The sequence below is a fragment of the Protomyctophum parallelum genome, assembly GCF_964188405.1.
Source record: "Protomyctophum parallelum genome assembly, chromosome: 1".
NCBI classification, from domain to species: Eukaryota; Metazoa; Chordata; class Actinopteri; order Myctophiformes; family Myctophidae; genus Protomyctophum; species Protomyctophum parallelum.
Window position 1 is genome coordinate 37,696,766 of NC_139697.1, and position 72,089 is coordinate 37,768,854.

General features: G+C 43.3%; 2 protein-coding genes across 5 annotated transcripts; one reads left to right on the forward strand and one right to left on the reverse strand.

The window, feature by feature from the left end:
* Positions 1–2,144: 2,144 nt before the first annotated feature.
* phactr4a (phosphatase and actin regulator 4a) lies at positions 2,145–50,098 on the forward strand. 4 transcript variants are annotated; one of them, XR_014570423.1, is made up of 16 exons: positions 10,459–10,776; positions 24,565–24,735; positions 25,206–25,286; positions 26,175–27,383; positions 29,490–29,879; positions 35,473–35,607; positions 37,072–37,391; positions 38,144–38,385; positions 39,309–39,598; positions 40,456–40,618; positions 40,965–41,020; positions 43,610–43,671; positions 45,494–45,631; positions 46,852–46,928; positions 47,639–49,068; positions 49,166–50,098. XR_014570423.1 is itself a non-coding variant. In XM_083784882.1 (15 exons), the coding sequence occupies exons 1-15, from the start codon at positions 2,163–2,165 to the stop codon at positions 47,652–47,654; spliced, it is 3,363 nt and encodes a 1,120-aa protein (XP_083641008.1). In that variant the 5' UTR covers positions 2,145–2,162; the 3' UTR covers positions 47,655–50,098. The 4 variants fall into 4 exon arrangements, 3 of the variants coding, with proteins under 3 accessions (XP_083641008.1, XP_083641007.1, XP_083641009.1); XM_083784882.1 differs by lacking the exon at positions 10,459–10,776 and adding an exon at positions 2,145–2,175 and having other exon boundaries at positions 47,639–50,098; XM_083784881.1 differs by having other exon boundaries at positions 47,639–50,098.
* Positions 50,099–60,676: 10,578 nt separating this feature from the next.
* On the reverse strand, positions 60,677–62,257 carry LOC310869381 (beta-1,4 N-acetylgalactosaminyltransferase 1-like; the record flags this gene model as incomplete). The annotated part of the gene is made up of 1 exon (XM_083780098.1): positions 60,677–62,257. The coding sequence occupies one exon, from the start codon at positions 62,255–62,257 to the stop codon at positions 60,677–60,679; it is 1,581 nt and encodes a 526-aa protein (XP_083636224.1).
* Positions 62,258–72,089: the final 9,832 nt, after the last annotated feature.

Consider the following 72,089-nt stretch of genomic DNA (forward strand, 5'->3'; position numbering starts at 1 on the left):
CCTTCTCCCAAAGTATCACTCCTCTCATGTCCAAATCATCTCAACCTCGCCTCCCGTTTTTAAAATCTCCGAACCTTCTGAACCCTGGCTGAGCACCCCTCACTTCACACGAGTGTGATTTATTTCACAGAATGTTCACTATATATGTTCAATATATTCGTGAGCATTAGAAATGACAGTTAATCCTGCCACTCATATTTGGAAGGTGTTTTATTTTGTATTTTTGATCATGTCATTTAGGCAAACCTGGTATATTGAGATATATATATATATATAATGCATGACAAGTTACCTAAGTAATTCCTAACCTAATTAATTAATAAAATTGACATCATTTAGAGATGGGCCTAATCTGCAGAGCAATTCCATTTAGCTCTTTCAGATCTTTGGGCACTATGCTGAGGTGAGGTTTGCAGAGTCTTCCTGTAGGGTGAATTAAAAATCGCATTTCAAGCTGCCACTGCAATGTAAACACTTGTAAAGGGCCAGAGGACCTTTGGTCAGACCAAACATTACAAAGTGTGAACCGATACTGGACTGGCATGATTCCCCACCCCTGTTTTGCATCATCCTGGGGTTTACCGCCCCTACAGTCTGCACAGCCAATAGCAAAGGGTGGTATCTTTTGAATTCCTAGTTAGATCAGGGAGCAACACGTGTAGCGTCCGTTTATGCTTATCGCCGACCGTGAGTCACTTACACTGATTGAGTTTTGGTACTATGAACTCTCTAAGATCCCACCACTAGACTTTACTCAACAAGGCTATCTTTACCTGTAAAGTAGTGTATTGATTATTTTCTTAGCGATTGTTCTATCGATAATTCTTTCGATTAATGGAATCTTTGAGAACCATGTTTCTTTTGCCTCCAGTATGTATATTTTGTTGTTGCTGTGCAGAAACCTCCCCAGATTTATTCCCTGTCAATTTATTGCCCTTCATTATAATGTAGTGTCACAAAACGCTATTTGTATTATTAGAATCCTGAAAAGTAACAGTTCTGCACACATGAGGTTTCCACCCGACAGCAGCGATATATCAACAAATACGTCTGCTAGCCTTGTCCTCATTGGAGACAACCTGAATGTGCCCAAAGACGTGCGCTCGTTCCCACAGCTGAAAGTGAACCCGGCTGATGTTAAAACCAGGAAAACGGTATTCACAGCTGAAACCGTGCTTGACCTCGTGACCCCCATCATGTCAAGACGGGGACACTGTGTTTCCTGGAGCCTTTCAACTTACTGCTTGCTCTCTCAGGTGTATCACCTGGTGTCTGACCTGCCAACTTGCCAAGGGGGTCTTTCCACATGGCACTGTAGCAACTTAACTCTTGTTGTGACTTGTGAGCTTGTAGATTTGCTATTTTTGCTAGTATTTTTTAAATATTATTTTAAATGATAATAATAAAAGGAATGGTTCTGGACATACAATGTCCACTGAGAACCACATTTACTAAACTATTATGTCTGGGACACCAATCTACACTGTACAATCCTCGGTGTTCATTTAATCTCTCAACTCCAGGGCTCCAGGGGTCAACTCCAGGGGTCCTAATTAGATGATCGATTTTGATTTTGATTATTAAAGTTGTTTCCAATTTCATCTCATGGCCCAGCAAAATAACTCTGAATTGATGAGATCTTTTGCACTATGATAAATAGGACAGACTTGATGTCTGCACATTGCTTTTAGATTAATCAATGTACAATTATAACATAGCTGAGTAAGCAGACACAATCAGTTAGTCTCTGTGTTGGCTATTAACTAGAGTCTAGACTGTGTCTGATTGGACTGGATAGCTCCTCATCCATTCACACTGTATCAGTGTATCAGAGTATTCTATGCTGCTATGATGAAGTGTGTGTGTGTGTGTGTGTGTGTGTGTGTGTGTGTGTGTGTGTGTGTGTGTGTGTGTGTGTGTGTTTGTGTGTTACAGATAATACATAAAGAGATTAATGAATGCATATGCCCACTTTATACATTTGATACTTTATACACATTCTAAAGCATTTTTTATGCCTTGTTAAAAGCTTTTGATTCATAAAATGTAACTACCGGTATACAATTGCATGTGCCTCGGCTTTGTCATGGTTTCATTGAGACTTTCATTGATAGTTCAATTTTGTTTGTATCATTCAGGAGCTGACTGGACGGGACCCTGGGATGGAAAACCGTGGTAAGAGAGCTCTTCTTTTAATTCAATATACTGTACCAGTGGTTCTCAAAGTGAGTTAATAATATAGAATCAAACTTTGAGTTCAAAGGTGCTGAGAACTGTCTATATAGTATATTGTGAATGATACATTACTATATACAGTAAGTTTGTTTGTGCAGTAACATGGATCTCCCTGTCTCTCCAGCATATAAGAAGACTATATAGCATGGGAACGTATAGAGCTATTTATCATTTAAACGTTGTGGCACTTATTGTACGGTACACAAAACGAAATACACTCCAAGCAGTTATTTTGGACAATTGTGCGCAACCCAGCGCTGCAGGGCAGGCTCCCAACTCGTTGAAAGGAATTAATTAAACGAAGCCTGCCTGATAAACTTCATCTGGCATGATTCCAACAGTCCTCATTAACGATAAGGCAATTTAGCTTGATGCATTATGGAGCAGATTAGGGCTCAGAGTGGATTCTAAAGTGGTTGACAAAATGCTATCTCTTTGCAGTGTAGGGCAGTGGCTCTCATTTGCATGTCAAGGACCCCCAGATTTATTGCGAACGCAGTGAGCCACTTACTATGACAGCAAGGGCTGAATGTCTGTGTGTGTGTGTGTGTGTGTGTGTGTGTGTCTGTGTGTCTGTGTGTCTGTCCCGCTGTTACACCACCCGCCCGCCACCAGAGGGCGCAGCTGTAGCACACACACACACACACACAGGGCGCAGCTGTAGCACACACACACACACACACACACACACACACACACAGGGCGCAGCTGTAGCACACACACACACACACACACACACACACACAACCACACACACACGAGCTGCGTTCGCTTCCCGCGTTTGCGCGTCTTACTTGTATGTAGGCTATGTATTTTGTATCCCACTTTGAATTTATTTAGTGTCAAGGACCCTCAATTTTGTTGTTAAAATGTTCATGTTTTTTCATTATATTTTTGAGGAGCGCTAGCCCCTCCTATATTCAGCTTTTAGTGTAGATTAGTCTGGTTGTGATTGGATCTCCGTGCCCCCGAAGTTGTTTATCACCAGAGGCATTTAAAAAGAATCCGTCCCAAATGCAGATTCCACACAGATGCCAGACTAACATCTACGGCTACTACCTGGCTCATTTGTTATTGCCTAGTGACTTTTTTTTAAATATATTTTAATTTCTTTAATCACAAGAAAATGTAATTTAGGAAAACAAATCAAACCGGATTAAGACACTCCAGAAGTCATTTGATCGTCTTATGTTACATAATTGACAGACAGCGTCATTTGTATGTCAATAGTCATATTGTTATAAACCTTCCGGTTGAAATGATTAAGCAATATCACTTATTTTTTCAGCTGTATTTTATTGTAGTGACGAGTTGTTAGTCTTTATGGGGCTATTTATAGTTCTAATGAGCTTCTTGTCATAGTATCATCAGGGGAACAGAAAACGGTGAGTCAGTCATTGGCCTTGGTGTTTACGTTGTAATCTTAAGGGATTGGCTGGGTGATAAAACCCAGTGTTTCTCCCAAGTGTGTGGCTTTGACGTTAGGTTTTTCTAGGCATAGTTATACTTAGATTAAGGGTAGAGTTAAGGTTTTTACTGAGGCTAAGGTTAGGGTTGGTTTAGGCATAGTTTTACAGTGTGTGTAACCACGCCCACCGAAGCGAAACGCCAAAGAAAGAGGTCCTCCTGTGACGTGTCGAGGTGTTGACACAGCAGGCTATCTGATTGGGCCTCTCCCAGAGGACACACCTGTAGGTTAGTGAGGCCTCCGGGTGTTCTGTTCCCCTCTGAGACACACACACACACACACACACACACACACACACACACACACACACACACACACACACACAGCCACACACTGCCACACAGCCTCCAGTCTCATTTCAACACAGTAGATCGGAACACCGGACCTCACTCAACTCACGTGGCTCACTCACTGGATGCTGTTACTTGTTCAGTTGGTCTTCTGGTGACATCTCTGGATAAAAAAGACCTGTAATGGCCGTACAGTCTGAACATATGAGTGAGTAAAGGAACCATTTTCTCATTACAATTCATTTTAATCTGTGGGTGAATTGACTATATAATGACTGACATTTGTTTGTATTCTAGTATCACTGTGAACTGAAGTGAGATGCAGAGCTACCAACCTGCACACATTTTGTGTACCAACCACGCAATTCTAGGCGTATAAACACCTAGAATTGCGTGGTTGGTACACAAAATGTGTGCAGGTTGGTAGCTCAGATGGTGATTGATTAGTGAAGTTGTACTTTGTCTTTAACCCAATCTTGGGGCTCAAAGAGTTGATTAAAGTACGTGGTATAGGGCTATCGATGATTTTTTTTTTAATTGTTCATTGTGATTAATTCAATTACAGAGAAGTGTTTTTTTGTTTTTTATGTCAACGAATAGAAGCGAAGAATAATAATCAGTTTAATCGATTCACATTTGCAGCCCTGGCCTAGGATGAACCAACCGACAGTGCTTTTCTAAACAAGGAGGCCATAGTTCAAACAGATTAGATTGCTTCTTCTCTTCTCATCCCTGTCTGGTGCAGTGTGACCGCACACTTTAAAAATAAACTGTCACTTCCTGTCTAGGATTTATGCCCTTAAACTGATACGTTTCTGGCACTAAAAATGGGACCTTTGACTTGAGTCACTCAAAGGCTTTCAGAACCTTGTATTTTGGTTCTGGCTGGGAGCTTAGTCATTCATGATGCTTTTCTATCTCTCGGGGGGCTGTCATTTCATTTTTGATGAGGCCACCGCTGTGGTATGTTTCTCTGAGTCATCAGGTTATTTATTTATATTGTGACAGCCTTGCATGTTTGCCCAATTAAGCGGAAGGACATGATAAGACGGAAGCGAAGGAAACTGTGACAAAGTTCTGAGGCACATTTTAAGTTTCTCTATCTGCTACACTATCTGCTACACGTTATACTGTCTTATCTAAAAGAAAATACTGATGTAAATAGTGCATTTTTATAGCACCTTTATCCAAAGCGCTTTAAAATGTGCGGTGTATTCTGGTATGTGTAACTTGATCTCATTATTGTGATCTGATGATGATTGACAGCCTGTGGTCACTATTATTATGACATACCTGTCATATTCAGTGGACCGTCCCTGTCTGATGAAGGCTTTATCAGCTGAAACGTGTTGGTACTGGTACTCGTTTCTTTTCTTTTTATCTTTGCCAGCCAATGGTATCATGAAGTTGTCAGTGTTTTCCACAAAGGAAAGGAACTTCCATTTGTTAGCTCTCTGTCAGGGTTTCTGTTTACTTATAATGAACATCCATCTATGTGACAGTGGTTCTAATTATTTTCCATACGCCACAGTCGACCTAAGTCTCGCATTCCACGCATACCCCACTCATATTGGGGTCTCGTGCCATAGCCCTGGTTGTACACTAGAGGGCACTGTTGTATTGTTAGCTTGCAGCTGTGTCTTTGTCAAGCAGCTTTGTTGACGCTTTGAATGTCTAGGGCTGTCATGATAACACATTCAAGTTGACCATTAATTGTCACACAAATAATTGCAATTAATGATTTAATTGTGTTTATTTATTTATTTGAATGTGGCTTTTGCCTTTAGCCTTTATTTTATATTTTGTATGGAGGGACAGACAGTAGGCTGACAGGAAATGGGGAGAGAGATGTGGGGGATGACATGCAGTAAAGGCCGTCAGGATCGGGAGTCGAACCCGCAGCACACTGCCAGACTGGATTACCAGCCAAGGTGCCTGGACTGCTGAGCCACGGTCCAGGCCATTGTGTTTATTTCTGTTTGCCTTTTAGGCTTCAAAATGCACAAGGCAGAATGTCAGATACATGATTAATAACTTAAATATACGCATGAGGGAGAGAAGCGAGGTTGCGTGCACTGGCCATATATCGATTGTGTCTTGAGTGTACAGGGTCTGATGAGGTCAGATCAACATAATTGGAATGTCAGAATAGGTCAGCTCCATATATGGAGATCTAAGGGTGGCAGAGGGGGCAGTGTCTTGAGTGTACAGGGTTTGATGAGGGCCTTCATTTTCGGGCCTGTTGAGAAGTCTAGTTTCCGCCGGCTGCCAGGCACGGCTGCACTAATCTTTGGGGTGGGCTCGTCTATAGAGTTTAAATGGACAGGTATCAGTCAAAAGAGAGACATCGAAGAGGAAGGATGGATGGGGAAGGATCAACATATGGAATGTCAGAACAGGTTCATATCCATATACTAATATTGGTGACATCAGGGATTTCCATATAGGGAATGTCCTCCATATATAGACATTCCCATATTCCCGTATATGGGCTTAATATCCCTGATGATGTCATAGTGATGTCACGAGACCTGGGCACGATATATGGGGGCTTTCCCCATGTATGGGAATTTTGAGTGGCGAAAAACGCCCCATGTATGGGGATTTTGAGTGACGAAAAACGCACAATTCCATTGATAATTCAATTATGAAAAATGTATTGATTATCTCAAATAATTGCGATTAGGCAATTATTTAATACTTGTGACAGGCCTGACGTGACAAGACACCAGATTTATGCAACAACATGCTGTGAGTGAGTGTTTAAATGTTTCTTATCTAAAGACAACTTCCCGTTAAATTAATCCATGCTGCTGATTGCTTCGTGCATGTCGAACTCACAGGGACCTGTGCCGTTTAAGCTTGTTTATTGCTATTAATTGCAAATTAGGAAGAGATCAAATCTGGGCAGTTCTGGCAATGTTGTGCAATTATTTTACTTCTTGGCCTTTGGTTAAAAAAACAGGAAGTAGAACAGGAAGAATATGATGCAGCGAAAAGATAGCCTCTATCTAAACAAAAATACTGCAAAAAAAAATCCAGGAGTTGCATTGGTGTGGTTGACCGTTAAACGGTTTTGTCCCAAGGAGGTGTGGTTTGGGCTTTTACTCAACCAGGCAAAAAAGCATTGTATACTCACTGTCCATTCTAAATAGATGCTATTTGCACAAGAAAAGTGTAATGATTCTGGGACTATAGTGTATATATAAGTCCAAAATAGATCAATGTTTCATTTTCCTACGACCTGTACTTTGTCTGAAGATCATCTGCTGACGAGGCATGAGTAATGTTATGGGTCCCGTTATTCTTTTCAAAAATACATTCCCAAAAAAAAGTAAATTTTCATGAATTGAAATTGAAAACAAATTCAATGATTTGTTTTTGTAATTTCAATGAAGAAAGAAAAATCAAAACTATGAGAAAACAAATGTTAAGAAAATAGCCGATCTCTACACGCAGTGCGAAGTGTTGTGATCTTGTAAACTAGGGGCAACTTTTCTAAGAGGAGATTGCGTGCACACCTTGTAGTTGTACCTGCATTGCAGGCAAGAATTAAAACTAAAATCTTTACAGTCACACTGGTGACAGTTGTATTAATGACATGAAAAAAATGGCCATTAATAAAACTGTTTGGGAGCTTTAGACCTGTGTTTTGCGAAATCATGGATTTTATATATATCACACCTCGTGACAAGTTATGGGCGAGACCGAGTTCTCAACAGGCCCGAAAATCAAGGCCCGGACCCAACTGGGCCCTCATCAAACCCTGTAAACTCTTAGACATGCTCCATATATGGCCAGACCTCATCAAACCCTGTACACTCAAGACACTACCCCCGCTGCCAACCCTTAGATCTCCATATATGGAGCTGACCTGTTCTGACATACCATATGTTGATCTGACCTCATCGAACCCTGTAGGCCTACACGGAAGACACGCTCCATGGCCAGTACATAATTCATTCCATATGTTGATCTGACCCTCCATGCCAAAGCGCCAGCGCTCGCCCAGCAGTCGGAAAACAAAACAAAGGGGACATTTCTCGTGGCCCTTTATAAAAGTATGTCTGCGACCCAAACATGGCTCGCGACCCACTGTTTAGGAAACAGTGCGCTAGCCGCTAGTCCCACCCTGAGTGGCATGGGAAACCACAGTGTGTGCATTCTTCCTTTCCTGTTTCCCTCCTTATCTGTCACACCATGCAGGAGAAGGCCACTTTACTCCCACACACTGATTACACCAACACACTGCTTCACAAACAATGGCTCCCGACCCATTCCTAGGTCAAGTAATTACAAGTAATTCTATTTTCCCCCGCTACAATTTGTGCTTTTGAAATGATTGTTTCAAAATATTACAAAAATAAATACATTCACGTAAAGAAATCTGAAAAGTGTCGATAAATAAACATCCAATAAATCCATAACATGAATACAAATCCATAAAATTAAATAAGGGAAATAAGCTCACAGCCTGCCACAGTGTGACGTGTTGTCTCTGACTCTCTGTACGTACGTGTGTACGTCTGTAATCCATGTAACTCAAATAACAAAAGCCTCTGCCCGGGATCTTGACCTGATCGCCTCTATATTTCCATATATGGAGCTGCCCTGTTCTGACAACAATTCAAATTTGGGCATGCTTGACACAGAACTCCATATATCGGGAATAATGGGACACAGAGAGACAGATACAGAAATCTCCATATATGGGCATAAAGGGGTCACAGACAGATGGGTGGAACGGGTACTCTGGTACGGGTATTGCATATAGCCGGGTGGGATCTCCAATATCCATGGATGCTCTACAGCCGGGCACCGGCCTAGTACATATAGGGCTAGTACATATTCATTCATGAAGTCTTTTTGTAAGTTTCGGTCCCAGACGGGAAACGGTTTTGGGAACCACTGGACTAAACTAGCTCACACCCAGGCTGTAGTGTTAAGTCTCTGATACACATGATACACAAATCACTGTATCTCATCATGTTGCTCACTGATTTCGTCTGTTGATGGTTGATGCAGCTGACGAAAAAATATATACAGTACGACGTGTATCATGGCCTTTTACGCCGCAGCCTTCCGTGCCCCTGTCTGTGCGGTGCGATCCACTGGGATTTTCTGCAAGATTAAACATTCAGCCTACGGTTCTGGTCTGTGTCAGTTCAGTGCACTCTCCACAGTACTGCTAATGCCCAGGATGAAAGCACATAAGCCTTCCGCGGACCGTTTGTTATGGAGAAGTCACTGACATATTGTGTCTGTGTGTTCTATCCTGGACTGTTAACTGAAACTTGTTCAAAGGAACTACTGAGATTTTCCTACTACCATATCCATATTCTGGGGGGGACTTTAGTCAAAAATAGCAGATCTTCAAGCTCACAACGTGTCACATGGCAATGCATTGTGAGCTTGTTGATCGTCTATTTTTAGCTATGAGATTTGGTGTAGAGGGGGTCCAAGTACAGAGCCAACTGTGGTCCAGTTTACGAAGTCTAGAGCAATGGGAAAGTGTTGTGAGTATGAGGCAGCTAAAATTGTTTAAACGGATCTACTGTATACATGAGAACAGAACAAAACAGAAGCAGATATACAGCAATAGAACAGTAACAAATCTAGAACATAGACCGGCTTGTGAATATAGATATATGGGGTGAATATTTGGTGAAAATATCTGAACTACAAGCTCACAAATCACATTGTGAGCTTTTAAGTAGAGGGCAAAAATTAGGGGGCCTGACATTGACCCCCGAGGAACCTGGTGAACTACAGTATTTATATACAAGGTTTAAGTTGTGAGTCATCTCTCAGTACTTAGTGGTTGAAAACAAATAAAAGCCTGTTTCGCAGAATGATAGCTACTCGCTGCGTCACTTTAAACCTGTATGGCCAAGTATGTAAACAAAGCTTACATGCTAACAGCGCTGTTAAGTTTACTCATGCATGCATGTACCAAGAAGCTATGGTTCCTGACAAGTGTCACCAGACACCTCTGTAACGTCACTTCCTCCCCCCCCCCCCCCCCCCTCCGGGTGCACTTGAGCACCGCCCAGCGCCGTCTCACCTTGCCCCCATGTCTCAGGTTTCCTCTCTCTGTTTAGACCCCTCCCCCTTGCCCTTCTTCTGGGAGTCGGTGTGTGCGTGCGTGCATAAGTGGGGCTGTGTGAAGCCAGGAACCACGGCATTGGCTAAACCCCTCCACACCGGATGACCAGGCCTACGGACACTTGTTGCAGCTCTCACCGGCTGTGCACTTTGCCCCTGAAAAAAATGTTTGCCCTTAAGGAATGACAGGCATCTGAGAGTGGCCCTTTTTGCCTTATTGCCATACCTTATTTATGAAGACAGACAGGCAGACATGCAGGAAGGGTGGGACTTAGAGAGAGAGAGAGAGAGAGAGAGAGAGAGAGAGAGAGCAAAACACACACAAGCTGAAGGGAGGAAGAGAGGGGGGGGGGGGGTGAGAGCGAGAGTACAGACAGCCGGGGAGAGACCAAACGAACGAAGCACACAGTGAGCAGGCAGTTCAGTGTTGGGTTACAGGAGTTCTAACGCTACTTGGGGAGAGAGAGAGAGGAGTTAAGGTGCCTACAGTTCTCCGTCCTCTCCCCGTAGCCTTGCTTCCCCGCTGCGGGGCCTCCCCTCAGGAGAGGTAGGGGCCTGGCAGGGCAGGCAGGCAGGCTGGCAGCGGGGACAGGGGCAGCGCTAGTAGCATGGGACAAAACGTCAGCGCGGAGACAGCCGTCCAGCAACCTGCACCACACAAACACCTAAACCACACGGGTGAGTCTGCTGCTCCACGGCCCTCCGCACGCAGGGCTGAACGCATTCATAATCATAACGATAGCCAGGGAAAGACGGGTTATTCAGTCGGTCATGTATACCCGTGTTGTTCGCGTAGGGAGGGACCAGTCAGCTGACTGTAGACGCAAACTACACAGGTATGACATATGCCTGTGTTGATGGCACATAAGTGAACGGTCATACTGTGTTGTCCGCGTACAGACGGCCTGTCAGCCATGCCTGTGTTGTTGCCTTTACGTTTGAAGCGAGTGAGTTGTGTGTGTGTGTGTGTGTGTGTGTGTGTGTGTGTGTGTGTGTGTGTGGGGGGGGGGACTGGCAGTTGGTGGTTTGTGTGGCGGATACCTGAGCAGGTGTTTTCATATAAAAGAAGAGAGTGAGGCGGGTGGGAAGAAGGTGGCAGGCACAGACAGGTGGAAGGAAGAAAGAATGCAGACCGGGCTGATGGAATGTGGTGATTGTGAAACATCTACCCCACGTAGCCCCACATATACTGGCTCTGTGTGTGTGTGTTGCACATAACTCTTACCTCCCACTGCTGTACGGAGAGATGTGGGTGCCTGGCACCATGCAGCTGCTCACAACATGTGTGGATGTATCTATTCTTTATCATACCATATGTTGGAAAAGGATGAGGTCATATTGGTTGTTTGTTGTTTACCCAAGCCCCCGTCTATCTCCTTATTCTAACAGAGAGAACAAACTATAAACCTGTTTTTAGGTGTGCGTGTGTAAACCTTGAGTTTGGAGAGACACATACACACACACTCACACACACACATACTGTACACACACCTACATGCTGCTTATTATGAGAAATGCTTAACGGACAAAAGACAGCATAGCAAGTGGATTTATGGATTATGAGTTTGCAATCCACCAAGATCTGCAACACTCAGCTTTGTCCCTGCTTGGTTTACCCTGTTAAAAAAAAGAAGAAAATGCTAAGCCACATGACACGGTTGCCATTTACAGCAGAATCTTTATGGACTTTGATTTGTTAGCGGCGTCTTGCAGTGGACTTCGCCTGTTATGCTTTAGCAGCAACAAAACCTTGTTAAGCTGAAATATTCTGGAAAACGTATTTTCTCAACTTCGGGTTCAGGGACCACCAGGGTTAGGGTCTTAGGTCACTAAATGAAACACTGACACAGTGTGTGTAGATTGGGGTCCCACTAGGCATGTAACAATTAACATTACAGCTGTAATAGTTTCCATATTGAAAAAAATATTCATATATTGTCCAAAATGCACTGCAGGGCCTTGGGTATTGGGTTAACGGGTTTAAAGCATTGTATTATGATAGTATAAATCAGTGTTTGTTCAGTAACAAGACTCCCCCTGTCTCTCCCGCTCTTGAATAAACCGAAAATAAATGTTCAGGGTAGGTGACACAATGTCAGCCAATGATGTAACCATTCATCAGCTTCATTTATTTGTGCCATCACTCCCCATTCCACAATCTGTATCCTGTCTGAGTTCTCTACACCAGTGGTTCCCAAACTCTTTCATGTCAAGGACCCCCCAAATTGACACTATTTAGCCCGCGGACCCCCATTTGAAAATATATGGCAGGGACCCCATGAGAGAAGATTTGTACGGCTCTAGCAGTGATTCTCAACCCGTTTAATTTCAAGGACCCCCCAGTTTGATATGAATTAGGCTTCAGACCCCCCATTTAATGTCATTTCCATCTGTGAGACCCCAATTTATATTGTAAAATCAATGTTTATTGGGTCTATTTGGTTCCAAACTATCATTCAGCTGGGGACCCCCTGGAACTCTCTCAAGGACCCCACTTTGGGAACCACTGCTCTACACTGCTGGGATGAAATTGGTATCCTGTCCTAAAAAAATGCATGTTCTGTTTAATAAAGAGCTGGACAAACACACTATAACCATGAGTACTATCAAGAATAAAATAAAGTGTGCCATACTGCCTTCTTTCAACATGTACTCTTCTAGCACAACAAGGGGGTTTCACTGGGCCACATGTTATGCTCTGCACGTCGCAGAATGTATTTTTGCCTCTCGCACCTTGCAGCTGGTGTCAGAGGGCTTGTGGCTGTGGACATGCTTACTGCATGCCATTGGCATGGGTCATCATGTTTGCCACAGGTCACGTGTGCTTTCAAGCAAAAAAAAAAGTACTCACTGAGTCTGACCTGTGGCCGCTTTTGGTTTCAATTTCTGAGGGGTTTAAGGTGTATCGGTTATGGTTTCAATTCCGGAGGGGTTTAAGGTGTATCTGTTATGGTTTCAATTTCTGAGGGGTTTAAGGTGTATGGGTTAGTCGATTATACAAAATGAATGTTTCGGTAATCAGTAATTTCATAAAAAAATAGATTAATAATTGATCTGTATTTTGGGCATGTCATTATATGCAAAACAAAGTTTCAAAAGATACAACAAAAAGACAAAAAAATAAGCTGCTCTACAATCTCTCATCACACCCCGTGAGCTTGTAGATCAGCTATTTTGATTCTGAACAGCACCATTGTGCATTGATGTATACTATAAGAGCCATGTGGTTAATCAATTCACAATCCCAATTTATTTATCTGCAAAGCAATCCTTAGAATAAAGAACAAAATCGATAGTTGCACACAACCCTACAATATTGATTTAGATTTCTGAGGACCTTGCAAGGGAAACACAAATCCGTCCCATTATTGTCTTTGTCCTTTTCATTTCCATTTCCCAGGACGTGTTGCAGCCTGTAATGGAAAATAAACTATCTTGTTGCATTGTTTGATTGCGATTGGTGTGAGGACCTGCTGGAGCCTGTAATGTTAACAGTGTTGTGCCGTTGTTTACCCCCATTTAAGTGCTGCTAGGTTTACATCGTCGCTGTTGGGTGGAAACCTTGTATGTCAAAAAACTGCTTTTGCTTGATTCTTGTATTACGAAAGGGGGCGTTAAAAATTACAAAAACAAAACGAAAACAAAACAAAAGTTTCAAATGAGATAGAAGGTTTCTGCCTGATAGTGGCGATATTCCAACAGGCCGTATCTAGGTTGCAGAATTGGTGTTTAGTATTGTAGCCTGGTGTGTCGCTAGTACTCGCTACCTCGCTACCCTTTGATGTCGGTCTCACTTTGTCTTTCACAGCTCAATGTGTTTTCTTTTTCTTTTAATCCACAGTAGCTTTGATATATTCACCACCTCAGATTGTTGTTATGAGCTCTTGCAGTGGATCGCAAAACATTATCACGTGAAGACAATGCATAATTGATGCAATTCGGTCGCGGACCCCCTTTTGGAAAGATTTGGTACCAGGGATGGACCCCCATAAGAGAGGATGTTAGTTAAGATTAGATTAGTACAGTACAGAATTCTACAACTGTCTACACTGTAGGTGGGGAGAGAGAAACCTATGATTTGATTTCATACATTCACTCATTGGATTTCCTTCTAGATGGCGAGATCATAGTGAAGTTGGCCACTTTCAACCAGGTGCCCATATTTTGGGGCGACAAAAGTAGACAAAATAGTGAAGATTTGCCGATCTACAAGCTCAAAACACCACTCACAAAGCTGATCGACAAGCTCACAATCTTGTAGATGCTCTATTTTTGGAATAGCCGTTATACAAGCTCATAATTCGTGCTGCACGATTTATTGATCGATTAGTGCTGCACAATTAATCGATCTAGATTCAGACACCTATGCAATCCCATTTCTAAATTTGAGCAAGAATCGTGCAGCACTAGTTGGCTGTACATTTCATTTAGTTCCTCTTATGTTTTTGCTACAAGATACAGTAGATAGTAAAGAGAGGTTTAAGTCAAGAACTTTGGTGTAGACAGTAGTTGTATCCAGGTGGCACATTTTGAATGTAGCAATGTTCAGCAACTACAACAGACTAAAACACAAACAATCAATATTTTCATAGAAATAATTAGAATCGTGTGAGAATCGTGATCTCAATTCTTGTGGAGGAAAATTGAGATTCACATTTGAGCAACAATCGTCTATTTTTGAAAACGGGGCTTAAGTTGTCAAACTGTTCCTCATCTTACTGGGAACGCCCATGAAACACCCTCAAGGACCTTGCTTCGAAACAAAGCACTGTTGTAGCACAAGGTGACTAATAACAGCACTACGACCAGTCGACCACCACAAGCTGGCCCCCCAAGTTCAGTGTCAGCCCACCACGCCTCCCACTTAACGCCCCCCGTGGTGTCTTAAGTGTCTGAACAGCTGCCTGCGAGGTTCCATGCTTCACACGGAGTTCACGGTCTGGACCGGGTGCCCCCCTCCTTCCTGCATGGATTCTTTTTCAGCAGTAGGTCGGCAGCGGTGTGGGGCGGAGAGGAGGATCAATGAGGATCTTATTTACCTCTGAGCAGGAAGGCGTGAAGAACAAGGGTTACCGAAGAACAGGAACGCAGGGCAGAGAGAGAGAGAGACGGGGAGACCCCCAGAAGTGAATATTTGTGTTTTATAAAGAGCTTTCAAGATCTTTCCAAAAATATCACCTAAATGGCTAAAGTGTGCTAAAGCGTGTAAAGTATTGTGATGCCGTATTAACACATTTTACTGGAACCTCCCCAAGGACCCCCTAAAACACAAACGCTGTCTGAATATGGAACGATTGTTGATGTTTGAACTTTGAAAGCCAAAGATCCAAGGTTAAAAAAAAAAGCCCACAGGCACTGACGTTTCTTCTGTATAATGCAAAAAAGAAACGTTTAATACCTTTCTGATACGCGTCCTTTCCAGCATGTGACTAGAGACGCAGAGTCTCAAACACACAAAAGGCTTAAAAGTTGCTCCTCGGGCAGCAAGGATTGCTGCTTTTGTGACTCGATTTGCACACACAGTCTGCATGTTTTAAGCTTTGTGTGTGTCCTTGGAAAACGTTGTAAAGGATACATACATAATTTTCTGAAGGTATTCAGAAGGTATCATGTATATTTCTGCAGTCAGAGATCTCCCGTACCTTCATCTTTTAACTTCTTTACACTTGGTGTCAGACATTGTTTGTACATTTTACCACATTCTATCACAAGACTTGTGACGCTTTTGTTACGTCAGAGACAGAACTGTTTTGTTCTCCCGTGAAGTTCGCTGTAAAATCCTTAGTGTTGAATTAACTCTTTGAATGGCACATGTAACCACATGGACCCGTGCATCTGTACACTCGAGAGTTAAATCTACAGGAGCTTACTGTCATTTTAGATTGACAGTTTTTCAGAAAAGTTTGGATTTAGGAATTAGGAATGACATTTATCTCAAATACTGTACTTCACTACACTTTGTTGTAAATGTTTTACTTTACTGAAGTATTTCTGATTTTCAATGCTTTTACTTTTACTCTCAGAGGCAAATATTGTTAAAAACTTTAGTTACTTTGTAGACATGTACAGTAACAACAGGAGTTTTACTGTGTATGCTGTCCTGAAATGCCACTTGTGTCCCGACACTGGCTACTTGTCTTTTACCCTCGTAACCTTGAGAGTGGGTGTTCTCTGACTCCTCTTTGCTCGGGACAGAGGGCTTCTTCTCAGTCAGGTTGTAACATTGCAGAATGGCAACAATATCGCCTCCAAGCGTAGGCTGTTTTGTCGCAACCGTTTGTGTTGAATGGATTGGCACACAACTCTCTGATCTCTGAAACTCATATTTCGTAATGCTTAAACCTGTCTTTATTTGATTTCTGTGTGTGTGGTGCTTTGCGCAGGCAGGGCAGGGCAGGCTGGTCTCTCTCTCTCTCTCTCTCTCTCTCTCTCTCTCTCTCTCTCTCTCTCTCTCTCTCTCTGTCTCTGTCTCTGTCTCTGTCTCTGTCTCTGTCTCTGTCTCTGTCTCTGTCTCTGTCTCTCTCTGTCTCTTACATATATTGAGGAGTGTTTGTAGTGGTGGTCTTGGCGCTTGCCAGGGGCAATATCAGCGCTCCCATCTTCCCTGGCTTCGTCTTGCACAGCTTTGCCCCGTCTTGTATCTCCTAACCAGAGCCATCTAATAGAAGAGTTGCGATATTGAGGGCCAATGAGGGGGCAGAAAACCGCACGGTCACGTGGTTCATGTACTCGCGCGAGCCCATAGACATTCTGTAAACTTCCGGTTGTCCCTATCTGAAGCCTTCAAATAGGGACAAACCAATAGAAGTCTTAGTCTATGTAGAAGAGCCGCCATTGGACTGGCCCCATGAAGTTGAACGGGGTTTGCGTAACTGTCTATACTCTATAGCTCTGCTCCTAACCAGCTCTGCCTCTCGTTTCATTTGCATTATACATTTTCCGTGAAATTTCGGCACGTCGCCAGGCTAGAACCTTCTGCCACCCAAACGCGTTATGCTGCTTTGGTCGTTTTTATTGCTCGCGTTTTAGATTATTGGGCGCACTGCCTGCTCATTAAACTGTGAGAAATGGCCAAAGGAATTGCCTTGCTTTAGGGCACAACAAGCATCCTTTATGCGTCTATCTTGTCGAGATGCCCGAGAAGTGATTTCTGGGCTCACAGACTAATATTTTACACAGCTAGCTGACAGACTGGCAGAGCTGCTGCCTTTTTAATTTGGAGGCAGAAGAAAGTAAATAAGTACATTTACTCAAGTAAACCAGTTGATTGCATCCGATTTTGTGTGCAACAGTGAGTACCCCTGGGCGTCCCGACTCTCCAGACCCCACTTTTGAGAACCACTGTACTATACCATGCAAGAGACGGAGAATTGACATGCAGCCAGTGGGTGTAGCTCACCTGTTTGACCCAAATAGGGTTTAAATAATTAGAATTAGATTAACTAGTCTATATACCCGGGGATATGCACACTCTATATTTGCAGACTTTGGGTTATGCAATATGCACTGTGTTGTACATGCACTGCATTTGTATTGCTTATTGTAAGTACACGCACACGTAAGCACGCTGCACGCACCCTGTGATTGCTGTGACTGTCAGAGGGAATGGGGAGGAAATGTAGATAGTGGAAAGTATTTTATAAAACATTAAAAAGCAGTGACGTGAATGAGTGCGTGTGATTACTGCTTGGTTGTAGGAAGTCTGTCATGTCCTGCGGTGACGGATACGTCGTCTCTCTCTTTTGTAAATTAATGACCTACTTCATCATACAAGAGTGTCACACAAATGTAGTGACAATAGCAGCTATTTTCACAATTTTGTAAATGTTTTTAAAATAAGGAAGGAACGTTTTCTTTTCTTTTCATTGTTTACTCTTTCTCTGTGTTCCTAAAAGGAAGTTAGATGAGGTTATATTTCTGTAGATCAGTGATGGGTTCCTTGAGGGGGGGTCCAGGCAGGGGGTGGGTGGGTGACGTGACATGGTGTCCCTGGCTGTCCTTAGTGTCACTCATGTATAAATAAGAAATATATTTGTCAAAAACCTTCTGAATATTGTGCAGGACATTATGGTCCATGTGAACATACTCAAGATTAAAACATTTCATTCCTCATTTCTTCAGAATTGTCAACCAAACACAGCAAAACTCATATGGTGCGACTGTCCTGGCCTTGTTTCTCAAAGTAGGAACTTAAATAAAACTAAGGAAAAAAATGCTAAAATTCTTTAAAAAAATCCATAAATATAATATAGATGTCTATTTGTGAGCCTAATCTTTTCAAAGTCCAAGCATAATGTTTTCAGTCATTTCTGATCAAAAATATTTTGTCCCCCAATCCAAAATCATATTGTGTGACACCATTTTGGGAAATTTCAACAGGCAATTGTTTACACACCCATTGGGATAGAGAGGTACTTCTTCAGTAAGGCTGTTCAGCACTTGCATTACAATAGCATGACAGGTGTCTGTAGTGAATTATCATTTTAACATTTTCATAAAATACGATCTTGTTGGAACGCTGACAAATGCGACTCTTCCAAGTGTCTGTGGGTGTGACACCTTTTTCATTAAAAAAGCTTAAGGTATTAGATTTTTTGGTCATAATTACATGTAAATCTATGTTGCTTTGTTATAGCTAGCATGTTGTTAGCATGCTAATGTGTAGCTAGTAGCCTCAAGGTTATGTTAAGTGCAGAAAACGTAATATAGTGTGACACTTTATCATAATGGTGTGACTGTTTTCCTGTCACGCCATATGACTTTTTTGTCACACCATATGATACAAACTGTAATTTCCTACAGATATAGCAATAAATAACAAAGTCCCATGTTTCTTTTGTCCATTTAAACATTTGTTTTAAACATTTTCACCTAAAATCTGCAACTATCCACAATAAATTGTGTTTAATTTCGTTTTATTCAGTCATTGCCATGTTATTCAGTGTTAAAGCAATTTTCCTGTTGCTGTTTTTCCTGAGTAATTGTTTAATCAATCTGTAAAGTTCAGTACTCACTAATAAGTAGGTTAAAACACAGTTTGCTTTGAAAAATGAAGATATGATCATACGGTGTGACACTAAATAATTTGGTGTGACGTTCCAAATAGTGAAAAAATCATACCTTTATTATTGATGAAACCATTAATGTTTATGGATTACATAGCAAATAGTCTAAGGAAGAGTCACAAATATTTGTGTAATTTTAGAGAAAGTTTTGTCACAATAAATGCAAAATATATTGAAAGACCGATAACATGGGCCTCACATTGAGTGTTGATTACGAAAATAATATACAGATTTAATACATTTTCACAAAACTATAGTGGATCACAGGTTAGTTATGATAAAGGACTTTGATAAAGTGAGCAACTTAAGGAAGTTGTACTCCATTTTCATTTTATAAACAATTATTGTCATGTCACACCATATGACGATTTTAGGCACAAGTACAACAAAATGCTGAATAAATTCTGATTCCAATAAAATATCTAAAAACAAAATATGTTTCCATAAAGATGAGAGTGAGTAGAACAAAAGTAAATCATTTTTATTCCTGTTATTTAAAGGTTTTAAAAAAACACTTTTTTTGGGGTGTCACGTCACTGACCCGGGTCCCAAGCTAAATTAGTTAATATAGCATAAAATCAGTTTAACCACTTTGTACCTGTAGAACATTTGAAAATAGAGCTGATCTACAAGCTCACAACACCTCTCTCTCTCTCTCTCTCTCTCTCTCTCTCTCTCTCTCTCCCCCCTCCCAGCCACTGATCACATTTTATGCACTCTACTCCTGGCTCCTCTGAGTTATTCCTGTCTCTTAAATTGGCCAGCAGCTGTTTTTCCAACTGAGCCATTATTTCCTAATTTAACTGTAATCATCAAACTTTTTCACCATGCCTGGAGCAGCTGTATGTCATTTCAACACTACCAGGCACTGTTCATCCCAAAATATTGCCAAATGGCAATTTAATTACCCTACTCGTGTGTGTGTGTGTGTGTGTGTGTGTGTGTGTGTGTGTGTGTGTGTGTGTGTGTGTGTGTGTGTGTGTGTGTGTGTGTGTGTGTGTGTGTGTGTGTGTGTGTGTGTGTGTGTGTGTGTGTGTGTGTGTGTGTGTGTGTGTGTGTGAAATTCAAAATGTACAACGTAAACGTACAAAAGTAGTGGCATCAGAATATACTTTTAAGTACCAAGAGTACTTATAGAGAGAAGACTTCCGCACACCCGGCAGGCAATTTGGAGCAGGTGCGATGATGACAAAGAGTATACAATGTGGAAGAAGGGACATCCGCACACTGCCACTTGCTAGTTCAGAGCAATTCTATTAATTGAGCAACGTTTCGGTCTTGCGACTGAAACGTTGCAGGAACCGAAACGTTGCTCAATTAATAAAATTGCTCTGAACTAGCAAGTGGCAGTGTGCGGAAGTACCAAGAGTAAACATGCTCATTATGCAGAATGTCTCATTTGTTTGAAAATGGAAGATCTACAAGCTCACAATTAGGGATGTACCGAATATTCGGCCACCAAAACTATTCGGCCGAATTGGCGGTATTCTGTTCGGTGAGCCGATGACGTAATAAAAAATGTAATCATGTCTTTTGTTATCATCATGTAGCTCTACAACAAAGGTGCGGCCATGACGGCAATGGTACGAAAACTGGTAAAACATAAATAATTGGTATATAATACCAATTGTATTATATAGGCCCTCGGGCGTATTCGTATATAATCATCTTATTCTGCTATTCGGTATTCGGTTGGTGCATTCCTACTCACAATTTAATGAATGCATGGCGATGCGTTGATGTAGTGGAGTAGAAGTAAAAGTATGTACTTTGTTACTTTTCACCACTGGATAAACAATGTTTCTGTACTGTATTTCTTTACTGTATTCTTCAGAAACTAAGCGTGCTCTTCTTGTGTTGTGCTGCTGTCTTTGCACTTTTCCACAGTGTGAACCTCGTCATACTGGTATTTTTGCTGCTTGTGCTTGTAAGAGTAGCAACAAACACGCTTGGTTCTTGTTTGTTTGCAAGATAACTTGTTGAGAATGGAATGTTTAATCTGGTGTGAGACTTAACTGCAGGTCACATCCTCTCACTATCTAACTCATCACTAAGGCATAGGGCATAGCAGTGGAGGCCATTGTGTGGTTCCACAAACCAAAAGCCCATTCATTTCAAGTCCTGGTGAATCATGACCATAAAACATTTGATTCTGATATGTTTTTTTATGCCCTTTCGATGGCACCACAGAATGGCTGCTATGACTATAATGTGTAACTTTGCTCTGTGTCTACAGTTATGTACACATTAACCAGTACCAGTGGTGTACATAACTAAGTACTAAGTGGTGTACGTAAGTATCATTTTGACTTTTGAGGTATTTGTACTTTACTTGAGTATTTTCAATTTCCAATAAAAAATAAATCGTACCTTTGATTATGCAATTTTCTTTTGGGTCAGCCCTAGCTGCAGCCAGCTACCACATGCATGCATGCAATCATTCACACTATTAATCTAATGGACCACAAGGGGTGTGCATACCACAGTTTGGGATCCGCTTATCTAATGCATACAGACTGTATTAAGGATACAGACTAATGCATACAGACTGTATGCATTAGGAAAATGTATGTAGAATGTATGATACAGTACAGTCAACTCTGGTGTCAACCAGTACATGTCTGTGTGCAGCGGACCGGTTATGTCAGCTTGTTTCTTTCCCTTAATAAACCCCAGCCTTGTGCATGCACACACACACACACACACACACACACGTGATGTAACCGCTCGCCCTGGCTGCGACTCATCAGCAAAGAATTGCAGTGTACTCTAGGTTTCACACCCACCACAGAACACACGCCAGTGTTTATTTTGTTGACTAATACTATGACGAAAAATGTTCGTCGACTAACTTTTTTTCACAGATAACTAAATGGAAAACTAAGCTATGATGACTAAGACTAAATATACTGACAATTTCGTCAATAAATAAAAACTAGACTAAAGGAACTAGTAGAGAAGAGATCCAGTAGAACTAAAAGACAAGTAATTTTACACTTGGTTGCATGCTGAAAATAGCAGATCTACAAGCTCACAGATCAGCAAGTGTAAAATGAGCCATTATGACGGCATCAAGGCACGCCAAAATACATTTCAGTCGACTAAATCAACTGTAGATTTAGTCGACTAAAATATTATGATATTTAGTCGACTAAAACTAGACTAACACTAAAACATTCCAGGTGACTAAAATGTGACTAAACTAAATGAAAACTATTCAAGATACTTTGACTAAAGCTATCAACACTGACACACACTCACCTTTGATATAGGCTTCACAACAGAGTATCGTGGACCGTCACCCCGCCTGGGAAGACGTGACTCATGGTTTCTGCCAGATACAGTAATTAGCTGCCATCACCATGATACACTGTGCATAATATTACACACATAGTCGCTGTTGAAATATTACTGATACCGTACCTAATATTATAATACAGTACACCGGTGGTTTTTCAACCAGTGGTCCGGGGACCGCCGGTGGTCCTTATTTGTGGTTCCACGTGGTCCCTGTCTAAATGATGGGAGAGTTGGAAACCAAATGGACCCTTTATAGCTCTTTAATTCTTGAGAGCGTAAAATGAACGCTCTCGAGAGTTAAATTATTGTTAAACATCTGCATTACTTAATTTACAATAATTTATTTTCTACACAATCAGAGAATGTAGAAGATTTGTTATTTAACTTATTTTGATCGTTTGTCTGTTCTCTCTCCTACGGTACAAACATCAATACAGCATGGAATTGTGGACAAAATGGTATTCAACGACAACACAATATTCAAAGTTTTGCGTCTGAGATGCTAATTAAATTGCATGGTTATTGCTATTCTTCTATTAGTGATGGAGTGTTGAATGTAGCACGGCATCACCGGCCCTGTGTTGTTTGTGATGGAGATGAAGTGCGTGCGTGCGTGTGTGGTGCGTGCCATCTTGAAGATGATAAGTGGATCTTCAAGATTTGTATACGAGTACCCCTGATTTAGACGTTTGATTTACCGATTAGACATGGGAGTTAATTATGCCTGACTTAGTTGCTGGTATCGTGCGCCAAAACAAAATGCTGATCTACAAGCTCACTGGGGCTTGTACTGTAGATCTGCTTTTGTTGCATTGTAGGATTATGGTTACAAATTGCACGAAAATAAATGGCATTCTTAAATTCACAGTCTTAAAAACGTTGATGGGTATAAAAAAAAAATCACACCAGTGTGAACCAAGTGGTGCAACTCCCGTGCGTCCAGCAGGTGGCAGCCATGTCACATACTCTCGTTCCATGCTCACACAGACACACAAACACGTACAGGGCATTGTAAGCTGGATGTAGAAGTGGTTTGCACCACTTAAAAAACGTTGATGGGTATAGGAACCTGTGTGTGTGATGTCTGACAGCTGGTGACGCTCAGAGAGGGCAATGAGAACAGGAATTCGGAGCAACCTTCACCCCTTTGCTTCCAGGAGAAACGTAGCACCGTCTCTAGCTTACAGGCTAAGTCCTGTTGTTCCCATACACGTGTCCACATGGCCCACCGGACACGACCACTATTATTTCAAAGAGGCCTAATCCCTGGGGAGGGGTCAATGGCAACAAGTGGCTACATTTTCGCTGTGTTTTTGTTCCCCCATGCAGCAGGGTTGTTGTGGGGAAGAGGAGCGCTTTGTTTTTGTTACCGGTTAAACGTCATTGAACCCCCTAGAGCCGGAAATAGCCAAACCACAAGCTCACAACGTGTGGCGCTGTGGCAAGTTGTGAGTTTGTACATGTAATGTGGACTACCATTCTGTGTGAACTCTTACTCTTTTGCACAATAATGTCTAATCTCATGTACATACCTGCTGCTATGTGGAACTACCGAAGTGTCCCTTACTGTATGTCTCTAACCTCATGTGCACACTGTACCTGCTGGTATTTTAATTGTGGAATATTTATTCAACATTTTAACAACACAAATCTTGTATGGGGATCCCTGGCACAAAACATTTTCAGATGGGGTCCATGGGCCCAAAAAATTATACACTAATATAATTTTGAATTTCAAAGTACTACTATTTGTGTCACATACATTGCTGTATGTGAAATTTGTTCTCCGCATTTGACCCGTCTCTTGGAGCGGTGAGCCGCAGCCGTGCCGCTCTCAGGAATCATTTTGTGGTTGATTTCACCCCCCAAACCAACCCTTGATGCTGAGTGCAAAGCAGGGAGGCATTGGGTCCCCTTTTTACAGTCTTTGGTATGGCCTGGCCCAGTTTCAGGGCGGACACTCTAATCACAAGGCCACTGAGCCGGTGGTTTGAGATTCACAGCCTTACAGAACTCTTAACACAGAGATGCATACAGTGTTGATTTAGCCGCCTTTGTCTAACTCCATCTCTCTTATGTTGTGCTTGTGTGTGTGTTCCAGATGATGAAGTAGACCTGCAGCGCATCTCTACAGGCAGCGACGGGGGGCATTCGGGAGACGGGACGCCTCCGTCCAAACGCAAAGGCAAGTTCTCCAGCCTGGGGCGCATCTTCAAGCCCTGGAAATGGAGGAAGAAGAAGCCCAGCGACAAGTTTGCGGAAACTTCTATAGGTACGTCTGTCCAAGAATGCAATCATTCACTTGGTGTGTGTGTGTGTGTGTGTGTGTGTGTGTGTGTGTGTGTGTGTGTGTGTGTGTGTGTGTGTGTCACAGAATGAAGCAGGATGTGGGGGTGTATCCTGCTGTCACTCAGTAATGTGTCCATGAAATGTGACATAGATCATCCTTTTAACTTTAAAAGTGAACTCACTGTGTTTGTCGACAAACTATGACAAAACATGGTCGTCGACTACCTTTTTTTCCACTAAATACAAAAAAATAAAAATACAAACTAAGATATGATGACTAAAACTAAATACATTGAAAATTTGTCAGCAAATAAAAGTCGACTAAAATGTTAGACAGGGACTAGTGGAGAAGATATCCAGTAGAACTAAAACGGTCATTTCATGTTTGGTTGTGCACGTGCGTGGCGTGCGCAGTGTTTTCTTTGAATCCTTATCTTATGTCATCTCTTGCAGTTTTAGAGAGAAAGATCTCTGTGCGGAAATCCCGCAAAGAGCTAATTGAAAGAGGGGTGCTGAAAGAAATCCCTGAGAATGGTGGGTATATATACACTGTATTAATACCAAGGTCGTTATTAATATTAAGTCATGTACAGTAATTGTGTACTGCAGGCAGTGGTGGACCAAGCACTCAACTCCAGTACTTGAGTCAAAGTATAGCTACTCCTGGTCAAGTATTACTCACAACTAACTACAGGGGAAAGTTGCTCTGTCAAAGTTGTACTTGAGTTAAACCACTGGAGTAACTTTGCTTTAAAACTATTATACACTTAAGTATTCAAAAGTACAAATTACAGTAACAAACATTAGCCTTAGCGTGTAGCACTTGACCGAGCCTTGACAACGTTATTCAGACTGAGGCTAGATTCCATTGTTTACTTGGCATCCTAATAGTTTCTATAGTTTCAATTTACAGATTATAACTTGATATTATTGTATTGTTTAGACTGATGCTACTGTACGTGCTTGATTTACCTTGCTTACTTTAAGTCTCTTATTGTAATCATTCACCACTTATAGGTCTGTCACGATTACTCATTTAAGATGACTAATTGCGATTCATGATTTAATTGTGTTTTTTGCATTTATTAGTTACAATTTCTATTTCTGTTTGCCAAATAACAAAAAGAAAACTGACACATTTAATCATTATTTTTTTATAATGATTTATTTCCAAACAATTGTGAAAATAGAAAAGTAGTTGATCTACAAGCTTACAACACGCCACAGTGACATGTTGTAAGCTTGTATATCTGCTATGTTTTGTGCAAATGTATGGAAATATTTCAACATGGAAAGGATTGACGATTATACAAAAATATTTGTGATTATCTCAAATAATGGCGATTATGTAATAATTTTGACAGGCCTAAATTGTAGTCATCCACCACTGACTGCTGTTTTTTTGTTTGACGGGGTTGGCAGAAAGCAACGAGGCGAACCACGCCAAATCCCAGCCCGTGAAGAATGGCCACCCGGTGCCCATGGACGTTGACAGGGTTTCCCAGTCGGGCGTGCGTGTGTCCAGGGGCGAGTCGGACATCAGGGCCAACCCCGCCTGGCTGCCCCAGCCGCACGGAGACGAGCGCCGCGGGAGCGGACCCGCGGAATCGGACCGCCGGAGCAGGGTGCCCTCCGACGCCTCGGGACGCAACCGGGCTCCGCTGGACGTGGACTCTCACACCCGGCTCGCCGTCGACGCCGACAGGCGGATCCGTCTGCCCTCGGACATGGACAGGAGAGGAGGGGGAGGGACTTTACCCAGGGGACACGCCCCCGAGGAGGGCAGACCGCCGCGGAGAGGAGGCGAGGACAGGAGGGAGCCCCGCGATGACAGGGAGGACAGGGGGGGGAGGAAGGACGAACGAGAGGACGGCGAGAGGAGGGAACCGCGGAGAGATGACCGCGAGAGGGAGGACAACAGAGAGGTTAGGGAGAGGCGGGACAGGAGAGACGAGAGGGAGAGGAGAGACGATAGGACAGACAGAGAGGACAGGGAGCGGAGGGACAGAGACGACAGGGAGCGGAAAGACAGAGACGAACGGGAGAGACGGGACAGAGAGGACAGGGACAGGCGGGACAAAGAGGACAAACGAGAGGACAGAGACAAGGAGGACAGGGAGCGGAGGACGGACAGGAGAGAGAACCGGGGAGAAAAAGAGGAGAGGGACAGAGAGGAGCGGGAGAGGAAAGAGGAAAGGGAGAGGAGGGATGGCAGGGGAGGAGGTGGAGAGAGGGAGGACAGAGACCGGGAGAGGAGAGAGAACCGAGGGGAAAAGGAGGAGAGGAAAGAGGAGAAGGACGACCGTGAGAGGAGGGACGGGAGAGGAGGAGGAGGAGGAGGAGGAGGAGCAGAGCGGGAGGACAGGGAGCGGAGAGAGGACCAGCGGGACAGGCGGGAGGACAGGGACAGGCGGAACGACAGGGAGCATCGGCGGGAGGAGCGCGAGCGCGACAAGAGGGAGAAGGAGGAGGCGCGGCGGCCCGTTTCCGAGATGGACATGAGGCCCAGCCTGCAGAAGAGCTCCTCGGAGGACAACAAGAAGGTCCGCCCGGCCTCGGAGGCCGACCGCAGGTGCACCACGCTGCCCCGCTACTCAACTCCTCCCACCGAGGAGCACCGGGGACGCGCAGGTAAGACAATACACCTACCTAGGGCTTCTTAGACCATCTTTGGCACCAACAGCACTGACATGTTCACCTTCTCCATTCTAATGCTTGATTTGAACTGCAGCAGATCGTCTTGACCATGTGTGAAAACTGTGAATGCACAAATGCATCGAGTTGCTGCCTTGTTTTGCGGCTGATTAGAAATGTATGCTAACGTGCAGATGGACAGTTGTAATTGAGTGTATATCGTTGCTGTCTGGCAGAAACCTCTTCTCTCCATATTTTAACTTTTTGGTTATATGAACGCCCTACTTGTTCATAATCCTAGCATCACACAAACAGTTTTGGACATATGAGGTTTCTCCCTGGGAGAGACTAATATGAAGGTGTCATGTGTTTCCGTTAAAACCCTTTAACCCTTAATTCCTAACATTTGATTTCCTTCTAAAATAGCTGATCTACAAGATCACAACACACCATAATGGAAGGCGTTGTCAGCTTGTAGATTGGCTGTTTTATAGAGAAAGAGAGAGATTTATTGATTGATTGAAGTACCGGTATGTATTAACATTTTGCAGAATAGGTAAATTTCAAGCACAACTCAATACAAAAACTGTTAATTGTGGACTATACCATAAAGCATTACACTTGTTTACAATAGGGTCCACCATTTTCAATTCATCAGAGAGAGAGAGAGAGAGAGAGAAGCAGAAAACAAATTGAATTAGGGCCGAAGTGGTTGACATGACCTTTGGATTTCTAGGCTCGCTCGTTAGCTAATTAAGAGCTGATTCTCTTGATAGATTATGTTGTTTCCCAGGGCAGCGGATATAAACAGGAAGTTTATAAAGGTTACAACGGTCAGGAACAGTGCCGTTATTGTTTACACAATTAAACCCTTTACGTGTACTGTAGTCAGCAATGATCTTTCTGCCTGCAGTATCCACCCCCAATGATGTTTACTTCAATTCTTCCATTGGACCTTGGCAGAAATATACAATTTAATGCTGTTTAAATCTCATAGCACCAATGTCAATAAACTCTATAAACATGATTTAGATCTGCCACTGAAATGTCCCCAAGCTCGGAGTTTCTCCGCTAATTGCATCGGGTCACGTCAGAGATGGTGGAGAAATGAGCATTGAGCCAGTCATTGATCACAACACTGTGTCAGCCACTGGTATAATCACCAGTCCCATCCCATGCAAAGGGTGCTTTTGAATAAAATGTCACACGCCACCAGAGTCTAGAGAGGATTAATTTATTTCATGTAGTGAAAGCTTCCATAAAACGAGATGGAAACGGACAATTAACGGGCTGTGGTTCTCAAAAGTGGGCGTGCAGGGACCCCCATGGGAGCTTGAACAGGGTTCCAGGGTCCTCGGGGAAAAAATAGGCTATTTTCACCATTTTGTGTAGTGTGGGGGGCGGGGGTAATAGTCCGTGGCCAAATACATAATTGGGCTTCCTTTGACATGAACAAAGCTTGAGATCCACTGATTTTAAAATGCTGCCATTCAGTCAAAGACCTCAAGCTGCAGACTCTTATGAGAGGGCTTTATGTCATGCAATGGGATAGCTCCCAGGCTGTGAGTCACTGACGGAACAGCAGGAGATAGAAACGCACGCGTAGAAGATCAGAGCAGACAAACCTTCTACTGTACTGTGAGATCCTAGTCTGTGCTTTCACTGCTATCAAAGCCACCAGAATGACAGCTTTACCCTCGTCTTTAAGCTCTGAAAAAAGCTGCTTATTCATACACGGTTAAGCTCAGCTCTGTGCTCTTGTGTGTTCTGCATTTCTTTGCGCTTTTAAAACGTTCCGGTTTGTGCTTCTTGCTCCTTAGAGCTCTGATAAAATCATGGATATTTAGGAACCAAATGGACCGTTACTGTTCTGTACTGCTGAGAGCATACAGATGGAACCAAATGCACTTATTATCTTGGTCTCAGTCCAAGCTATAAAAAGCTTGTATGAAATGGGGGTCCCTTGTCTAATGCATTTCAAACCTAGGGGTCCTTGAAAGAAACAAGTTTCAGAATCACTACCTTACAGAGCCAGTGTAATCCTTACGTTGTTGTGATCTTCTTTGTGTGTGTGTGTGTGTGTGTGTGTGTGTGTGTGTACAGAATCCACTGGCGTCCGCTTCGCCCCGACCCCCGACTCCGACGCCACGGCACCGCCGCCACAGCAGCGGGACTCCCTGCGGGAGCCTCCTCCCCCGGCCAAGCAGGCCATGATGCCCCCAAAATGGATGACGGCCCCTCCCTCCGAGCCGGCCGCCGCCATCAACCCCCCGTCCTCGTCGTCGTCCTCGTCGTCGTCGTCCTCCTCTTCGTCCTCTTTGCCGATAGCGGTGGCCAAGCCCCCGAGGACAGTGTCCCTGATCAGCGAGGACCCCCCCCCGCCACGACCCGCGACCGGCTCGGAGACTCCGCCCCCCGTCCCGCCCCACGCCAAGCAGCCCCCCGTGCCGCCGCCCAAGCCGACCAACCGCATCAGCAACCCCGCTGTGCTCGGTGAGTCGTCCATGTTTTCTAACAAAATGTTTTATTTCATTTATTTTCTTTGATTTCACGTGTATTTATGAACTGGTGAAGTCCCTTTTTAGATATGATATATCTCTTTTTTTTTACAGGGCATGACAAAAAGGTTACAACTTCCAAAAAATATAAACGAACACATACTTAAAATAGAAACATTTAAAATAATACAGCGCAGTCCATACTCCTTTCTTCTGGAAGGGCGGTCACAGAACCTTTCCTCAGAAGCCTTGCAAATCCTCCAGATGTCTGATTCTCCAAACTATAGTTGATGACAGAAGGTTGGCCTTTAGTTTGATGAAGATGCCCAGGTGCAATACAAGCAAAAACATGTAAGTTTGACAGTCATAGTAATGCTCTGGGTTGTATATATAAATAGGACTTCAGTCAAGACGGGCATGAATGAAGCTTCTATAGCTGCAGACATGTGTTCAGCAGTATGGCTCTGTTTGTTGGAGGAGACAGCTGGCTTGCACACAGACATGAAGGCAGGGAAATGTTTGTTGCCAGATTTTGTGAAAGGCCCAAAAGAAGTGACAACGGTCACATGATATCAAACACAGGGGTCCCCCCAGCAAAATTACTTGATAAAAATCTGTTTTTGCACTTGAACCCTATTTGAAAATGGACGAAGTTCACACGCCATCTATTTTCTAAATACCCTGACAAATGTTTGAAAAATGGAGAATGTTTTTGAAAAACAATTAACCACGTAAATGTTATATGGGGGATCACTTGCACAACATAATTTAATTATTTCTCTGCCGCTAGCTGTTAGCATAAATTAAGTTAACCTATGCCGGACACGTTCACTTTAAGAGAAGGAGTTTGCCCACTCAATACACACACTTTAGTATCATTAGCACAAGCACACACTGTTTACCTCTCGCCATAAACGTTTACATGTCGGGAGCGACGCAGTACAAAGTCACAAATTACATCCGAACTTTGGATGGCTGAAGATCCACCATGGACAGTAGAGGGCAGCACGGGTCAATCCGGAACCGAACACCCGAAACCCGAACCGAGAACCGAGCCGGTTCGGGTCCAAAATATTGACTTGTCCCTCGAGCAGGGTACGGGATCTACTCCAAATTGCCGCGGGTCTGGGTCGGATCGTCTGAAATGGAGTTACCCGAAATAACCGTGAGGATCCGAGATGTATATATTAAACCCTTCAACTTTAAAAATAGGTTTCAAAAATAGACATGTGTGCGTTGTAATTATTACATTCTAAAGACCATATTGTCTGTTGAACAGAGTCAACGAGGGCACCTCGACATGAGTGAGAGCGCTCTCTCTCTCTCTCCCTTTCGCTTGCGTGCGCGCGCAACACACACACACACAGCTCTCCTGGATTCCGATTTATGGAGGTTTGAAAATGTGTGCACAGTCACACAATCGTATGCAAGTTAAGCACAGCAACGCTGTAATTTCAGCTACTTGGGAACATCTGTCAGCAAGCCTTCCCCGCATTGCACATATACGGAGAATGGCAATTACACTTCAGCCCCTCCAAGGAAGAAAAACGACATGCTTCAGGGTGTTAATTCTGTGGAATTATACCTCACGTTTGCCAAACTGCAGTTATTCGCAAAGATGCAGTGCAGTCAGCAACACCAGTAATCCATTCTTGAATATCCATAATTGTCCATGGAGGTATTGCATGTGGTCCCTGACCATGCATTTAGTAATGTAGCAAAGTATTTTCTTCCACGGAACAGGCAGTTAATTAAAATCTCAAGAAGGGTGTACCACTGTACCAGCTTGCCTGAATGAGTCATCATTAATATATAATATATATGTGTGTGCCCATATAATCATGTCATGTGCTATATCTTGCACGTATTTGCAATTTTTACTATATATATATATATATATATATATATATATATATATATATTACTATTACTATTATTAAAATATAGCCATAATGTATGGATGTAGATCAGCTAGTATTTTTCAAGATAGTAAAATATGGAGAAAAAAAGGGATAAAGGTTAAGGCACGCCATCGTTTGAGAAACAGTATAAGACATGGCATGCATTCCATAACAAGTATTACGAAAGCACTAATCTTAGCCCATATCCCATTGCAACACAACAGTGGTCCCCAGGTTGATTCTTAGTCAAGGTGGTGGTCCCTGGTTCACAATCAGTTGAAAACCCCTGTTATACAGTAACCTTTTTAATACATTACTTGAGCCTCAAGTAATGTGAGCCTGCCATAATCGCAGTAATCCTTAATCATATTCCATCATATTCAAGAGCTTTTGGATAGAAATGAGACCGACTCCACGTCACTTTCAGTTAACTGCAGAGAGGAAGTGTGTTTACAATTACAATTTAGGCATTTAGCAGACGCTATTAATCCAGAGCGACTTGCATTAAGCAATTACAAAAAGCATGGCATACATCACATATATAAAAAGTAGTTATCATGAAACATGCGTAAGCTAAGAACGTAACAGTGTATCTATGCAAACTATACATACTATACTATATTATACATGTGTACTATAAAGTGCTATGACTGCATAAAATGCAATTCTAGTGCTGTCTACGTAACATGCTATAAGTCTGTTTAAAATACGATCTAAGTCTACATAAAGTGCTATATTTAAAATACTATCCAAGTCTACATAAAGTGCTATCTAAGGGGCTGTTTCTGTGACCCGCTGATGGTTGTTGTTGTTTCTGCACTGTCAAATAGCCAGCGCTTGTGTAGAGTGTACTGTACATAAGATATTAATAGCTTGGAGGGCCCAGTCTGGCCCCCGGCCCATTGGGTTTCTGACAATGTGACCCCTTTTTTACATATAGTTCCAATGGCATCTAAATGTAAGGTTGTAAGTATCGGTGTTGTGAGGATGAGGGGGTACTTGGAAATATTTCTCCCCTCCAAGGGGTACCTGGGCCAAAAACGTTTGAGAACCCCTGTTTTAGGAAACAGAAACACAGCACCCAGGGGCTCCTGTCATGGCGTTTCCCATATCACAGATTGGGGTGTGTTCTTTTGTTTTGTTTTGTTTTTTTGTCACATTCCTCAGCCAATAATCCAATATGCGACAAATGAAAGTCGACAGGAGCAGGAGCAAAACCAAATTTAAAACATTGACGTTGAACCTGGGACTCATCAGTGACTGATTACACAGTGAGAGTTGTTTTTTTGAATTTTTGGCCTAGGAATAACACAAAAACAGACAAACAAACACAAAAAACGTATGGGTGAATAATTGATAGGAAAATAGTAATTTTGGGTAGTATTCCTCCAAGAGAGACAGATACACAGAGAGAGGGAAAGACAGACACAGAGAGATCAGAGCAGGAGAGAGAAAGACCAACAGAGAGAGGGAAGGCAGGCATGCTCTGGCTTGTCTCAAACCGTGTTTTGTGCAGCGATGGCACCCCTCCTCGCCCCAGTTCATGAGTCACACTTCACAGGGTATGAAATGAACCGTGATTGGCTGAAACAGTTGTGTGCGTGCGTGTGTGTGTGTGTGTGTGTGTGTGTGTGTGTGTGTGTTCGTTCGTGTGTGTGTGTGCGCGCGTGTGTGCGTGTCCGTCCTTTAACCCCCTTCCCTGATGTCCTTGTTTACATCCTTGTGCGCTCTTCTCATGCACACTCGGTGAAACCCGACCCCCCCCCCCCCCCAGGTGCCCTTCCCATAGATACAGTCTGCATTCCCATGTGGACAATTATGAAAGCTGTGATATATTTTGTTTCATGCCTGAAAATAGCCAATCTACAAGCTCACAACACGTTGCGCTGTGAGTCTGCGACGCCCTGTGAGCTGGTAAAACGGCTGTTTTGGGTGCACAACACCGGCGCCCAACTTAGTATGAATCTCGGGCTTGAGAGCTCAGCTCATTGGCTCCCTGACTGCCTCGGAGATGCTGTCTGTCTATGCCACAGGGAAGGACCTGTGTTGTCATGCGTTGTGTAATGCTCTCCTAGGATCACACACTGTGCAATCTTGAGCAGCAGGCTGTGGAACCACAGCTGCCTTGGTCTCTCGGTTTGTATCGACCGAGACTGATGTGTTTAAAATGTATTGACTCCGCAGGGCAGTATTTGATTGCGTTTAGTTTTGAAGTGTTATCCAATCATCTACTGCATAATGTTGTACGCCGCTGCTTGTGTTTACACCACAGCAGAATGCAAAGGTGGGTTAAGGTTCTGCAGCCCAAGAGTTTTAAAACCCTGTAGCTTTTGTACTAAGTAGAACATAGTAGAACAATAGCTCTGAGGTTTCAAATCTATTGCTCTGCAACTTGTTATTCAGGTCATCAGTAGCTCAATGAGGTAGAGCGGCCACTTGGTTCCCTGTTCAATCCCCGGGTCTTCCTGGCTTAGTGTGCAAGTGTCTTTGATAGGGATTCAATGATAACAAAAAAACGCACGATAACGATATCACGATAAAATGTCCACGACATTGGCCCAGGCGGTGGCGTAACCGTCTGGGCACCCGACTGGTAATCCAGTCGCAGTGTGCCGCGGGTTCGACTCCCGAGCCCGACACGGCCTTTACTGCATGTCATCCCCCCATCTCTCTCCCGTTTCCTTTCAGCCTACTGTCTGTCCCTTCAAAAACCAATAAAAGGCGTAAGCCGCAAAAATAATATCTAAAAAAAAAAAGAAAAATGTCCACAACATTTAAAATAAATTATGTTCAAAATGTTCATGTATTATGACATGGTCAGGATAAATAAAGTCCAATGTATACTCCGCTAAGGTGGCCCGAAAAAAGGTTCGGCTGGGTCCAGGCGACAATGTGATGTCCTTCAGGGACTCTGTTGCCGCCGAGATGTTGTACTTGTAACCACCACCAGAATCCAGTTCAGCTGTTCCGCATTGTTTTCCTCGTCCATTCAGCCCGGCGTCTAGTTCATTCTGTCAGCACTAGCAGGTGAAAAGCTAGGGTAGTTTGCAAGAGACACTTCCAGGGGGTACTAACACCTCTGAAGTCCCGTGACCATTCATAAACACAACCTGTCACTGAAAGGGAAAAACTCCACATGCGCCCGTCACAAATTCCCCACAGTGCATTGTGGTCGCAGTATCCAGGTATTAATTTAACCATCTGTTCCACTTGCTGGCTGTAGTGCAGCCTACACACTGCTTTAGTGAGGCTCCACTCACCACCATCAGCGCATGTGTTATTTTTGGGGGGTGGCTTCGGGAGCTCAAACGAACCGAGCTCACGTGTGTGTGTGTGTGTGTGTGTGTGTGTGTGTGTGTGTGTGTGTGTGTGTGTGTGTGTGTGTGTGTGTGTGTGTGTGTGTGTGTGTGTGTGTGTGTGTGTGTGTGTGTGTGTGTGTGTGTGTGTGTGTGTGTGTGTGTGTGTGTGTGTGTGTGTGTGTGTGTGTGTGTGTGTGTGTGTGTGTGTGTGTGACTATACAGTACATGCACTATTCACAGTACCATTACACTTTGCCATTAGGAGTTATTTTGTAACGTACATACTCTAGTCAGAGAGTATTCCTGAGGTCTTCCTGTCCTAGCTGGTATACGTCCCAGACAGCACCCCTCCCCTCCCACCCTGACCGTGTGAACTCATCTCTGGCAGCGTCCACATTGAACAGGGCCTGTAAGGGCAGACAGCCCGGCCACTGGACCAGCTGGCGACGCCAGGGCGAGCTGGGTCTCTACCTGTCCCTGCCCGGCTACCTGCGCTACAGGGCCACAACACAGCCCTGCCCAGGTACCACCCAGAGAGAGAGAGAGCTGGCATGGTGCCACGTTTGTGCCACCCGCACCCAAACCTAACAACCTCAAACCACCACATCAAGTGGCTTCCATTGCTCCCCCTCCCCCTACTTGTGCATTGCATGTCATAAGAGTATGTATGGCACAGAACATGACACAACCCACTAACTTGCAAATGATTGCATGGGAATTAACCTCCATTTTGACAGACCCTGTCGGTCTGGTTTGGTTTGTCCGTTGTCGCTCCTCATTGGATGTTAGAGAAAGGCTGAATAGACAAATTATCATTTCAAAATAGTGTGTTCCTTTCGTGTAATTTTGTGAATGACTAATGCTCCAATGTTGCACGACAGCTTAGGAGTGAGCACAGTGACGCAATGTCATGTGCATGTCAGGCCCTAATGGAAGAAGACGTTCAGTTGCTCAATAATAGAAAGTCTGCCACATATCTAATGTCTCAGCAGCCAGCATGGAGTGATAGAGGCATTTGCTTGTTGACAGTTTGTTGTGAATATTTTGTAAGATTTACGCTTGTTTTTGTTTTTTTTCCCTTACTCTTCCATCTAATTCACACCCTGAAAAATCATCTGTCGGGCAGAAACCTTGTGTCTCCATATTTCAAAATCTCAGGTTTTTTTCTTTTTTTTCATAAATGAATGCCCTGCTCTGTTCTACAAGATGTGCAAAAGTAAGCAAAATAACAGATGTATATGCTGTTGCGAGCAAGAATAGCAGCTCTACACTATCTTTTGGTCTTTTTGATAACAATATTTAAGTGAAAGTGGTTAAGTGTTTGGGCGGGTTTTATGGATATTGAACCAATTAAAAGTATTAACAAGAGCTTGCGATAACTACATTGGAACGTCTGGAGAAAGGGGTTTTTCTTTACATTTCCTGAAAAGTAAGATGTGGGCATACAAGGTTTCCACCCGACAGCGACGACATGCATTTCAGCTTTGTTCCAACTAAAAACCAAAACAAACTGTGACTCCTTAACTCATGTTTACTGACGCACTTGCAGCTCCAGCGTCTTGGAACTTCCATCACACCACCTCATCATTTGATGTAATTGCTGCTTGTAGTGAATCAGATATCATCTAATATATAAGAGTTTGATTATTGCTTTTCGGGGTCGAAAGGTACCAAACAAGGTTATTATAGTTCAGGAATGTTTTGTTTTTGTGTGTGTTTGCTAGGTTAGTTTCTTCTTTTTTTACTTAATGAAAAAGGCTTAGTTTTTTTCATCTAGTTGTGTTGTTTATTTTTTCATTGTAATAAAATTAACAAGGCCAGAGAAATGGCCAAAATTGCCGATCTACAAGCTTGTAGGTCTGCAATCTTTTAAGGTTTTGAAAAGGCCAAAACTAAGGACATTTCCTCTATCATTTCAGTTCCTTTTATAAACGCAAAACAGTTATCGTTTATTTATTTCTAATAAACAATGCCCCGATCTTCACAGCGGAGCTGTCCCAGCCTGGCAGTGGCGGTGGCATCGTGGTGGTGGCGGCGCCCGTCAGGCGCTCTCCGCCCACCCCGCCCAAGAGGATGACCCCCGTCACCAAACGCCACACCGCCGTGGACCCGCCCCCCAGCCAGGCCCCGGAATCCCCCACGCCGCCGGCGTCTGACCATGCTCCGGTGGACCAAACACCAGAACTCCTCCAGCCGCCCTCGGCCGCTGACGTTTCACCTTCGCCCCCATCCCACATCCCTCCGTCCCCTCCCAGGGGTCAGTCGCTGCTGCCTCATCCCCTCCCATCCTCTGACGCCACTGTGCAAGTAAGTCCGTCTGCCATTATTCCGCGATCGCAATTATTCGAGGTGATCACAATTACAGGTTGCATAATCTTCGGAATCGGTTCCATTCATCTGTAGGAATTCATCTTCTTCGTCTGTTAAGACGATCTACAAGCTCACAAAGGGTCGCTATATGTGCGTAAATCACCTATTAAATTTAAAAAGGTATAAAGCATAAACTTAGGTATATGTTTGGCCATAACTACCGTACATTATTTATTTGGATTACTGGTACTGGTCATTGTCAGTCTTTTTTTTTGATATTTCAGTTATTTATCATTTTGTGTGTTTTGCAAAGACTAAAAGGAAAAACAGAACATAGAACATAGTAGGAGGAAGATATATATATTTTTTAAGTGTACAGAAAGTGTTAAAAGGATGTTTTTATGTGACCATACCCACCAGTTAAATGTCTGGTTTTCACCTTAGCATCACCCACCTTAACTTGAGCCTCGCCCACAGCTGTGTGTTACAGTATATGATAATGGGGGAGGTGTTATGGTGTCACCAAAAATTGTTTATTTTCAAATGGGCCTTTTGACTCGAAGGCTTTCAGCTTTCAGGAAGAAACCAAAAATGCACAGGGAAGACATAATATTATTTGAATATTCTAACCACACCTAGGGGGGCGATTTGAGTAATGTTAACTCCATAGACACATACAAAACAGAAAGTACAAAAATCACGGCACAATTTAATCTAATAAAAAAAATAAACATGTATTTCTTTTGCAGGCCTCTGTTGAAGTGAACCCCCCGACTCCGACAACGGAGCCCCCCAGCGCGCCGCCCCCCAGCGCCATCCCGCTCCACATCCGGATCCAGCTGGCGCTAGCCAGCCCCGGCCCGGCGGTGCCCAACCCGGACGGCTCGCAGAGGGCCCACTCCATGCTGTTCGAGTCTCCCGTGGAGATACTGGCCGAGGCCGGAGGAGGCTCCCGCTACTCCCTGCCCATCACCATCGAACCGCTCAGACTGTAAGCCTGACGTAAATAACAGATCTACAAGCTCAGAACGCGTCGCAAGCTATTTTTTGCTATGACAGTATATGCGATGTGGTCCTCTGGAGTGAGAACTATAGTGGCCCTCTCCAGTTGCCCATCCCTGGTCTAAAGCACCAAGCGGTTTTAATTGATAAGATGAGTATACACTCCAGACAAATGGAAGTAAATCCAGGACTCTCTGAAACTGGACAAAAATAATTTAAGGCACTACTTGAGGATGCAACACATACAGTAGCGACTGTACTTGTTTTTTGTAGCTCCAGTGTATTAGCATTATATGTTCTTTTTAACAGTTTGACTGCGGAAAACGATTTATCAGACTTTTAATCAAACCCCCTTCACTGCCGAGATTGTTGTATTACCTTTAGAGCATACGCTGAATTATTTGGGCTTTTAATCCGCGAAAATCTAGCGAAAAAAGCTTCCCCCGTTTGTTATGAACGGCTGGACCACCCGCCATCTTGGTACACCCGGAAGACGCAGCACAGGACCCTCCTCCATGAGGCGTTGAACCCCATTCGTTTGCATTGGCCTCAATTTCCCAGAAGCCCTAGCAGCCCACAGCATGTGACGATTTCCGTTTCCTCATCAAAACAGATGCATCTACACTCTTTCTCTGCGGCGAAGACGGATTTTCTTTTTAATTATTACATTGCGGCGGATTAAACACATAAAACAAAAGTCGCGTATCTCCGATATGGCAGCGACATTAACCTGGAGTAATCCATTCAAAGCACGGAAACTGTTAATATTATCTAATATCTATACTTCACCTTATGTGGAATTGTACTCGGGGCGTCCTTGCAAAAGAGAGAATGCTCTCAATGGTCTTCCCTGATTAAACAAATGTCAATACAAAAACTAACAATAACAATGTGTTTGCCTCTCCTCTCCAGGCAAGAGGATGATGACTTTGACATGGAGGAGGAGTTACGGAAGCTACACCCCCACCAGCCCAGGGCGGCAACGGCGGCCGTCGCAGCGTACCGGGGGGGTCCGCGGGACCTGGAGCCGCGCAGCCGCAGGGGTCTGGTGGAGGACCCCCGGGTCAGCGTCATCCCAGAGGGCCGTGCGGGGCCCGGGGACAGCGAGGAAGACGAGGAGGAGGAGGAGGAGGAGACAGACTCTGACGGGCCCATCCTGTACAGGGAAGATGATGATGATGAGGAGGAGGATGTACCCACCGGTAGGTCATTTTATGTCAATTTTTATTGTATTTTTTAACTGAAATCCTATCAGGGCAGTCGTTTTCAAACCTTTTCATGTATTTGTCTTATGTATTTGCCAGTGAATCGCCACTGTTTTTAAATCCTCACATGCTTCACACAGACTGCATTCCTTTTGGGCTAAATACTTCATTTCAATTCATCATTGAATCATATTGTATTGTATCGCTATAAATGAACGAATATCGTTCATGTATCAAATCATCAACCATGTATCGAGAATGCGTATCGTATCACTGTCAAATCGCTAACACCCCTAAATCGTTACAGGACAGTCCGTTTCAAGGTCAAGGCCAGATTATTTATAGGGGTTGAGGTTCAGAATTCTGCCTGATTTAGTTTCACACCGAAAATATCTTGCAGATCAGCTATTTTAGGGTTAAGGGTTGAAAATGGCAAACATTTTGTACAAATGTCATACAAAAAAAGTTTAACCTTTTCTGTAACCCCAAAAGTAAATTGTCCCTTTTGTGATATTTTGTCACAATATTATGGCAAGACAGAATTCATCAAGAACAGAACTTTCTAGTATAAACTCATTTATACAAGTGTGCAAATGGCTTCCCACATGAAAAAGAATGAACACAAGAAGAAATACATGAAAAGGTACAGGGAAAATACACAATAGAATACAGGAAGAAGATTAGGGTAAAGAGGCACAGCAACTCTGAAAAGGCGAGTAAAGCTATTGCGTTTTTTCCAGGAAGACACAAAATAGTGCAATCACACTTGCAATTTTGCAGAATTGCAACTTTCTAGTTGCAAGTCACTCTGGGTAAGGAGTGTCTGCTGACTGTGACTGCATTGTATGTGACAGGTGGTCTCGCTAGCCGCATAAGGAGGAAGGACACGTTGGCGCTGAAGTTGGAGCGAGAGGAGCGGGAACAGCGCGACGCCCGCGAGGACCAGGATGGCAATAGCTGGCAGAGCAGAGAGCAGTGGCTTGCTGTCAGGAACAAGATTGGCAGCGCACTGACACGGTAAAAAAAAAAACACATCTGGAGTTGTACCCCTGTCTGGGGTTTCTCATTTTTCTTGCTCAATTTCAAGTTTAGTTTGAATTAGTTTTTAGTTGGGAGAGTGCTTTGGACTGCATCCACAATACTACTGTAGATAGAAAAATGCAATCTAATTAATCTGAATTAATTTAGTTATGTTAAGTTACGTTAACCATGATAACGTTGCTTGTGATGCTGAACTGTGTGTGTGTGTGTGTGTGTGTGTGTGTGTGTGTGTGTGTGTGTGTGTGTGTGTGTGTGTGTGTGTGTGTGTGTGTGTGTGTGTGTGTGTGTGTGTGTGTGTGTGTGTGTGTGTGTGTTTTTTCAGGAGGTTGAGTCAGAGACCTACGCCACACGAGTTGGAGGAGAGAAACATCCTTCCATGTAAGACTTCCATCAATCAAAACAAGATGTAGAAAATAAATGGACCCATAAAAATGTGACAGCGACCCAACCATGGGTCCCGAATCCGACTCAGTGTTTGGGAACCAGTGCTTTAGTGGGAGCGGTCCAAGGATCCAATCTTGAACATCCTGATCTGCTCACATGATGGGGGCGGGCCGCACTGATCATTTAAAAATATGTTTGTTATCCATCTGGATGATTATATCTCTACTGAGATATATATATATATATATATATATATATATATATATATATATATATATATAATCTAATCTAAATATTGTAGTGTGTGCAACTGTGTACATGCGTGTGTAAGACTAGGCATGGCAAGTTTATTTGTATGGCACATTTTCAACAAGGAAATTCAATGTGCTTTACATAATATATTAATCAAAGGAAACGCATAAACATTAGAATACGATACAAACTAAAGAAGTAAAAGTATGTACAATTACAGTGCGGAAAAATAATTTACAAATCTAGAGAGGAGAGAAACGGATAGACTCTTCAGTAATGTGACATGTCCAGAATTGGGATGACATGTTGAAAGTGGTTCATGTGGACTCTATTATGCCCCCTTGTGGTCCGTTTCAGAAATGCACAATAGTTTGAATTATGACAACACATGTCATGCATGCTGTAGGGCTGATGCAAAGAACAACGAAATGCCAGCTGCTGATATACGTTTGTCCCACATCCATAGCCTTAGATATTCACAATGACAGCAATACAATAGGGTTTGATTGATTAATACATTAAGATTAGTTAGTTATTTGTTTCAGTCCATTTAACCCATTTTGGGTGGGAGCCCCTTTTGATGTTAGCATTATGTTATGCTTTAGCTATTGTAAAAATAGCAGCAAAATAGTCTGCTATTTTTGAAAAATCGAAGAACGACTGACATAGAAACATAGCTTTTTCAGAAAACTGTCAGGATGTAGAAGACATTTTTAGAATCTGATCTCAGGTCAGAATGGGTTAATTACTGTAATATGATGTTATTATATCCAACAACCAGTGGTATAGTTGAAAAGACAAAACAAAACACCATCCATCGTATTTGGTCCTTATGAAAGACAGGTGTGTAGAAAAATAAATAATAAATCAATAAATCGAAATGAGTGATTGTGCATATGACGCAGCCTGCACGGAGCTCAGAGCTGCAGTGCACCATGGATGTTATGTAATTTTCCACCTGTACCACTCATTATTGGATATAATATCACATTAAGGTAAAAAAAAAAAAAGTTAATATGTAATTGTCCTTACATACATAGTACTGATGCTAGTGGCCTGAAAAGGTGTAGGCTGAAGCCGAGGCTTATTTTGCTGAAATGTAACAAAAGTGTAAATAACACATTAAGATTACTGTCAGTGAGAAACTGCTCTGTTAAACGGTACAGTCCTGCTGGGATTGTTCCAACAATGTGGGGTGCGGGTTAACTGAGCTTACTTGGTACGCAGTCCTTCTGTGAACCATTGGACAGATAAGAGGCGTCATTTCAGAAAAGAATAAGGGGTGTCAATAAAAAGTTACCACCATTTCCAAAATGGCGACAACAACATGTACGTAGATCTGCTGCTATTGGTGTTTTAGAAAATAATTGAATGTGAAAGTTGTCAATTATAATTATGTACTAGTCCTTACCCGTTGTGAGATATTTGACTCCCCCTTGTGGCCGTGAAGGGTACTGCGCTCGGGTGCGTTTGTAATTGACTAATACATTAATTAATAATCATTAATGTGTCAAATCGAAAAATCGTTACGCCCTCCATATGCATATGGTCAATGCCTGTGTGAAAAGTGGGAGTGATTAGTGCAGGCAGTAAGGAGTTACGGCACTGTTTCTGACAGACACACGGACACACAGACATTCGGTTAATTATAGTATGATTAACAAGAGCTTGCGGAATCGATCATCAAAATAATGAAAGCCAAAAAAAAAACCATCTGCACCATTTTATCACCATGCTGTCTCACTTTGTCCTCAAAGCACCGGGTCAAAGTGCCGGTGCAAAGCCATGCGTTGAGACAAAGCAAGGCCTTGTGGGGAGGGAGGGAGGGAGAGAGAGAGAGAGAGAGAGAGAGAGAACGCAGGTGGATTAAAAGCACTCATGTTACTACACCACTATGGTATGCAACAGTGGTGGACAAAGTACTCGAGTATGCAAAAGTACAAATTATGAAGTAGGTTTTTGTTTTTGTTTTGATAGCAATGTTGACCTTTTTTTCTCAAAAAAATTAAATGAAATGTTCAAAAATAGTGACAAATGTACATCCTCACAACACGTTGCACCGTGAAACATTGTGAGCTTGTTGATCACTATATTTTTTATATGGGGTGGTTATTTCATAATATATTTTTTGTAAGTTTAGGTCCTAAGTGTCCCTTCTTAGAAATGCAGTGCAGTCAAAATTATTTGAAATGTAGCGGAGTGAAAGTGAACGCTTGCAAAAACATACCGTGCTTATTTTCTGTCCTCCACTGGTATGCGAGCATCCGAAACCTGGCTAAGCTGTGCAGTGTGTTTTTCTCTCTCTCACGGAATGTCTTCTCTCTCCTCCAGCCAAGAACGAAGACGACCGACGAATGGAGAGATGTGAGATCAAACGCAGACTCACCAGAAAGGTCAGGATCTCACACACACACACACACACACGCATGCATGCTCACACGCACGTTTGTATTACTATACTTATAAAATAATATTGAATTGGGACTGGTTGTCTTCGGTGCTTTCCACACGAACGGCTCGGGCTGTTAGCCGCACAATTTTGTAAACGATATAAAACGTTCCTGCGTCCATATTCCGGTTATGTTAATTATGCATGTAGTCCAGACGAGAGCGGGAGAGCTCCGGACACCCAGAGAAAGCTGCGTGTATTGTTGGCTAAATGCATAGTGGCATTGTGGCATAATCATTCAGTAGGCATGCATGGGCATAATCAACTGTAGCTCATGTTTTTCTTTCTTTTCATTACAAATCAATACAATTTTAATGATTGTACATAGGTCTACTAATATTCTCATATATCCTCTTCTGCCAGAAGTAGGCTACAAAGTATACATAAGCATGAGATTAATAGTTTGCAGATCTTAAAACTCACAACGACAGCGGCATGATTCATTGTGAACTTATGAGTTTGACTTTGGAGATTGAATATATATCCGCTGGTGCGCAACACCTCTGAATGTCAGATAATTGCTCATTTAGATTGATTCCACCTGCTGCGCAGCACAGCGCTAAACATTGCACATAGGCTATACAAAAGTATACAAAAAAGTAAACGAAGTGTTTATCCTACCTGGGGTCTCTCAATGCAAAGCCGTTTTCAAGTTACACAAAGAATGTTTAATTTCCACCCAAGAAGACGAAGCACTTTGATGAGCTCCATGCGTGCTGTGCAGTGTGCACTGCGCAGTCAGACCTGCCTGAGAGGAACGGACAGACAGACAGCGTGGCTGTGGCTGTGCTGCCTGTGCTGCCTATCTTATATAGCCTACTAATCTATTCTACACTACACCATTTAATAGTAACAATAATGTCGAAGATCATACGTTTTTTTCTTGTCTTTCTAGATTGGTAATCACCATAATTTAGGCTACATCTGTTCTCCGAAAATAGCTCATCTACAAGCTCACTGCATGGCTGCAGATCGGCTATTTTCGGAGAAGAGATTTATAGACATTAGGCCTATTTGCAAATATAAAATAGCTGTGAGTGATACTGGAGGTGAAAAGCCTGCATGGTGACGTGAGGTTAGTTTGGAGGGGCCGAGGAGACTATTGCGTCACCGTTTCAGCAAATAGGTGGCATTCTCTGTACACATGGAGACGACAAAGTCGCGTCTCCAAACTTTCACACTCTGGAAGGTGGTTTCAAAATTAGCCGGTTAAGTCCCCCAAAATGCCGTCTCTGTGTGACAGAAAGGGCAGATCAGCTAAATACTTCCCCGGGTAACGCAGATTACGCCCTCGTCCGGATACCCTCTTAGTTTAGAACCCGCCGCAGTGGTGTCCGGTAAGAACTTAAAGGACCACTTCACCACTTTTCAACTTCTCTTCATGTAATTGGTCCTTACTAATGTTCATTAGATTAGATTACATTTATTGTCACTGTACAGAGTTTACAAATACTTAGACAATGAAATGATCAAATACCACAATTGCTTTTGTGATGGGTTTCTGAACTGCCCTCCCATGAGACACAGACAGAGTAGAACAAATTATTTTATCATGAACATTAGTACGGACGCATTATATGAAGGTAGGTTGGAAAGTGGTCCTTTAACCGGGATGTAAACTAAGTACTGCACCCCTTATGCTGGTAGTGGAAGTTTCACCCGGTTTTGGGGGGAAATGAAAGGCGGGGGTTTTCAGAATAAAATGTCCCTCATCTGTTAGTGTTAAAGTTCTAACATTGTGTCCCGTCTATCGTCACCATCATCAGTTGTCTCAAAGGCCGACAGTGGCCGAGCTGCAGGCCAGGAAGATCCTGCGTTTCCACGAGTACGTAGAGTCAACCCACGCTCACGACTATGACCGGCGAGCCGACAAGCCCTGGACCAAGCTCACACCTGCCGACAAGGTGAGACCACAGACCACCATGTCATACGCTACACACAAACGCAAACACATGTAAGGGTAGTGATTCTGAAACTGTGGGTCTACTACCACTACTACCCTCTACTGCCCATTGGCATCACACGGGTTGTCCCCAACATGTGTTATTGACATAAAAAGGTTTGAGAAGCACTGCCTTAGCGTGTTGTGCTGTGGTCCACCATGAGAGGATTGAAGAATCCCAGAAATGTCAAATGAATGCAGCATAATGGCTCTGTTGAGTTCTACATCGGGGTATTACCTGCTCCACCGAAGCCTGTTCGACTACAATGTTGAAACGAAACAAAAAGTATTGGTTTGGGTGAAATACTTGTCCTTTTTTATGGTAAATGTAAAACCAAATTAACAATTTGAAAATAGCCGATCTACAAGCTCACAACGTGTTGAATCACAACGCGTTGTGAGCTTGTAGATTGGCTTACTTTTGTGTGACACTCTTGGATGATAAAGTGGGCCAATCATTTACAAAAAAGAAAAATTGAAATGTTAAAATATGGAGGTACGAGGTTTCTGCCCGACAGCGAGAATATTATAGGCTCTGGTATGCCGGATTTATTGATAAGAGGTTTTGTCAAGAAAGAACTGCTTCTGTGAGAGCTCTTATGTCTACATGTTTGTTTGGAGATAATGGACGTTTTTGTGTTATCCTTTTAGCCTTAATGTCTTACTGTACCACGTGCTGTTGACATTTCTGACGTAAAGTATTCAAGAATCACTTTATTTGTCACTTTCCCCATGTACTTAGTACTTACATACATAAGAATGTGAAATACTGTTTCCCCTCAGTCATTTGTGGTGCAACATAAAATATCAAACCCATCTTTCTTTTTTTTTTTGTATGTTGGAAAATGAAAATGTTATTATTTAAAGAAAGCTGATCTTTTTTTTTTCTTTTTTTTTTAATAATATAAAAGATAATGGAAGCACTTTGTTTACTAGTCTCACAGTGAGGGAGATAATCTTGGAATCGAGATGCATCGGTAATCGATTTATAATCTAATCGTAGCCCTGGAGATTTCCGCCCCTAATACTGTATAGAATCAGTTGCCATTATGAATTCATAATTACTGAACATTGAGTTTATTTGTTGGTTACTTCATCAACTCACTCTGAATCCAGTCATACCAATGAAACAAGCCAACGTTTTGTTTTCCTAACATTTTCTTCATTAATGTCCTCTCTCAGGCTGCCATCCGCAAGGAGCTGAATGAGTTCAAGAGTTCCGAGATGGAAGTTCACGAGGAGAGCAGGATCTACACCAGGTCAGTGTCAAATGGCTGAACTGTGTTGTACTTGTGTTCATGTATTTCATAGCTCAGAGAATCGTTCAAAAGCATCAAATGTAGCAGATCTGCAAGCTCAAAACGTGGTGTGAAGCGACACGTCTTGAGCTTGTAGATCTGCTACTTTTGCTTTATTTATTTAATTTAATTAGTATTTGTTTTAATCCTTACAAGTAACAGAAACAAAGAGATAGAGAAAAACTCGACAGGGTACAACAGTGTTTACCCTTCCTATTAGTGAAGTTAGCACCCCATAAGATAAAAACATGAATAGAATTGGTGTCATTCTTTAGTGCTGGATTTGTACTACATTGTGTAAAATGTAAAATTTGTGCTGGTATCATTTTATGAGCTTTGCTCAGCCTTGCACCTCCTGGTGGTGGGGTGGAGAATGACGTCACTCGTTAAATACCTACTTTTAAATGTAAATAAATATTTAAAAAAACAAAACAAAAAGCACAATTAGGGGGGTGCAAGGCTCAGCAAAGCGCATAAACATAACTTAAAATATATTAAAAATGGTGCCAGCACAAATTATACAATTGAATGAATCCAGCACTACAAAACGACACCAATTTTATTTTCATGTGGGGTGCTAACTTCACTGAGGCACGCAAAGCCTGTCTGCCAAGGCCTGACTCCTAAACAACTTTTCACCTTTTTGTTTTTTCCATGGTCATGTCCTCCAGATTTCACAGACCGTAGCCATGTGGACACAGAACTCACAGCACTTAAACACTGGAGGGCGACGGTTAATGACGAAACGGGGTGCAGAGGAGGAGGGAATATCTCTTCAATATAGAAAGAACCAGGGGACTGACTGGACTGGCTGGAGATTTCAGTCCCACTGCTGCATCATGGCCTGCAGCCTGTCTGACTCTAGAGGGGGGGCGAAAAATAACTACTGCTGAAAACACTGAATGTGGAACCACTGCAACGGACCCAACATGTCGGCTACAACCACCACTGTTGATTCTAGTAAAAAATAAATAAAAGAGAAAAACCCTCCGGGCTTGCTGTACTGTACTATAAGGAGTTCCAGACTGTTAGGCCAAAACGTTGGGAGGGTTTTTTCCGTTGGTTGTAAACACTGTATTTTTGGACCTTGGCCATACTGGAGGTGGGTGTCCTGTCCTGTGCCAACACACTGTGAGGTGGGAGGCATCGATTCCACGACCGCGTTCCTCTGGAAATGTCCCGTTTCGACGCGAGAGAACGGAATGTACATGACACCGGGGCGATGATAAACGTGATGGAGATCGACAGATCAAACGCCGTCGTCCTCCGTTTATGTTTCTTTCCTCATGTCTTCCGCAGAGGACAACAAAAACAACGTTCAGACTAGTGCTTTCCCTGCCTTTCTTTTTCTTTTCTTGATTTTTTTCTCTTTCTTTTAACAGGATATACCATATATAAATATATTTTTGTACACTCGAGAATCGGAACATGCACATGAAATTGGTTGAGGTGATTCTTCAGTTTAGCATTGGTGGTACTTAGACCACATTAAGCCTTTAGAAAGCTTTCAGAAATGGCGAGAGAGAGAATAAAATAAATTGCCGATCTACAAGCTCACAAAGTTTGTCGTTCGACAGAGTGTATATAGGGCTTGCGTGGTTAATATTGGACACAACTTCTCTGAAATGAGACCATATTACTGTTATTTCACATTGTTTATAATGTGATCACATTGGTACTCCGTATTTCACACTGTTCATGGGCGATTATAAATATCGGTACCGCATCTATCAGTGTGGGGCGATCACTGGTGCCGGCCTTAATTCTGATAAGAGCAAATATTTTGATAACATAATGTGAAATGGTTTGTAACGCGACATTTTACAGTTGCTGTGATATTTCCATGTTAAAACAAAAATGTTTTTCGTTAAAAGAAAGAAAATTACATTCTGAATCATTGCAACGGAGTGTTTGTTCAGCTCTCCTCGTGTCTCTCCAGCTCTATAGTAAACTGAACACCCATGTTCAGGTCGGTCACCACTTTTATCCAATCGGGATAAAATTGAATGGTGTTACAATTCAAAATGTGTCTGGTCCATGTTTTTGTTCATCACTTCCCATTTCACTTGTTTGTGTGCTCTCCCTTGATTCGATGAAATTGGTATGCTGACATGAACGTGGTATTTTCTAAAAAAAAAAAAAAAAGCAGATCTACAAGCTCATAGCGCACCACCGAGTGGCGCGCTACGAGCTTGTAGGTCTGCTATTTTTGAAAAACCGAAGAACGACCGACATAGAAACATAGCTTTTCCAGAAAACTGTCATTTTCAAACAGACATTTTTAGAATCTGATCTCAGGTCAGAATGGGTTAAAGAGCTGGAGAGACGGGGACATCCTGTTGCGGCACAACGACTATTATTATTAGCAGACTATAGAGCTGTTTAACACTTATTTTGACAGAATATCACTCGCAGCACCTTTTAATTAAAAGTTGCAACCTGTTCTGGATCAAGTGTTCAGCTCTGTGCACAGAACCAACAACAGAGTGTCCATTTGCACCCCGCCACCACCTTTTGCGTGCATTTTTACTGTGTATTGTCATTATTTAAATGATTTTTCTTGCAGCACAAATTTTGGTTCATTAATCTGTATCGAAGCACCTTACTTAACTTACTTTTAAGTGGGAGTACAGAAAAGTTGAGAATTTCCACAGCTTTGAAATTCATTTAATAACCACAAAGTCTACGATTATTTTGTCATTAAAATATTGTGGCAGGAAAAATGTTTTTATTTTTCATAATTGTAAGGTACTTTGTAAATGCGAGCCCCCCTTCTGGCTGCCACTGTATAGATGAATCAACTTTATATTGTACATCCTCTAACGATGACAAAAAATGTTTTAATTGTAATTTAAGTATTTCACCGTGGTATTTTCTAGTTTTACCAATGTTACACGAAAATAGCTGCAGAAAAGAAATTACTTCACTTTGAAGATGTATAGATGTTTGTTTTTTTTGTTTTTTAATATAATACAAAAGATCTTTAAGGCTGACCCACTGTACAAATGAGCTGTTCACTTTTCAAATTAAACAATTCAAATTAAATCTAACTTTTTTGATTTCCATGGGAATGCTTTAGTTATATAAAAAAAAACTCGACTACAAAATGTCATTAATTAAATGTATTTATTTCTGATCCAGTCATTAAAGCTGTAATCTGTAACTTTTTAAATGAATGAAACTTTTAGCTTTAGCTCCAACTTATCTCAAATCAAGGACCGCCATATTAAATTAATATGCATTTGACGGCCCCCATCAAAAGATATTTTGTGCCAGGAGTGGCACCACCATAGCCTACAAGATTTGTGTTTGTTTCAGAGCATACTAGCTTGGGGGCCTGCTTTTATTTGAGAGGGACCTGTCATGACATGCTTTTAATTTGTGTTTTTTCTATTCACTTGGTCATTAGGGTCCACAGAATGTAGACGTCTGCTCTGCCGGAAATATCGCGGAAAAAAAGTTATGGCCATTTTTGTTAACACTCATTGTCCTAAATCCGGCCATATCCACTGGATTGGATGGATTCAGAATCATGAAAACCCCCTAGTTTGACATTCTACTTAAAGTATGATGAAATGTTGCCTTATAATGGTTGTCTATGGTGTGGTATACAAAAACACAAACACATTTTCGCAATATTTCCGGTAGAGCAGACCTCTCATTCTGTGGACCTTACCAAATGAATAGAAAAAAGTGAACTGAGTGGTGCAACTCCCCTCTCCCCCTGTCTCTCTCTCTCTCTCTCTCTCTCTCTCTCTCTCTCTCTCTCTCTCTCTCTCTCTCTCTCTCTCTCTCTCTCTCTCTCTCTCTCTCTCTCTCTCTCTCTCTCTCTCTGCAATTAGCAGGCAACAGTGCAACAATATCTCTCTGTTTCTGGCAGTGCCACTTTTGCCCCTACTGGTACTCTAAACATTGGGACATAGTGAGTCCCATAGGGACATTGCTGTTCCTTGGAGTGGTTGCACCTCTCAAAAACACAAATTAGAAGTATGTCATGACATCACATGTTAATCCTTAACCGTTTTTGGGCCTAGCCCTAGTGGCTCCTATACCTATTTACAAGCACCTCGACAGGTGCAGGGCCAATAATGCAATCATGGAAGGAGGTAGGGCCCGCACACCATTCTTTTGGTAAATAATTACTTTATTGACCTGACGAAGATCTATCAAGATCCCACTGAAGGACCCCTGGGCCAGGGTCCCTGAACCTCACTTTGAGATGTTCTCCCTGCTGTCTTTACATTGGTCTCTGTTCAGGTCTTCAGTGTATGGCCTTTTAAAACGGCCAGAAGGGGGCAGTGCTTCTACTGAAATGTAGATTGAGTCATGATGCTTCCATCAGCTAACCAGGCTAGCCATCAGCACCCAAACACTTAAATCCAATTAACTGCTTTTAAAGGTATATTCAGTGATTTCACTCAAAAAACCTTAGGTTTCGTTTTTGGCTGTGGGACCCAGCCTTTCGTCCAATCAGGATAGAGAGTCAAAAACGAAACCTAAGGTTTTTTGACCCCCAGGGGTTAACTGGGGACAGGGATGAACTCCTTATATGGCCAGCACACTCTATAGTAGGGAGGATTATCACAACAAAACAAAAAAATAAGTGATATTTGAATTAAGTGAAATCACTGAATATACCTTTAAGCCAACAATACACATTATTACTTGCCAAGCAGAGCGCGCAAGTAATAGTTTCGCCCGGCTCGTATACACCGTCCCAGCCAACCCGCCACTTTTGATGCGTATGCAAATAAAACAACAAATTGTGCCTGATTTGCTGGGACCAGATTACATGGTGTGTATATGTATAACTAGCTCTCAATAATGACATAAGAAATATGTGGATTAAAGGACCCAATGCCAGAGTGTAATTGGTCTTCGATTGTGACGTAATGACGATATGTTTTAGTGTTGGGAGGATTAAAGGTAATGCTCCTGTGTATACATGTATGTAATCTGGTCCCAGCAGATCAGGCACAATTTGCTGTTTTATTTGCATACGCATCAAAAGTGGCGGGTTGGCTGGGACGGTTTTTGGCGCAAAGTAACCACAGTATACCGCTAATCAATTTACAAATTACAGTATATGTATAACTAGCTCTCAATGATGACGTAAGAAATATGTGGATTAAAGGACCCAATGCCAGAGTGTAATTGGTTTTCGATGGTGACGTAATGACAATATGTTTTAGTGTTGGGAGGATTAAAGGTAATGCTCCTGTGTATACATGTATGTAATCTGGTCCCAGCAAATCAAGCACAATTTGCTGTTTTATTTGCATACGCATCAAAAGTGGCGGGTTGGCTGGGACGGTTTTAGGCGCAAAGTAACCACAGTATACCGCTAATCAACTTACAAATTACATATATATATAGCAATATTGCTCTGGGCAATTATTAGCTTGCCGTTGACTTCCATGTTAGCGCGGCGAAAAGATCGAATGACTCGTATCTCCTAATCCAGGGCGCTCTCCGTGGTGATGAATGGATCGATATGCTGGCGCTTCATTTCTGCTCCTCATCCGTCTCTCCCGCAAAATATGAACGCTTTTTGGATCATATATCGTATAAATTAAAATGATCGCAATGTAAGGTCAACTTTGTAAAGTCAACTTTTTTAGGAAATTGTTTCCGGGTCATGGCTTTCAGAGTAAAAGCGCTCAGACAACTCCGGCACCCCAGAGCTCCTATTTTGAAGCACTCCCGGCACTGATTGTGTTTGAGTAATGCAGGTACTGTATACTTAGATGTCAGTACTTTTTTACAGGAGTACTTTTACTCAAGTGTAGTTTTTAATACATTTAAAATACTTCTTCCGCCACAACTCGTTTCGGAATGGCTACACGGAACAGGTATCAGACATATTGACAGAACGGGTCGGTTAATCCTGCAGAGACTGAGAATTAGTGTGAGTAATCAGAGTGAGTCTCTGTGCTGAACATGGTGCAGTTTGCGGATCCATAACGTCTCATTTTTGATTAATTAATTCTCATTGGTGGATAAATATTCTGGACGGACCGAATGCAGATAGACATTGACTTTCTTAAAGCCTTTATCGTTGCTGTCGGGCAGAAACCTCTTATCTCCATATTATACCTTTTTGTGTTTTTTCGTAAATCAACACCCTGCTTGATCATTGCGACCGTAGTTGCGACAGTAGGTCGCATTTACTATGAAAACCTGCATTTCCGTGTGTCACGTCACACCTCCATATATTGTCACGCCTCGTGACATCACGCCTCCATATATGGTCACGCCATGTGACATCACGCCTCCCTCTCCCTATATGGAGCTGACCTGTTCTGACATTCCATATGTTGATCCCTCCCCACCCGTCCTTCCTCTTCGATCTCTCCCTTTTGACTGATACCTGTCCATTCAACATCTAAACGGGCTGCCGCCCCGGCAGTGGGCCAACATTTGATGTGGCTGTAGAAAATTTGTCGTCCGATTTCACCTCCCTACAGCAAGAATCGAAAAGGTGCAAATTGTTGTTAGACGAAACAACAAAACCAATTAAGGAAATGTTGTTTACTCCACGTGTTATTTGAGCTCCTGGCAATAACACCACTCTGGATGGAACTCCCATTGAGTGGGTGGAGTGTTACAAATACCTTGGTTTCTGGTTGGAATCAACACCTATACATTTTGAATGCCATTTATAGGTTTGCCTGTTCTTCTACCTTGGCCAAACTTGACCCCCTGTACCATGCCGCACTGAGATTCCGTTTTTTGTTTTTGTTTTAATAAAAAAATATATATATTTAATTTCGAAGATACACAATTATCAGGTAACAGCCTATATAATCATGTTGCTTTGTGACATAATAATGTTGTGCACAGCAGCCGCTCTCAGCCATCCTGGCTGCAGTGCAGCCTGCAGATCACTGTAGGACCTAAAGTGACCTAAAATGCGCTCGCATGCCCTTGATTCGTCTGTGTTTTGTTTCGCCGGCACTTTTCGTTTCGCCTTCGGCCACGCGCCTATAGGGCCTCCACAACTACACTTCCCGGGCTGAATTATGGGCCCACCACGTCCCTGCTGTATGCTGCAGTTGGTTGGTCCTCATTGACATCATTGGCATCATTGATACATTTTTGAGTGGTGAAGCCACTCCATTGCCCAGCATTGTGTGTCACTGGCTGGCTGGGTCCATCCGAGCACGGAAATAGCATTTTTTCACCAAGTTGCGCAGCCACACACACACACACACACACACTCATTTTCAACTGAGGGGGGAACTATATGTGTTGCTTTCTTTCCCTGGGGAGGCGCCCGAGAGGCATCCTAACCAGATGCCCCGAACCACCTAAGCTGGCTCCTTTCCAGGCGAAGGAGCAGCGGTTCTACTCCGAGTCTCTCTTGTGTGACTGAACTTCTCACCCTATCTCTAAGGGAGATGCCAGCCACCCGTCGAAGAAAACTCATTTCAGCCGCTTGTATTCGCGACCTTATTCTTTCATAGAATATGCATATTTCGCCATATATATAAACCTATATATAGGCTATATTTCTGAGGGGCGCTGCCGCGCTAGCCCCTCCTATGCCCAGCTCACTGTAAGCCCAGTCTGTGTGTACCACGGAAATGATTCGATTGGCTGAGCACGGAATGTGATGTATGGTGATGAGAGCGCCCTCCCCACACGTAACTCATGGTACAATCAAATTATGAGCGCAGATTGCTTAGTGAATCGGGTCCTTTATGTTTATGTTGTGTTTGTGATGTCAGACCTCAGCTCCATGGTCTCCCTACATAAGGTGTGAATTGTCGTTAGACATTCAACGTTGGATGTTTGTACTAAAGGATTTGTAAGAGAGACAAAGACAGAGACAGAGAGAAGAGGAAGAGAGTAAAGAACATTATTTCCCAACCCCCAGAGTCCATTTATAGCATCATATTTTGACGATGGAAGGAAGGAGTGAGTCCCAATATGTCCAGACTCGGGGCTCCTGTTCCGAGTGTCCATATGCCGGTGCCTCCACCTTCCTCCATCAACACGTGAGGAAGAGGAGCCACGACGACCTCTACGGCCAAACGCTGAGGAATGAACAGATGACCTCGGCAGCCTGTCGGCCATTCGACAGCCCCGTAGCCGGCCAGACACGAGGAGACACGGACGGAACAAAACATGGCAGTCGTCAACAGTTCGCTAAGAATGTAGCTTGGGCGGGAGACACGAAGACACACCGGCCGAGTCACACAGGAAGGAAACTCCACTTCTGCCGACAGTGTTACAAGAGTTTCAATAATTTTGGTCACCTGGAGGCACACCTGCGTATCCACGATGGAGAAATATCTTTTGACACGCTCTAACCAGTAGGCAGAGATGGGCAAAATACATTGAAAATGTATTTTGATACAAAATACAAATACTGGGTCAAAACATTTATCTAAATACAAAATACAAAATACATCTTCCATCCCAGCGAAATACAAATTACAAAATACAAAAAAGTATTTCAAATACGTATTTCAAATACATGTATTTCAAATACTGCCCATCTCTGATGGGCAAAATACTGTTGTGGTGCAGAATGATTTGAACCCAATATGCAGAGTAACCACAGACAAGAATAGCCGTTTAAGGATTTAATCAAAAATAAGGCAAGTCTTACATGGGAAAATGGTAAGCAGGGAAAAACTCAGGAACGCAGGAAACATCAAAGAGTAAGGTAGCCAGGAAACAGGAACAAAACAGGAATCCAGGAGCTTGCATCGACAACATCAAATTATGAACTGACACTGAAGTTTGCAATGAGTCCAGTCTTATAGGGGGAGGGTTGATTGACGAATTGTTCACAGGTGGAATGACGAGGGAGTTGGAGACAGGTGAGTGAATGTGACTGCAGAGTGGAAGGGGAAGTTGCCAGGTCTGACAAGGTTGCCAGGTCTGGCAAGGTCTGTGGAGAGACAGATCCTAACAGTACCCCCCCCTCAAGGGACGGATACCAGACGTCCAACAACCTTAATGAGGGACGCGCAGGGCGGGTGGAGGGGGCCTGGAGGAGGGAAACTGAGGCAGAGCTGGAGACTTCAGGGGGACGGCCGGGACGATGGCCAGAGGCGGAGCCTGTGCACTCAGGTGGGTGGCCGGGACGATGGCCAGAGGCGGAGCCTGTGCACTCAGGTGGGCGGCCGGGACGATGGCCAGAGGCGGAGCTGCTGAGTTCAGGGGGACGCCCTGGAGGCCGAGACGTGGAGGCTGAGGAGGTGCAGTCAGGAGGGCGGCTTGGAGGCCGAGACGAGGCGGAGGACCGTGGAAACGGAGCCGGGTATGCTGCAGGATCTGGACGTGATGCTGCAGGTGACGCCAGGGGTGCTGCAGGTGGAGTCACAGGCGATGCTGCAGGCTCTGGGGCTGAAGCTGCAGACTCAGGGGGGAGGGCTGCAGACTCAGGAGACGAGGCTGCAGACTCAGGAGACGGGACATCGGAGGCGAGCTGCAGCGGCGGGGCCTCAGAGGCAAGCTGCAGCGGCGGGGCCTCAGAGGCAAGCTGCAGCGGCGGGGCCTCAGAGGCAAGCTGCAGCGGCGGGGCCTCAGAGGCAAGCTGCAGCGGCGGGGCCTCAGAGGCAAGCTGCAGCGGCGGGGCCTCAGAGGCAAGCTGCAGCGGCGGGGCCTCCGAAAATGCTGCAGACGGGACCGCAGAGGATGCTGCAGGCAGAGGCGACGCCGGAGGCTCTGCAGGCGGAGGAGGCAGAGCTGCAGGTGGAACTGCAGGCGGAGGGGGCGGAGCTGCAGGTGGAACTGCAGGCGGAGGAGGCGGAGCTGCAGGTGGAACTGCAGGCGGAGGCAGAGCTGCAGGTGGAACTGCAGGCGGGGGAGGCGGAGCTGCAGGTGGAACTGCAGGCGGAGGGGGCGGAGCTGCAGGTGGAACTGCAGGCGGAGGGGGCGGAGCTGCAGGTGGAACTGCAGGCGGAGGGGGCGGAGCTGCAGGTGGAACTGCAGGCGGAGGCAGAGCTGCAGGCGGTACTGCAGGCAGATGCGGAGCTGCAGGCGGGACTGCAGGCGGAGAACAGGAGGAGGATGCTGCAGACTCTGGAGACAGGACCCCAGAGGACGCTGCACACCCAGGAGACGAGGAGGATGTTGGGACCCCAGAGAACACTGCACACCCAGGAGATGAGGAGGGTGCTGCAGAGTCTGGAGAAGGAGAGCCGGCAGACAGCAGCTGACGGAAGCAGCCGAACAAAAAGCCCAGGGCCAGAGCTTCCATAACGTCAGGCTGACGCCGGTCACCACTGGAGACGACTGCCAAGGGCTCTGGCAGGTCACCGGCTGAAAGGGCTGTCGAGGGTGCAGAGGGCGCAGGCAGGACATCTAGGGAGATGTCTGGCAAGGGCTCTGGCAGGTCGGCAGTAGACATCACCGGTGAGGGTGCAGAGGGCACAGGCAGGTCACCAATGGAGACAGCAGGCTGGAAGGGCTGGTGGATCCAAGGCAGCACAGCACTCAGTGGAGTCAGGCTGGGCGGTGGAGAGCTGGGCGGCAGAAAACAGGACGGAGACAAAGTCACTGGGAGCGAGAAACAGGGGTCAGGTAGCTGAAAAACACCCCCGGGGTCCCGCTGCCGTAGTGCAGGCCCGTGACGGGGCTGCACCGCTGCAGGCGGGAGTGCATCAGGACGTGAAGGGGCTGCAGGCGGGACTGCAGCTGGACATGACAGGCTGGGTGGCGGTGGTTCCTGGCGGTGTAGGCGGGCGGCCATGCCTTTTTCTAGCAGGCCCCCGGTTCCCCACACTGTCAGGACAGGCTGGTCGGGTGGGCTTGGTGACTGGGAGACCCAGTGAGACACCCCCCCGCCTGTTGACACAACGGGGACCCCCCCGAGCCAGACGGGTGCCATAATACGGATTTGTTGCATGAAGTTGCTCTGAATGAACTTCTTCACTGCCTCGAAAACGGGAAAAATAATCCATATCGTGGTTCTTCTGCTCGCTGGGAAAATAGTCCATACACTGGGTCTCCTGCCGGATAGAACCAGGACTAAGGGGATGCAGGCTCATCACTCCAACCCTAATAGAGTGAGGAGCTGGCTGGGAAGCATGTGGTAGTGAGCTGGTCTCAAAATTCTTCAGCCTCCCACAAACCACATCAAAATGGGGGACAAAATGGCTTGTCCATGGCCTCTCTTTAAACCACTGTTGCTGGATAGAAATCTCCCTTCGAAGTTCAGCATGCAGGTTAGGGGGAGAGGCCGCAAGACGATCCACATCACTTCCAAAAATCAACACCTTCTTTGTCAAAAAGCGTAGCTCTGCTGGGTTCATCTTTTTGGTCAGTTCATACTGTTGTGGTGCAGAATGATTTGAACCCAATATGCAGAGTAACCACAGACAAGAATAGCCGTTTAAGGATTTAATCAAAAATAAGGCAAGTCTTACATGGGAAAATGGTAAGCAGGGAAAAACTCAGGAACGCAGGAAACATCAAAGAGTAAGGTAGCCAGGAAACAGGAACAAAACAGGAATCCAGGAGCTTGCATCGACAACATCAAATTATGAACTGACACTGAAGTTTGCAATGAGTCCAGTCTTATAGGGGGAGGGTTGATTGACGAATTGTTCACAGGTGGAATGACGAGGGAGTTGGAGACAGGTGAGTGAATGTGACTGCAGAGTGGAAGGGGAAGTTGCCAGGTCTGACAAGGTTGCCAGGTCTGGCAAGGTCTGTGGAGAGACAGATCCTAACAAATACATTGGCACACTGACTATTATCACGAAAATGAAAACATGGCAGTTCATTTGAAAAAGGCTTGCAGACCCCTGAAACCTTTTCGGAGGAACTCCCCCCCCCCCCACCACACAACCCCTCCCTCCCACCCACTCTGACCATCCCCACTCTTTACCCCGCCCGCCAAAATAATGCCATTCTTTTTTATCGGGGGAGGGGGTGATTCGTTTTGGGAAGAACAAGCCATCTTTCTGCTGTTCTGTGTTGCCTCTGTGGTGCAGCATGGTGTCTCAATGTGGTGACGTGTTATGGTGGTGGTATGTCGTCTCTTAATGTGGTGACGTGTCGTCCGATATGCTCCCACGAGCGGGAAACACGACAAACTGTCCGGCGACAGCACATACGTAGGTCTCCTTCCCACCACGGTTGGACCGGTTCCCTCCTTATATAGTCCATGAGCCAGAGCACCAACATTGGAACGTTAATTATGAATGATATCATTGTTTATAGGATCTATATAAGTACATTAATATTATGATAACCGTTCCACCGGAGTGGCTTTTTTCATATTTATCACACATCTTGTTATTTTCACCAGCAGTATACATGATGGTGAATAGTTAACACTTGAATTAGTTATAATTAATAGTTCCCCAGTTGATTACTTACCCGATTTTTCCCTGAGTTTTCTGCAAAAGACGAATATCGACCCTATGAACAATTTAATATAGGTATGGTTTTGCACACTCAATTTGTACTAATTCATTTTGGATTTCAGTCAGTCTGACTCTGAATGGACTTGATGGAGAGTTGGTAACCTCAGTGGAAAAGCAGCCATATTGTAGCTTTGGTCCATCTCTCCCTCAGCATCCTTTGTTGAGTGGCTTTCTGTCCAGTGTTCTGGATGACGGTGTTGTTATACTAATGTTAAGTCCCCTCTGGGCCTGAAGGAATACATTTTCTCTGTATTGCTTTTTGTTTTTAAGGTGGTGTAAGTGGTAGGCTATTGTAAAAAACAGCTCTATATTATGATGGCAGTCATTCTGTTTATTCAGTAACATCTCTCTCTCTCTTTAGTAATACATTTTCAGGTCGCGATACCTATTTTATTCTATCGCGGATACAGAATTAACGAGGGGCATTGGATGTGAAACACGTTTTCATTGATAATGATCAAATTTGAATCTTTGTGGAGTTCTCTCCTCTGGTTGAATAAAGTTAGCATTGACGTTAAAATCTATTTCCAGTTTACTAAAGAGCTGAAGAGAGGGTGGGAGCCCTTAGAGTATATATCAATAGTAAAATAAAATTCAGTGATTACTATTGGAATATAGAGCTTTTAATCATCATAAAAAAACAGTTTTCTTCTTACATATATATATCACTTACACCCCCCGTTTAACCCCCATTAATTTCTACTTGCAAAAAAAAAGATTTAAACCTTACTACTACTTTGTACTACTAGGACTAAGACTAAAAAATATGTTACAAAAAATAAAAAAATAGTTTGATGAAAAATGTATAATAATTAAATAATAATTATGTAACAATATAATAAATTAATAATTTACATTTGGGGATATCTTTCACAATAATGAATAAAACATGTTCTAGACATTCTAATGATCACAAAAAACATATATTACAATTATTTTACCTACTTTTATTAGGGTAAAGGTCAAAAGTCTTAGGTTAAAAAAAATTCAAAATCCAGACAATCCAGACATTTTTAATTTGTGTGAATTTCAGCCTCTGTGGGGGGTATTTATATGCAAATATCATGACCAATGGCATTGAAATGGCATTGCAATGAACATCACTGATGACGTTTAGGTGAAAAAAGAACAGAAAAAAATAATAATAATTTAGTAATTAAATAAAATAAAATTGTTGCTAAAAAGCAACGCTGGGTGTTAGAGGGTTAATTCCTTTTAATTAAATCAACATTAGAAATGCCCACTCTGGAGCGTGGGTTGTTTAATTTGTAAACAGCACATCAATTAAAAGGGTACATACGGGAAAAAGGCTGGTTGTAGTTAGTTCCTACACTTGAATCTGTTCTTGAAGTAGAACAGTTCGTCACAGGCTTTGCTGTCAGACGCAGCGTAGCGGAACTTCTCATAAGCCTTGTCATCGCGTGTCATTTTGGTCCATGGAAGTCGGATCTTCGACGCGTGTCCCACGACGACGTCATCGCAGGAGCCGACGTGTAGGGAGCCCAGTCCGTCGACAAAGAACTCCAGATGCCCTGTCCGCGCCAGGCTGGGGTCAAACCCCACCTCCCGCACCTTGTCCGTCCTCGCCATGAAGAAGTTGATGACTGCGTCGGCCACCACGCAGTTGGGGAAGCCGTCGATGGCGTGATGGTAGCCTTTCCCGATGTGTAGACAGTCGCCTTCCTCTCCGCCCTTTTCCACCGAGATGGTGTGACGATACGTGGCAGTGAAACCCGACACCTCTCTGACCGCGCCGGCCACCAAGTCCAGGGTGGTGTTCTCCAGGATGTCCAGCATCTTCTCCAGCTTGGTGCTCGCAGTGAAGAGGAAGTCGTCGTCCACCCAGAGCACGTACTTAGTGCTCACCTGCGACACGGCCAGGTTCCTCCCGGCGAACCAGCCCTTTCCAAACGGCATGGTGTAATGCTCGATGTGAGGCCCGGCGATGGGTTGGGGGTGCTCGTTGTCGTCCGCCACCACTATGGTGACGGTGGGGTAATACGCCCGTATGCTGTCGATGAGATCCCGCAGTTTGTCGTAGCGCAGGAAGGTTTTGGTGGCGATGGTGACGAGGGCGCTGATGTCGTACTCTCCACTGCTGGCTCCGGAGTTGTAAAGCTTTGGGCGCAAGCCATGTCTGACTTTAATGGTGAAGACGGACCGGTGTGCGTCGGTCTCAAATGTAACCGTGTCGGCTGTCCTGGGGTGATACTGGGTGTTGGTGTAGGTGACAAGCTGCAGTTGCCTGTTCAGACCAGAGAGAATGGGACTAGATATCTCCATAGCCTTCTCTCCTGCCCCCATGACAGTTACTCCATCCACCGTGGCAGCCACGTCAAATACGCCCAGCGCTGCCGTCAGTTTGACCGCGTGTCTCGATCCTGGGTTCTCTTTAAGACCCAAACCCGGCACAATGATCGTTCTTAGGGGGCGCACCTCGACCCCCTGGGTGGGGTACTGAAGAGGACTGTTGGCCTCGGCGACAACAAGCAAGTCTGCTGAAGTGTAGGTTCTCCTTTTGAAATCCTCATACTCCTGCGATCGGCGACTTTTCACCTCCTCTGGGTCTTCCTGATTGCCTAAATAGGCACGCTGTAGGTCGTAGGCCAATACGGGCGGAAAGAGTAGGTGGGAGAATGGTAGACTGGTCCCCTCGTCTGCAAGACACTTGCACGTATCCTGTGACAATTGACCTGCCACCTTGTCGTTTATGTGATAGGACTCCTTGTAGGTCTCCTCCAGAAGTGTCTTCAGAAGCGTCTCCGTGGCGGCCCTCTGTCTTATCCCGATGTCCACTGTGGACTGGCCTGCGGGGACCCACCAGTGTAGGAGGATAAGCAGCAGCACTCCGGCGACCACAGGGAATCCAAGTGCCCTCTTTAATGTTCCACGCAATCGCATGTTTGAACAACAGACGTGATGCAGTGTCACAATAGGCACTTACTTCTTACTTAGATTGACAATGGATGATTGTAGTCACTTTACGGAGGAAGAGTTGCATGCCCTCAGCTTAAATAACTTATTTCTCTAGGATGAATATGAAATATTGATGACATTATCTTCATCTCCAAATTTGGGCATGTTTATGTTTTGAATCCTGATCTGAGCCACATTGGCCACATTGGCCACATTGGCCATCCATAATATTATTATAATAATAAGTAATCCGTGTATAAACTGATCTGCCGCTGTGATTGGAGAAAGAAATCTCCATGTGTACTGTATGGCATCGAAGGTGCGATGAGAAAATAGGGGACAGATGCTCCGCCCTCCATCACCTGGGTGGACAGAGGCCGGACCCTCCTTCACCTGGATAGAGGCCGGACCCTCCTTCACCTGGATAGAGGCCGGACCCTTCTTCACCTGGATAGAGGCCAAATTAGCCGCATTCAGCAAAGGAAATAAACAAATTAAGAGTCATATCCCCAAACTGGTATGTGCATGCACTAGTAAAAATGTAAGTTAAGTGTAACCTTTATCAGTCGACCTTGTGCATCCCCACGCAATCGCCCACATTCCCGGGAGCGGGAGGGCACTCCACAAGGAGGTCAGACCATGCACCGATTGGCTTGGTGCTCCCCGCCACCAATGAGCCATTGTTCCAGGCACGCTCACCGTTCGCCTCGCGGCTCCCCTGGTCCCGAGCCACTGAAGCCACTCCAGAGTTTCCCCCACTCCACTAACAAAGCCGGATTATTCCAGCTGTTCTACTACAGCCACAACAACACCGGGGACTTCTTCCAGCTGGGCGCCCACGCCGCCCAGTGATGACGTCACGCACTGCGCTACACCCATAGATACAGCATAACATTGTGTCTATGGGGCATGTACTTTTAAAATATCCATAACTTGCTCAATTTTCAACCGATTTTCAAACGGTTTGGTTTGTTATAAACGTCAGAGACGTCCGCATACATATATGCTTTTATACAACATCACGCAGATAAGTGTCCTGAATCATAGCCACGTTGACGATGTTTGTAATAAACCAACCCGTTTGTAAATGGGAGTTATGAGTATTTTTGTTTGAGCTGCCATAGAACATACTGTACTGTAGCCCCTCAGCAAGATGGCCGCTGGGTGAACTACGTCAGAGACTCCACCTTGAGCCATCTAGTCTTCATGGCTATACACCATCCAGCGCGGCGACTCCGGATGACATCACCCGCCAATCCAGAGGTCCCAGAGCTGTCCCAGTTCCTCCATTTTCGGACATCATCTTCCCCTAAAACACCCTCTCCGCCTGTGCTGCAGCGCAGTGAACCACACCTTCCTCCCCGGCAGTTACTCCTCACTGTAGAGATTCTATGATCCTGCATCCACACACTTCGATTTGGCTATGCCAACCAAATCCTCATCTCCACCCTCACATACATGTTCTTACTAGCCTTCTACGGCTTCCTCAGGTACTCCAAATTCACAGCAGCAAAGTCCAAGTTCAACTCCACTATCCACCCTTTTTGACCTAGCTGTCCATGAAACACTGAAGCGCAATGGGCATGATGGTCGAAAGTGATATTGCAGTTTCGAGCGGTACCGGGCCATACGTGAACGCGCTGGCTTGCGCCGCGAGCCAATACACAACAACAACAACGGCGGCGCTCGTTCATGACACGCTCACATACGCACACACGGTACTGGTTCATGTTTTCGGCTCGGCACGTTCACGTATGGCACTCTCTCCCTCTTTCCTGTCCATCTTCACTTGATACTATTGTGACGGCCCCCTGGGACTTTAGTCTACTATGGGGTTCTGTGTGTGTGTGTGTGTGTGTGTGTGTGTGTGTGTGTGTGTGTGTGTGTGCCTTTAACTAGTCCATTGCAGTGCTGGATTGGAGGGCGGAGCCAGAGATGATTAGTGGAAGGGGACGAGACACCTGGCCATTGTCTCTCCAAACACTATTTAAGAGACCTGCTCTCACAGCACGTCAGATGATATCTGCATTTCTCCACAGGCTGCAGGGGCAGCCGCAAGAGAGAAACTTTGTTAATTTGTTTGTTTTGGTTATAAGTTTTGGGCAGGATGTTTCCCTGCCAATTTAAGTTGGAAACTTTGATTCAATGCTTTAATTACTATTATTTAAGTATGAAATAAAATACTTTTTTTTTTAAATCTGCTTTCAAAATTGAGAAATTCATAATGAGGGTCAATGGCAGATTTTGGCACTCAAAAAAATCACTTTCACCTAGAAACTTCATTCACACTTTTTATAATTCAGATTACTGTGGACTCACATGCTGGAACTTTTTACTTTGAAATGATTGGCAAACTGGCACGCTACTAGTCCTAAATACTTACACCTAGAAAATGTTCATCTTACGGTGGACATGTTTGCCTGAAAATTAATCTTTGAAATGTAATATATAATAATATATATAATAATATTATTGCTTATATTATAAGCAATAATATTAAACCGTTCAAGCACTGCAGTCACTCATTAAAACTATGTACAGTTGGACAGTTGATTTTATATTGACTATTGTTTACTTTATATGATGTATTTTGTATTACTTATGATTGTACAGTAATCTTCATTTCAGTGTTAGTGTTACAGTTGTCTTACAATATAATGCATAATGTGACAAGATTATGAAGGGGGGTGGACTAAATAAGCTTCTCTCCGGCCCTTATTGCACAATAATGGTTGTTGTGCTGATGATGGAGTATGGAGTGTTCTGTGCTGTTATTTGTTTAAAAGAAATAGAGACAAGGTGAGCTTGGCCTTAGATATATTTTCATTTGTATTTGGCTATTTTCAAATTGCCAAGGTGGTATACAGTACTGTAGGTCTGAACTCTGAAGTAACCTGCCAGATTGAAGAAGCTTGCTTCACACTCGTTGGTCTGAAGTGGTTTTGTAATAATAATCGAAATCTACAACTAATGCTGTTAACATGTGATCTTTATTGCTAGTATTATGAACAATCACAATGATCTCTTAATCTGAAGTGCCGGAGTGCTACCCGGAAGTGCCCATTACATGTTGTATAAAACTGCTGAATAAACGCCTCGCTTCAGTAGTGCTGTTGACAAGGATGTGATGGAAGCTGCTGTCTATTCGTGTATTTATTTACCTCCGTATATATCCGACCAGTCTCCTGCCTAGATTCGTCTTGTCGCTGTAATGGCAGCTCTGCTAACAATTTTTTTCATTTTTAAATAATAATAGTGGAGTAAAACTACAATATTTCCCTTTGAGATGTGCAGTAAATAATGGAAATACTCCTGTTAAGTCAAATCAAAGTGCAATCAACATTGTACAGTACGGAATCTCTCATTTGCTCCCTCCTGCCATTTTTGCTACACGTCATGCTGAGGTTGGAATCAGACTTTAATGGCTCTGGAAATGTACTGTGAATGAACTGCAGGTCAATACCAGACCTGTTCCAAACACATCAGCACACATTATAAACCATTTACAGAACGTAATTCTACAGAGAACCGCAGAGGGAATGGTATAGGATAAATAGTAAGTGCCAGTGGTGTACTTTTACTCAATTACTGAGTAGTTTCGAGGTAGGCTACTAGCATTTAAAGTATTTTTTATACTTCTACTCCAATACATTTCTGAGGAATACTTTTCACTCCACTGCAATTTGAAAACTTTAGTTTAGTGACTTTTCAGGTTTAGATTCTAAATATAAAACATATAGAACCACTTAAAACCTATTATAATTTGGCTTTTCAATATTTTCTATTTTCATATTTTCACTGTAATGCTTTAAGAATCATTTTGATGCCATTACATTTGTACATTTACTCAAGTGAAACTTCTACCTTATGCATTAGTAGACTTCTTTTGTTCAACCAATGCACATATAACAAACGAAAGGAAGGACTTAATGGCTAAGTGCTCATTTAGCACTACTCTCTAGTCTTCTAAAGCAGACCTTGGGCTGTGTGATTGCGTGTAGTGTCCAACACTGTTACTTTAATTCAAAATAGTAAAAGTAGCAGATGGACAAGCTTTAGTATGATCTCGTAGGCCCTTTTAATTATTTTTAATAATAGGCCTATACCCACATTTGTCTTTTTTGTTTACCAATTTCTCCTCCAATGACATTTGATTTAGTCGACTAAAATTAATTTTTAGTAGGCTGTGATGCCATCGAAATGGCTGATTTTCACTTTAGCTGCATGCCGACAATAGCAGATCTACTTTGTAGACCAGCTATTTCCAGTTCGTGACACCTGTAATGGACCCAGAGTGGAAAAGCTTTTAATTTGAAAGGTCTTCCGGAAACACAGGACAAACCTACTGGGACCAAATGACTATATTAGAGCCGGCCCAACATCATGAAAATGTACACAATGGAGAAGGAAACAAACGGAGATGGACAAAACATGGTATGTATAGACAAAAGAAAGTTCCTGGTGTTTATCGCAATGGTGATTAACTGTGCGGTGGGGATGCAGGGAAAATCCGAAAGGATTAGATGGTGTTGGACGCGGCAAGGAGATTTTTGGACATTGATGACATAAGCGGAGAGGATCTTGATAATTCACTAAGGGAAGGATTTGTACCAACTCAGATCACTGGGTCTGGGTAGAGTGGAGGAGGATCTACTTACCACAGCTTTCATCCTAGAGTATCAATGATCCTCTCTATGCTGCATGCTGGGAAGACGTGTCTGACTCATAACATGGATGTTATTAAAGTAGCTATAAGCAATACATTTGTCAACGTTTTAATGACTTTTCTTTGAATTATTCAGACAGCCATGCATGAGTATATGCTCTCAAACATATTTAGTGTCTGTGACACATCTACAGTATGGGCCACAATCTGCGAGAGAGAGAGAGAGAGAGAGAGAGAGAGAGAGAGAGAGAGAGAGAGAGAGAGAGATCAAAGCAAGAAACATGCAGCAGTATCTGAGATGAGGTCATAGGGAGAGGTGAAGGTTGAATTCTAGGTTTGTTTATTTCTCTCCCTCCACGAGACAGACAGGCACAGATCCTCAATGACAAGATTCAAGGACAAGGTTGTTATTCATTGTTACATCTTGTGAACAGGTACACAGCACGCAGGAGTATATGCACTTGTCTTTGTTCGGCTTCCTTCAGACAGCATAGCACCACAGCTCATAATAATAACAGAACAGATACAGAAACAGAACAGAAGAGATAAGCAAGAGCACAAGGTTTTAAAGGCTAAGGATAGAATGCCGTTCTATGTAGAATGCACGTTATACATTAGGTCACTGATTGTATCAGCAAGGACATTGTGGTAAGGAACAGTTTGTTTCCTTTCCTTACAGCACATTCATATTATGCTCTAGTATAGTCCCCCGCCCTCATACTGTGTATGTCATGTTTTTTTGAGTACTCCCTTACGGAGCTAAGTGTGTGGGTGGGTGGGTGGCTGGCTGGCTGGGTTGGTTGGTTGGGTGGGTATGAGACCCCAATTTTTTTTATATATATATAGCGATAAGCAGGACGGCAATACGATAAGAACAATATATACAGTCAGTTTTGATCGGGGGGGGGGGGGTTCTTGTAGACTCATACATTTGAACCCATGACCTTGTGGTCATGGGTTCAAATGGCAAGGCAAGAGCTCTACCATTGAGCTATCTGGACACAATAGTTGTAAACAGCATAATCAGTCAGTGTTTTTAATAACAATCATGTGTGTCCTGGTTTTGGGTATCATCTCCCAAAACAGATATTTTTTTAGATGGTCTGCACAGGGGACAGGTGTTAATTATGTGTTTGGGAGACTGTTCAGGCTCACCACATTCATATAGGCCTACTGCACTGTCTGTAGATATCATTCTATGAACACAGCACATTTATTTAACCAATATGTTATTTTATTTATTCATTTTATTCATTTTATTCATTTTATTCATTTTATTCATTTTATTCATTTTATTCATTTCTAACATTACAAGAAAAAGGTTAACTAACAATAAAAAGTTTGTATTATTTTTCTTGTGTGTATTATCCTCAAATGTTCAACTCAGTATTGTGTGTCTCTGGTCTCAGGACAGGAAAGTAAACCAGTTCAGGCCATGACTCCAAACATTTGAAGTGCGGGTACTATACCCACCCTAGCAGAATTGTAACATCCATGGCCCTGGAAGGAGCACTTTATATTTGTAATCTGAATTTTTGTGTATAGGCGTAAACCGTAAGGGCTGTAAATGGAGAATGTGCATAAAACACTTGAGGCCATGGCTACCATGAGCTCACAGCGCATTGCGATGTGTTGTGAGTTTGTAGATTTTTGGTTTATGCTGGGACCTGGGGTTCAAGTGGTTTATAATCAGTCAGATTATCCTTATCTCGTTATACTTTATTGTATGCGTCAAGTTGCACAGGCAAGCACCAGCGGTATCAGAGATCTGTTTTCCTCTCCAATCTCGATCATAATCTCCATCTGTTACAAAACATTGTATTACTGCGCCACGGTGTTTAATCGCCTGCATGGTATAGAGACACTATAGATTATGATAAATTAAAATCACCGTAATATCGAAAACCAACAGCCATTAAGCCATCAATAATGTATAGAACACATTGTAGTGAATAATACCCAACTTCCAAACGAATGGTGTTGGTAGCCTACTTGAAATTCACTAAAACGTGTTCTATAAACATTATTGATGAATTAATGGCTTTTTAAAATTATGATGTTTCATTGATCATATCTATACAAAAGTGTCTCTTATATAATATATCAGGCCATTGTGTTGTGTTGGAAGTAACGTTCCTTGTCGAGTGGCAACAAGGATCTGTGCCTGTGATCTGGCAATCCATGACGCCTACTTTTACATTAGTAGTATTTTAAAGCATAGATCTGCGTTTGAAAACCCAACACTGTTTATTCCGGTTGAGAGAACTCTGAACTTTCCCCTATAGCTCCACCCCCTATATATTGACGCCCCTGATGACGTATAAATGTATGGGACCCGCCAAAATACATTTGAGAAAAAAGCACAAAAATAATTTAAATGTAATGGTTTTCTATTGTGCTTTTCTCAACGTTCAAATGTTGTACAAACTTCTCCCCAATGCACAATTCTAGCAGACAATATTATGCTAATATTAAGTTATTTTGTTGATTGCCTTCATTACAAAAAGAAAAGCTTTACCCATCTGTTTTATTAAAAGGTAATCAAATATAATATAATATGTAATGGATTCTCTTTTGTGCTTTTCTCAAAGTTGATATGATATATTTCCCCCAATGCAGAATCCCAGTGGCCAATAATATGCTAATATTTTTTTTATTGCATTTTATTATTTCATAATAAATATATTATAATAAAATATCAAAAGGAAATCTCCCCTGTGTTTTTCTCAAAGTTTATAAATTAGATTAACTTTCAGCCAATGCAGAATAGTCGTCAATATTATGCTAATATGTTGATTGCCATCTTTTCATAACCCTTCATCCATGAACCCCATGTGTCTGCTAACTTTGCCTTCCGTCTCTGTCGGATGGAAACCCCATATGTCCAAAATTGTATACTTTTCAGGATTAAGATAAAAAAAAAAGAAAAAGTATCAAATATACAGGCTAAACGCATCGCTTCTCGCTGCATTCCGAGCTCTTAGATCATACTGATGAGAGGTTTCTGCCCGTCACCAACGCTTTGCTAATGGGTCCCATACCCCCAGTAAAGAGCTGATCTGTGCTCGACAATGCATGATGGGGAATGCGGTGCTTATTAGAGGATTCCATTGCATGCTTGGCAATACACTAATTAGCTAAGGCTGTGTTGACTTCCCAATGGGCTTTAATGGAACCAAGCTATAATCATGGAGAAAAGATCACTATAATAACACACTGTATAGTAATGCGAGACAATTTAACTGAAATAATGCTCACTTGTTTATATTTACTTACACACTTTCTAACTTTGTTAGGCCTACTTATTAGTCATGTTTTATACTTTGTTTCATAGCATAACACAACATAACATCCAGGTCTTTGTGAACTTGGATAAAGTCGAATAGCCTATAGGCCTAATGTGACTGATAACTATAGTCAAGACTTCAATGAGTCTTAATTATGAAGCCGAGGTATAGGCAATGCTGGGAGTTTGATTAGTCGTGCTAAGGGTCGCGTGTACAGTAGCTGCGGTCTATCTGCACCACGGCTGTTCTCACACGGCCATCCTTTCCTAGCAGAACCTCCGTCACTTTTCCTATTGGCCAGAATGCTCTGGTGAGCTGCGTCCCGGCGAAGAAGAAGTAACGCACGTAGTGCTTCCAGAATTCACCCTTTGTTCCCTGACTGACTAACCAGCAGGCTCTTCTGCCTTGTTCCGCCCTGGTTCCGCCTTGTTATGTTGAATTTGCTATAACATCACTTTTGGAAAAAACAAAAAACTGATAGTGCAGCATGGTGACTGATATGCCCAGTCACCATGCTGCACCTTTGATGTTCCTTTTTACTGACACCAAGTTTAAAATAAGAATTGAACGCACAGAATATCAATACGAAGGAACTGAAAAACATGCTATTTCAATGGTAGTGGATGGAGAGAAAGGATTTTTGTCCAACCACGAAACAGCAACCAATGGGTGCGAAGAGGGGCACAACCATGGGCGGGACTTGACAAAGGGTGAATTGGTGAATGTTGCCATCTACTGCAACTGAGCAGTTCGGCTTCAGGATAGTAGACTTGCGGCATCGAGGCATCGGGCCGGCCCATGAGAAGGTGATTTGGTGTTGCTGGGTCGAGGTCTGAAGAGACGTAGCCCAGAGGCCTGGAATTTGTATTTGAATTTTACCTTATTGCCATAGATCCATTACTATTGTCCTTGCTCTAGTGGAGTATGCGAAGATGCGAAGCTTGGTCAGCTTGACTCCGTTTGGTTTCATCTCGTTGATCTGCAACGGTTCTTTCTGGAGCAGGTGGCAGTCTTGGCGTGTGTGCTCCGGATCGGTGCAGCCATCGGGCCTCTGCAGTAAATAGCCGATGACACTTTTTGCTACCAGAAAATTGCTGTAGATTCTCTGTCTGAATAAACTCGCCTTACACTCAAGCTGGCCATTCATTGTCAATGGCATTCAATGTTTGTGTTAACACAATGTTTGTGTTTAATCAAACCCTCAAATTTGGACATAGGAGGAGGGGCTAACGCGTAGCGCCCCTCAAAATATATTATGTTAAACTATGTAGATAAGAAGTTTCTGCCCGACACTGCCGACAGTGACAATCTCGAACTGGGGGTCCTTGAAATTCAAAAGTTTGAGAAAAAGGTTTGTTTTGCTGTGTGCCTCCTCCATTAGCCTCCAGATGAATTGGAATAATAAGTGCTTGGCTTTCAGTTGTAACTGGCGGAACATTCATGAGCACTCAAGCATTGACGGAAAAGGGCCTCACAAATATTTAAATTACCGCTTCGGAAAATAACTTTTTGGAAAGGTACTCTGCCTAGCTAAATAGTTATTCATGTAAATGAGCTTGATAACACTACAGGCTCCCATATTGTAGAATTGGCATTTTATATGCATTTTTGCACAACAGCTGTCTGAGCAAGTGTTAATTAAGTATAACTATTTGCCTTACGGAGATGCTTTAAACTACAGTAAAAAATACTGATATTTTACCATTGTACCTTTGTACGTGCATGTGTGCGTGTGTTTCAGTCATTTTGTGCACATTGGGGTGGCAGTATATGATCATCATAATTGTCACTATGTGCTGCCGTGAGTCTGTGACCTTCCAGGCCACACGGGAACATGAAGATTCAAGTTCTTTGTGTGTGTGTG

Coding starts and splice junctions, on each gene's coding strand:
- phactr4a (XM_083784881.1), top strand. CDS start 10,707: ATGGGACAAAACGTCAGCGCGGAGACAGCCGTCCAGCAACCTGCACCA. Junction 35,608..37,071: donor CACAACACAGCCCTGCCCAG/GTACCACCCAGA, acceptor CGATCTTCACAG/CGGAGCTGTCCCAGCCTGGC. Junction 41,021..43,609: donor GGAGAGAAACATCCTTCCAT/GTAAGACTTCCA, acceptor TCTCTCCTCCAG/CCAAGAACGAAGACGACCGA.